A 72,089-nucleotide genomic window follows, 5' to 3' on the forward strand; every position below is an offset into this window, starting at 1 on the left:
TAACTCTAGGTTCTCATAATTACTTCCTTCCGGAGTGCCCCTTATACAGATGATCGCCTACTGCACCTGAGGATTTAGAAGATACTCTCCGGAGTTATCCCAAGAACTTGTGCTCATTGCGTTTGCAATTCCCTTCCACCGTCAACCCCTATAGATAACTACATGCACTTGCCATTCTTACCTTAGTCCCCAGTTGCTCTTGTTATTACGAGATACCTCAAAATACTCGTTGTTGTTCCGAAAATCCTTGTGCCTATTGCCTGACAGTTCCTTGTCACTTGAATACACCTACAAATTAATCCTCACACACACCAAGGATTTTTTTCTCCCCAATTGTTCATGTGTTTCACCAAAGTCTTCGAAATACTAATTCATCTTTCAAAATCCTCAACCGCCAATTGTTCTTGAAATTCTTGCTTGCTTGCATTATGGTTAATCCCATAAGTATACAAATACTAGTGGCATCCTTGGTCACTATCATTTTAGAGTCCATTTATTCAATACGTTGCAAATGTTCACAATCATTAGTCGAATCATAGGATTATCCTTCCGGCTCAGACGTCATTTTAAACTTGACCTAGATCTCGACCAACCAAATTGCCATTGATTGTACCCCTAAGGCAATTCAACTTATCCATCCCTAATTAGAGCATTGCTTCTGATCCCTTGTCTTGGAATTCATAATTCCTTTGCATTTGAGCTTTGAGTTAGCCAGTTGTTTCTACAATCTGACCTCCTTGTACTCTTTATTCCTCTAGTTGAGTGCCGACGCTCACATCAGATCCCTTGTGAACCACCAGACCCTTTGTCTAATTTTATCCGACCGTGTCCTTCATATTGAATAACCTTGTGAGCCTTTCCATGGGTATATAATGCCTTTGGTAAATTGTATCCTCTGCTTTGTGAACCATGCTCTACTTTCAAGCTTCTATTATTTACTCCAAAGTTTGTGGTATATGTTCCTAAGATGCTCTGATGGGTTGAACATACGGCTTCCCTAATTCGTGTGAACCCGAAAGATTTCACGGGTCATACTTATCTGGTATTGCACCAGGTAAAAATTTCAACAACTAATGTCATTTTCGAAATACGAGAGGTCAATGAAAGGTTATGCGTTGAACAAGTGGGAGTCAACCTTGAACCCTGTGTTCATGCCCATGGACCCAATGTATACCTTATCATGGAAGCTTCTCTTAAAATAAGTATCCCCTTGTTATAAGTTCATCTTGTATCTGTGGACGTGGTTCCGACCATGTTTCTCCTTGATTCCATTTCTCGTGCAAGTTTGAGGACTTGTCTTATGCAGAGCTTTACCCTAGTCCAACCTCTACTTTGATCTATCGTCGAGTATTACCCCCCTAGTATCTCGAGATTATCATGGAACCGCATAACTTCTTATGAGTTCTTCATCAAGTGCTACATTCCCATTGATTTCAATTTTTCATGGGCTCTGAGTTATTAAACACTCAAAGACATCGATAACTGACTCAAGTCAGCACTATGATTAATCAACTCTTGACGTGATAAACTCGATCACGTCATTCCTAGCCTGCTTGGCTATATCCTTGTCATGCCGATTTTAACTTTGCTACCTGGTCCTTCTTCCCAGAGCAAAAATTTCGACGGTGAGCTAATCTTACATCGATATTCCTCGTCATATCAATTGTCCTTGAACAACCAACTTGATTTCAAGTTTGTGTCGTACCTATGGTTTCAATAACTTTCGCTTCATCATTCCGTTGGCTTGATGTCATCGCCGATCGGTTACATTTTCTTGAAACCTCTCGACAAATGTGTCGTGATCATCATCAACATTCTGAGGTATTCCAGGATATCAATTGAATTCTTGATGAGAAATACCATCCTTGCCCCTCGATGACTTGTATTATCATCAACGGCATCATTGCCTTCCCTCTGACACAAACTTGAACTTGTTATGGAGCTCCTTGCTATCCAGCTTATGTTATGTTCCACCTTGGATTATTATCATCTTTTATATCAAGGATGTTGTGAGAAATGCTCCACCTCTTAAGAATTCTTGTTATAGTATTACTTCTTGTCATCTCCGTTCATTTATTGGTCCCGTGTGGTTTCTAATCGGAATACCGGCTACTGAACTTTGAGGTGTAAATTCAAAACTTCTAGTAACTCTATTGCTTGGAAGTGAATGGTTGATAGTTTCATTCTACTTCTTTTGTTCATTTAGTCACCATTCTAACATTGATAGTGCAACCCAGCCCATATTTCGGGTGCACCTTTCAATCAATGTTCGATTGTGTATGCTTTCCTCGAGCACCCCATTATATCTTTTGATCTAACAAATGTTATCTCCTTGTTCACATGATTGTGGAAACCCATCTTTTTGGAAATCTGGAGGAATGGTCGTTGAGCCATCATCCACCTCCTCGCCCTCTCCTTGATTTAATGGTGAACTCTTGTTTCGGAACTCGCTTCCATTCTTCATTTCCCGAGGATCTTACAATGTCATCTCGTCAATTTGTGTTGCACTTTTTATTCTCATTCATCTTGAGTCTGAGGTATCCTGACACCAATCAGATCTGAACCTCGGTCAGATATGATGGTTGGAACATACTTCCAGGAGTTATAACATCTTTATAAGACCCGGTAAGGTGATATCGTGCCTAGCACACCTGGCCGGCAGACCTATTGCTACCGTTTCTTTTTTAGCAAGGCTATCCTTTCTTCCATGAGGAAATTGTAAGACTTATTCTACAAGACAATCATGATGGATCCTTTGTGTTTCTAAAGTCTGATCTTCACCTGAAGACCATGCCAATGCTATCTCGAAGCATGTCTATGGTACTCTGATTTTCAACAAGAACATTTGAAGCCCAATGCTAAATGTTTCCTGCTCAATTATCCAAACACCGTTGTATGGGTAATGTCAGGAAATTTCTCTCCCCATACCTAAAGAGTTTTCTACATTATATCCTGTCATGGATATCATGCTCTGCTTGTCCTTGGGAAGGATATATCCCTGAAATATGTGTTTAAACACATTTTCCTTTCCATTGTTGTGTTTAAATCTGATGATCACCTTTTCCTTTCCATTGTTTTGTTTAACATTATTGGTGATCTATATGATCTAAGCAGTAATATTCTCCTGCTTATGTAAACACCATGGTGTACAACTCGGTCAGTAAGACCCTGTTACTATTGTTGATGATATTCTGGTAACCACCGATGGACGAGAACTTTGCCTATTGGTCCGTCTCATTTCGACAAGTAGGAAAATGGTTCTCTTCGTCCCTCGCCCTTGGTACCGATGTTGTTGCCGACATAAATGACAGGCTATCCTCTGGCATGCCTTGCTTACATGATCACGCAAGATGTCACCACCCTTCCTAATTTTAACCCACGTGGTGGGCCCATAACGCACAGTTCCACAAGATCGAAACCAGACTCTCCTGTACACCCCCTGTTCCCAAAGTTATTCCTCGCGCGTGACCTCGTATATAATTCACAAGCCACATTCCTAGTGATCTATTCAGGTAATACTTATTCATGTTACCCTGAAAACCCTTTCACCATCTGACTAGGCATTAAACGATTGCCTGGCTGCTTGAAACTTCTTATTGTACCTTCAAACTTTACTCTCGATGTGTTTTATTTGTTCAACTCAAGAGGTACTCATATACTCATTCATGGGTTAATCCCAGATTATTACCCTTATAGCATTCTGTCGTTGCCGATCTGCCAATTACCTATTCGTAAGTACGTAGGGGTTCCCGAAGAAAGGACGACAACTTCATCATGTTGACCTAAAGCAGAGAAATGAAGACATCAATGTATTGGATCGGCCTCTTCGAGTAGAGCAAGCCAGAATGCAAAGACCCGCTAGATTCGCTACCAAACCTTCCCCCTTTCACTACCTCTTAAATCTCGAGACAAGATTTCTTTTAGTGGAGGAGAATTGTGACGCCCGAACAATTAAGCTACAGTAATCTCTGCTAATGATGCCACATCACCTCTATTACTGTTGCTAACCCTCGCGTTAGATCAAAACATTTCAAAATCAAATTATAATTTTGGACAAACAATAAAAGTTTTTCAAATATCAGAACAAAAATGTTCGGAATGTGGCATAATTAAGTTTACTAAATTAGGTGCAACCTATATATTTTTCCAAAGCTGAAATGTTTAGGAAATGGGAAAAAACAGAAAAGAAAATATAGAAAAAGGAAAAGTATAAAAACAAAAAACAAAAATAAAAAATAAAAAGAAACCCCATCCCCCCACTGGGCCAGTCGGCCCAGCTGCTAGCCAGGCCGGCCCAAACCGGCCCAGGCGGTGCCCCCCCCCCCCCCCCCCAACCCCCCCGGCAACCGAACACTAGCCCACGTCACCCACTCCTCCCCCCACTCCCCCATAACCCCCCGGGCAACCGAACCCTAGCCCACGTCACCCACTCCTCCCCCCACACGATCCCCTCTCCTCCCTCTGTCTCCCCCCTCCGATTCAGATCGGGGGAAATGCCCCCGTTGCCGCCCCATCGCCCCTCCATCCCCCTCCGCGACGCCACCTCGCCGGCGCCGCACCTCCCGGCCTCCTTCCTCTCCCTCGTGCACCGCGTCGTCTTCCCCGAGCTCGGCGCGCGCTCCATCTATGGCCGCCCCGACCCCGTCGCCAGGAACACGTCGCCTCGCCGGAGGCCACCTCGCCGGACTGCCTCCTCGACGCCGTCGTCCCCGCCTACCTCCCCACGCCCCGCTGCCCAAACCCCCCACAAACCCCCCTGAGATCCCCCTCTCATCCTCTCCCCATCAGGCACACGCGGTCGCAGTCGTGGCCTCGCCCCGCCCAACGTGCCCCTGCGCACGCGCGCTCGAGACCCGCCTTGTCAGGACCCCGATTCCAAGTCACATCGATCTAGCTGGTAACACCTCATATCACTTTGCGGCCTCACGCACCGTATCCCCACGGGTGTCTCCTTACCAAGGCCTGGGACCGTTTGCGCCTTTTGGCTCACGTATATGATAGTGTCGCTAGCATCCATAGGACAAAGAACCCGGGCCGACATGGCTAGTCGTGAACCAAAAGCGACACATACCTATGGGGCCAGGCATACATGAATCACATCGAGCATGTCGGCAACAGCGTGTGAATCCTGGCTGTAACACTGGGCTAACAGGACTCCGGGGAACCTGGGCCGTAGCAGGCTAGGCAGGACTCCGGATGTCACCGCGTGACATTTCCCCGAAGGGACAGACATAGGAACGAAGTGAAACACATGCCGGCCAGTCAAGTGTCAGTAGTGCTGGGCTAGCAGGACTCCGGTGAACCGGGCTGTAGCGGACTACTATTGCACAAGGAGCACTAGACTACATTTCCCCATAAGAGAGGCTGCCAAGGATAAACAACTAGATTGTCGGATCCCACACATACCAAGCATTTCAATCGTACACACAATATGCTCGATATGTGTAAATACAACATGGCATCACAACAAAACTCTACAACTCAAGTACTTTATTTAAAGGCTCCGGAGAGCCATACATAACATGTTCATATAGGTAGGGGTCACAAGACCCGACACTCAAGTCATACAAGCATACAAGCACATGCAGAAGCAAATAGTCTGAGTACAGACACTAGAAAGAAAGAAGGCTTGTCGAAGCCTGTCTATCTACATAGGGCCCTCCATGGCCAGAATCACCACCTGGGTGGCAAGTTACTCATCGACGTCGAGGTCTACGTAAAACCCATCGGAGGGGGCGGTGTTGTCGTCTGAAAACAGTAATTAAAGCAACATGAGTACAAAGTTACTCAGCAAGTCTTACAACAGATCCTACTATACATGCTTATTCTCAAGAAGGTGGTGGAGTTATTGCAGCAAGCCAGCTTTGACTCTTGGCTAAGCTATCCTACGAGACACCACTTTAAAATAGTTTTCGCACACGAGTCCACTAATCACCAACACAATACTCCACCGGGGATCCTCCCTCGTCATCCTACGAGAGGGCCATCCTCGGTACTCACACTTATCTTGAGTCTTTTAGTAGTAACCATTAACTTGTCTATGAACAGTATGGGCAACCAAGTAGTCCTTTACCACGGATGCGGCTATTCGAACAGTTTTATACCTTGCAGGGGTGTACTTCGTCACACATGTTTCCACCACTTAGCGTCTGCACACGACATGTGCTCGGTAGACTTCAAGCGAAAGCCGACGTGGGTGTAGACCACGACCTGACTAACCACACAAGTCTCTAGTCCAGGTTTATCGCCTATTCGGATTCCATCCACAAGGAAATCCGGCCGGGGTGTCCTCAACGGCCCCAAACGATGTGTACAGGGTCCTCAGACGCCAAACGGGCGCCCCGCATACCCGGTCACGGTGTATCTACCGCATCATAGCCCATCCCTAGGGTCAGCGCTATGCACGGCCGCCAACACATAACCTATAAACACCAGAAACTAGTTGCAACTCCTAGACAGAGGACGAGAGGGGTTAGTAAGTCAAGCGTGGTCATATTTCGGGGCCCAATGTGTGGTAGTAGCTGAATCTTAAATCACGCATACAGATCTCAGTTCTTAGGGACGGCCTCAATGAAACAACCCACCATGTACTCCTATATGGCCTCTCATCGATACCTTTACCAAAACATGTTCAACACATCCCTCACATTACCGATGTAATCATTTCACTCTAGCCCGTCACCGAGATGAACCGGACCTGACACAACTCTAAGCATAGCAGGCATAGCAAGGTAGGAAACACATTCATGGCTCAATCAACTCCTACACATGCTAGTGGGTTTCATCTAGTTACTGTGGCAATGACAGGTCATGTAGAGGATAAGGGTTCAACTACCGCAGCACACAACAGTTTGAAACGTTGTTGTCTTAATGTAGTAAATGAGAGCAGAAGCGAGAACATGGGATTGTATCGATATGATCAATGGGGTTGCTTTCCTGATGGAGTAGTAGTAGGGTACTGCCCTTCAGCTGGATATTCGGAAATATCCTTGGAGGCAGAACCTACCACGAAAGACACCGCAAAACACAATCATCACATGGCAATATGCAACAATATGATGCATGCTATGACATGGCAATATGAGGTGTCCTGCCTAATGCAATGTGAAACAAGTTGGTTTGGGTCCATTTGAATCAAAGATTCAAATGGAAGCTTATGTTCTTAACCCTTATAAGTGTATTAGCTTGTTTCACCTAAACAGCAAGGTTAAAGTGTTTTGTCATGCATGAAACCATTACAGAAGGAAAGATTGAATTTTTCTGATCAAATTTCATATATAAATCTTTGCATTTGGAGTTACAGACTAAAAGTTATGAAATTTTGGAGTTTGTAATATTTTCTGGAATTTCCTGTATAAGAATAATTCCAGTAATTGAGTTATTGCGTCAGCATTGCGTCAGGGTGACGTCAGCAGGTCAAAGGCGCCATCCCAGGTCAAACCTGACCGGTGGGCCCCGTCTGTCAGTGTAACAACTAACTAATAGAGTTAGTTAGTGTTTCGTTAGCACTAAACTACGTTAGTTAGGGCCTGGGCCCACATGTCAGTGAGTCAACCCACTAATTAAAGTAATTAGCGTTAACTAATCTAATTCTAAGTTAAACAGGGGCATGGCCCACACCTCAGTGACCCTGGGGGGGGGGGGTAAAACTGGGTCAGCGGAGTTATACTCGCCGACGTTTAGCCATCGGCGAGGCCAGACGCGGCGGTGCGGTACGGGTTTTGCACTCCGACGACCAAATGGATGGCGGAGACCTCCTACGCGTAGCTGGGAGCAAGCCGCGTCGAGTGGTGGCAAAGGTTGGGCTCAGGGTCGCCGGAAATGACGTCGGCAACGAGCGTTTCGGCTGCCGGAGTTCGGGCGAGGTCGAACTAGTCGCTAGGAGGCACGGCGAGGAGCGTGCGGGGGTGCTACGGGCTCCTATGAGTGCGGTGAAGGTGATGGCGTGCTCGGTTGTGAGCCAACGTGGCTGTGGCCACGACGGCGACGTGCGGTGGCGGCGGTGGGTGCGACCGAGCTTGGTGCGGTCACTGCGGTGCTCGAGAAGGCAAACGGAGAGGATGGGGAGGTGGCTGAGCTCACGGGGGTCACGTCGAGGCAGACGGCGAGGTCGGGGACGAGCTAGTGCTGCGGTGAAGGCGAATGGGATCTCCGGTGGCCGGAGTTGGGGAAGATGGGGTCGGGGCGACTCCAGAGCGGGCGAGCGCTCGGGGCTCAGCCTGCTCGACGTAGTCGACGACGGCGGAGCTCGTGGACACGGTGGCGTGGCGCGAAGATGACGGAGGGCATGGCTACGTCGACGGTGCGGCGGCAGGGGCGTCGGCCATGGTGGAAGAGGGCGAGGGAGAGAGGCAGGGGGAGAATGACTGTGTCCAGGTGGTCGGGGCAACGACGTGGAGCTCGCCCAAGGTCCCACGGGCGCGAGCGGCAAGCAGGTGGCGCGGTGGTGAGATCTCGCGCACCAGTGTCGCCTCCCTGCCTGGCTGACGGGGATGAAGCAGCTGGCTGGCACGGGCCAGCACAATGCTGGGCCACCAGGTGGGCCGGCTGGTGGCTTGCCAGGTTAGTTTCCTTTCTCTCTTTTTTCCGTTTTCTATTTATTCTGCTTTGTGTTTTGAAATATTAAAAATACTATTTCATTTAGGAAAAACCTAAAAATATTCAGAGGCACATTTGAAAGTATTACTTTCAGGATTATTTGGGCATTTTAAAATATTTATAGCATTTAAATTGCGCAAATGCAATTAGTAAAGTGTGCACTATTTTGTCAAAGGTTTTAACCCAAAACAAAAAGGGTGGACTTTTTAGAAGGGCATTTCAGGTTCGTTGAAAAAGTTTTTAATAAACCCTAGTTGTTCCACAGGGGTGCTGGGGGTTCTTTCATCCCCATTTCAGTTTTCTGGGAAAATAAACATGATGCAACACTCTAATGCATGAACTAGCTAGGGTGCGACAACTCACGCCCACTCAAAAGAATCTCGTCCCGAGATTTAGGATCCGTTGGGAAGAAGGTGGGGTACTCGAGTCGAAGACGATCCTCCCTTTCCCAAGTGGCTTGTTTTTTAGAGTGGTGTGACCATTGAACCTTAAGAAACTTGATGTTATCGCGTCGAGTTGTACGCTCGGCTTCATCAAGGATACGAACGGGATATTCCCGATATGAGAGATTATCTTGTAGATCAAGCGTTTCGTGGTCCACTCCACGGATAGGATCCATGAAGAAACGCGTGAGTTGAGAAACGTGGAAGACATCGTGAACTCTGGAAAGATGTTGAGGTAGTTCCAATTGGTAGGAAACTTCTCCTCATTTGGAAAGAATGCGAAAGGGTCCATTGTAACGAGGAGCCAATTTGCCTTTGATACCAAAACGATGAGTTCCCTTTAACGGAGTAACCCGAAGGTAAGCCTTCTCGCCGACTTCATAAGTCATGAGCTTATGTTTACGGTCATATTGGCTCTTTTGACAAGATTGGGCTGTTTTCAATTTCTCACGAATAACGTGAACCTGCTCTTCTGCTTCCTGAATCATATCCGGGCCAAAGAGTTATCTTTCCCCGGTTTCTGACCAGTTAAGAGGCGTTCGACATTAACGTCCATAGAGAACTTCGAAAGGAGCTTTGCCCAAGCTAGCTTGATAACTATTGTTATAAGTGAACTCCGCGAATGGAAGGCATTTCTCCCAATCCATTCCGAATGAGATGACAGAAGCTTGGAGCATATCCTACAGGATTTGATTTACTCGCTCTACTTGACCACTTGATTGGGGGTGGAAGGCGGTGCTAAAAGAGAGACGAGTTCACATAGCATTTTGGAAACTTTCCCAAAATCGAGAGGTGAAGAGACTTCCACGGTCTGAGTTAATTTCCAATGGGACACCATGAAGAGACACTATTTGGGAGATGTATAGGTCAGCTAGCTGGCTAGCGGTGATACTCTCACGAACAGGTAGGAAATGGGCTACTTTGGAAAGACGATCGATCACGACGAAGATAGCATTATTCCCTCTCTTGGTCCTGGGAAACCCAGTAATGAAATCCATACTGATTTTATCCCATTTCCATTCGGGAATGGCCAAAGGTTGAAGGGTGCGAGCAGGCTGTTGATGCTCTGCTTTAACACGACGACAGACGTCACAACTAGCAATGTATTGAGCAATTTCTCTGTTCATCCTAGTCCACCAAAACCTCTGGCGTAGGTCTTGATACATTTAAGTACTACCGGGATGAATGGTGAGAGGGGATTCATGAGCCTCCTTAAGAATCAACTGACGTAGATGTTGTTTCTTGGGAACCACCAAGCGGTTCTCGAAGAAGACAACACCTCACTCATCCATGGAAAAACATTTAGCAACTCTGCTAATGATGTTTTCCTTAATCCAGGATATGCCCTTATCACGCTTCTGGGAAGCTATGATTTGATCTGTAAGGTTAGGCTTCGCCACCAAGGTGGATAGGAATCCTCGAGGAACTATGTGAAGGTTAAGCTTACGAAATTCCTCGTGGAGAAGTGGTTGACTTTGTTGTAACATCAGGTTGTTACAATAAGATTTACGACTTAGCGCATCAGCCATGACATTGGCTTTGCCCGGGGTGTAAGTTATTCCTAAGTCGTAATCCGAGATCAACTCGACCCAACGTCTTTGCCTGAGATTCAAATCCGGTTGGGTGAAGATATATATCAAACTTTGGTGATCGGTGAAGATCTCGCAATGATTACCGAGAAGGTAATGTCGCCATGTTTTAAGTGTGTGGACTACAACTGCAAGCTCTAGATCGTGTGTGGGATAGTTTTCCTCATGTGGGTGTAATTGCCGTGAAGCATAGGCAATTACCCGACGATCTTGCATGAGTATGCAACCTAGTCCTTGTCGCGAGGCGTCGCAATAAATAATAAAGTCCTTGGAGAAGTCTGGTCGTACCAGTACGGGAGCAGATGTCAGGCGTCTTTTCAGTTCCTAGAAGCTGAACTCGCACTATGGGGCCCACTCGAACTTTTTATCTTTCTTGTGGAGTTCAGTTAGAGGTTTAGCAACCTTGGAGAAATTCTTGACGAAGCGGCGACAATAGCTCGCTAAGCCAAGGAAGCTCCGAACTTGCTTGACCGTCTCAGGTGGAGTCCAATCAAGGACAGCTTGAACTCGCTCGGAATTGACAGCAATACCCTTACTAGAGATTACATGGCCTAGATAGGTCACTTCTGGCAACCAAAATTCACACTTGGAGAATTTGGCATAAAGGTGATGCTCTCAAAGTTTCGTCAATACCAGCCTTAGATGTTCGGCATGTTCCTCCTCACTTGGAGTAGATGAGTATATGATCGAGGTATACCATGATAAATTTATCCAAATACTCCATGAAGACCGAGTTCATTAACCGAAAGAAGGTGGCTGGGGCATTGCTTAAACCAAAAGACATAATGGTGTACTCGTATTGGCCATAACGAGTAACAAATGCCGTTTTGGGAATGTCCCCGTTTCTGATTTTGATTTGATGGTAGCTGATACGTCACCAATGTATCTATAATTTTTGATTGCTCCATGCTATATTATCTACTATTTTGGACTATATTGGGCTTTATTTTCCACTTTTATATTATTTTTGGACTAACCTATTAACCGGAGGCCCAGCCCAAAATTGCTGTTATTTTGCCTATTTCAGTGTTTCGGAGAAACAGAATATCAAACGGAGTCCAAACAGAATAAAATCTTCGGGAACGTGATTTTCTCACCGAACATGATCCAGGAGACTTGGACCCTACTCCAAGGAATCAAAGAGGAGGTCACGAGGGTGGGGGCGCGCCCCCTGCCTCGTGGGCCCCTCGGTGCTCCACCGACGTACTCCTTCCTCCTATATATACACACGTACCCCCAAACGATCAGAAAAAGAGTCAAAAACCTAATTCCACCGCCACAACTTTCTGTATACACGAGATCCCATCTTGGGGCCTATTCCGGAGCTCCGCCGGACGAGGGCCGTCATCACGGAGGGCTTCTACATCATCCTAGCCTCTCCGATGAAGTGTGAGTAGTTTACCTCAAACCTTCGGGTCCATAGTTAGTAGCTAGATGGCTTCTTCTCTCTTTTTGGATCTCAATACAAAGTTCTCCCCCTCTATTGTGGAGATCTATTCAATGTAATCTTCTTTTTGCGGTGTGTTTGTTGAGACTGATGAATTGTGGGTTTATGATAAAGTATATCTATGAATAATATTTGAATCTTCTTTGAATTCTTTTATATATGATTGGTTATCTTTGCAAGTCTCTTCGAATTATCTGTTTGGTTTGGCCAACTAGATTGGTAGTTCTTACCATGGGAGAAGTGCTTAGCTTTGGGTTCGATCTTGCGGTGTCCTTTCCCAGTGACAGAAGGGGCAGCAAGGCACGTATTGCATCGTTGCCATCAAGGATAACAAGATGGGGTTTATTTGATATTCCATGAATTTATCTCTCTACATCATGTCATCTTGCTTAAGGGGTTACTCTATTTTTATCTTAATACTCTGGATGCATGCTGGATAGTGGTCGATGAGTGGAGTAATAGTAGTAGATACAGAATCGTTTCGATCTACTTGTCACGGACGTGATGCCTATATACATGATCATTCCTAGATATTCTCATAACTATGCTCAACAGTAATTTGTTCACCCACCGTAGAATACTTATGCTCTTGAGAGAAGACAGTAGTAAAATCTATGGCCCCCGGGTCTATTCTCATCATATCAATCTCCATCACTTTAATCTTGCTTTGCTTTTTTACTTTGCCTTTACTTTTTACTTTGCATCTTTATACCAAAAATACCAAAAAATATTATATCTATCAGATCTCACTCTCGTAACTGACCGTGAAGGGATTGACAACCCCTAATCGTGTTGGTTGCGAGTAGCTATCGTTTTGTGCAGGTACGAGGGACTTGAGCATGGCCTCCTACTGGATTGATACCTTGGTTCTCAAAAACCGAGGGAAATACTTAGGCTACTCTGCTGCATCATCCCTTCCTCTTCGGGGAAAACCAACGCAAGCTCAAGACGTAGCAAGAAGGATTTCTGGCGCCGTTGCCGGGGAGTCTACGCATACCAAGTACCCATCACAATCCCTACCTCTCGCATTACATTATTTTCCATTTGCCTCTCGTTTTCCTCTCCCCCACTTCACCCTTGCCGTTTTATTCACCCTCTCTCTCTATTTGCCTCTTTTTCCCGCTTGCTTTTTATTTGCTCGTGTGTTAGATTGCTTGTTTGTCGCGATGGCTCAAGATACTACCAAATTGTTTGACTTCACCAATACCAATAATAATGATTTCCTTAGCACTCCGATTGCTCCTCTTACCGATGCTGAATCTTGTGAAATTAATACAGCTTTGTTGAATCTTGTTATGAAAGATCAATTCGCCGGCCTACCTAGTGAAGATGCCGCTACTCATCTGAATAGCTTCGTTGATTTATGTGATATGCAAAAGAAAAAAGATGTCAATAATGATGTCGTTAAATTGAAGCTATTTCCTTTTTCGCTTAGAGATCGTGCTAAAGCTTAGTTTTTGTCTTTTCCTAAAAATAGTATTGATTCATGGAACAAGTGCAAAGATGCTTTTATCTCTAAGTATTTTCCTCCCACTAAGTTCATCTCTCTTAGAAACGATATTATGAACTTTAAACAACTTGATCATGAACATGTTGCACAAGCTTGGGAGAGAATGAAATTAATGATACGTAATTGCCCTACTCATGGTTTGAATTTGTGGATGATTATACAAAAATTTTATGCCGGATTGAATTTTGCTTCTAGAAATCTTTTAGATTCGGCCGCGGGAGGCAGTTTTATGGAAATCACTTTAGAGATGCTACGAAACTCCTAGATAATATTATGGTTAATTATTCTCAGTGGCATACTGAAAGATCTTCTAATAAAAAAGTGCATGCGATAGAAGAAATCAATGTTTTGAGTGGAAAGATGGATGAACTTATGAAATTATTTGCTACTAAGAGTGTTTCTTCTGATCCTAATGATATGCCTTTGTCTACTTTGATTGAGAATAACAATGAATCTATGGATGTGAATTTTGTTGGTAGGAATAATTTTGGTAACAACGCTTATAGAGGGAATTTTAATCCTAGGCCATATCCTAGTAATCCTTCTAATAATTATGGGAATTCCTACAACAACTCTTATGGAAATTATAATAAGATGCCCTCTGAATTTGAGAATAGTGTTAAAGAGTTTATGAATTCACAAAAGAATTTTAATGCTTTGCTTGAAGAGAAATTTCTTAAAGTTGATGATTTGGCTAGAAACATTGATAGAATTTCTCTTGAGATTGATTCTTTAATGATTAGATCTATTCCTTCTAAGCATGATATCAATGAGTCTCTTAAAGCCATGAGAATTTCCATTGATGAGTGCAAGGAAATAACCGCTAGGATGCGTGCTTCCAAAGATGCCTTTATTAAAGCGTGTTCCTCCAATTCCTATGAAAATCAAGATGAAGATCTAAAAGTTATTGATGTGTCCCCTATTAAATCTTTGTTTTGCGATATGAATCTTGATGAAACTGAATATGATCTTCCTTTACCTAGAAGGCGTTCTAAAAATTCGAAGTATTTAGATTTTAATGATGAAATTGATGATAGTGGGATTGAAAGAAATAAAAATCTAGATGTTGCTAAACCCACTATATTGGATTTCAAGGAATTTAATTATGAAACTTGCTCTTTAATTGATCGTATTTCCTTGTTGCAATCCGTGCTAAATTATCCACATGCTTATAGTCAAAATAAAGCCTTCACCGAACATATTGTTGATGCCTTGATGCAATCTTATGAAGAAAAAGTTGAGTTGAAAGTTTCTATCCCTAGAAAACTCTATGATGAGTGCGAACCAACTATTAAAATTAAAATTAAAGATCCTGAGTTTTATGCTTTGTGTGATTTGGGTGCTAGTGTTTCCACTATTCCCAAAACTTTGTGTGATTTGCTAGATTTCCGCAATTTTGATGATTGCTCTCTAAACTTGCATCTTGTGGATTCCACTATTAAGAAATCTATGGGAAGGATTAATGATGTTATAATTGTTGCAAATAGGAATTATGTGCCCGTAGATTTCATTGTTCTTGATATAGATTGCAATCCTTCTTGCCCTATTATTCTTGGTAGACCTTTCCTTAGAACGGTTGGTGCGATTATTGATATGAAGGAAGGGAATATTAGATTTCAATTTCCATTAAAAAAGGGCATGGAACACTTTCCAAGAAAGAAAATACAATTACCATATGAAACTATCATGAGAGCCACTTATGGATTGCCTACCAAAGATTGCAATACCTAGATCTATCCTCGCTTTTATGCCTAGCTAGGGGCGTTAAACGATAGCGCTTGTTGGGAGGCAACCCAATTTTAATTTTATTACTTGATTTTTGCTCCTGATTAGTAATAAATAAATTATTTAGACTCTGTTTTGGTTGTGTTTTTTTGTGTTTAATTAGTGTTTGTTCCAAGTAGAACCGTTGGGAAGACTTGGGGAAAGTCTTGTTGAACTTGCTGTAAAAAACAGAAACTTTAGCGCTCACGAGAAATGCTGTCATTTTTATTTTAAGAGTGATATTTAGTTAATTCTTTTTGAAGATGATTAATAGATAAATTCCTCATTTCCAGAAATTTATTTTAGAATTGTTGGGGTTCCATATCTTGCGCTAGCTACAGATTACTACAGACTGTTCTGTTTTTGACCGATTCTGTTTTTCGTGTGTTGTTTGCTTATTTTGATGAATCTATGGCTAGTAAAATAGTTTATAATCCATAGAGAAGTTGGAATACATTAGGTTTAATACCAATATAAATAAAGAATGAGTTCATTACAGTAACTTGAAGTGGTCTTTTGTTTTCTTTCGCTAACGGAGTTCACGAGTTTTCTATTTTGAGTTTTGTGTTGTGAAGTTTTCAAGTTTTGGGTGAAATCATTTGATGGATTATGGAACAAGGAGTGGAAAGATCCTAAGCTTGGGGATTCCCATGGCACCACCAAGATAATCCAAGGACACCAATAAGTCAAAGCTTGGGGATGCCCCGGGAGGCATCACCTCTTTCGCCCACTTCCATCGGTAATTTACTTGGAGCTATATTTTTATTCACCAACATGATATGTGTTTTGCTTGGAGCGTCTTGTATTATTTGTGTCTTTGTGTCTTAGTATGCCACAATAATCGTTGCTATACACACCTTTTGAGAGATCCATACATGAATTAAAATTTGATAGAATACTCTATGTGCTTCACTTATATCTTTTGAGCTAAGTAGTTTTGCTCTATGTGCTTCACTTATATCTTTTGAGTGTTATAATTTTGCTCTATGTGCTTCACTTAGATCTTTTCGAGCATGGTGGTGGATTTGTTTTAAAGAAACTATTGATCTCTCATGCTTCACTTAAATTATTTTGAGAGTCTCTTAATAGCATGGTAATTTTCTTAATAATAATATGCTTGGTATTCAAGATTTGTGAAACTTTCTTTTGAGTGTGTTGAATACTAAGAAAATATTGAAGCTTGATAATTGTTCTGAGATATGGAGGTGATAATATTAAAAGTCATGCTAGTTGAGTAGTTGTGAATTTAAAGAATACTTGTGTTAAAGTTTGTGATTCCCGTAGCATGCACGTATGGTGAACCGTTATGTGATGAAGTCGGAGCATGATTTATTTATTTATTGTCTTCCTTATGAGTGGTGGTCGGGGACGAGCGATGGTCTTTTCCTACCAATCTATCCCCCTAGGAGCATGCGCGTAATACTTTTCTTTGATAACTTCTAGATTTTTGCAATAAGTATATGGGTTCTTTATGACTAATGTAGAGTCCATGGATTATACGCACTCTCACCCTTCCACCTTTGCTAGCCTCTCTAATACCGCGCACCTTTCGCCGGTATCATACACCTACCATATACCTTCCTCAAAACAGCCACCATACCTACCTATTATGGCATTTCCATAGCCATTCCGAGATATATTGCCATGCAACTTTCCACCGTTCCGCTCATGACACATTCCATCATTGTAACATTGCATATCCCGGTACACCGACCGATGCATTCACATAGAGTCATATTTTGTTCTAAGTATCGAGTTGTAATTGTTGAGTTGTAAGAAAAATAAAAGTGTGATGATCATCATTATTAGAGCATTGTCCCAGTGAGGAAAGGATGATGGAAACTATGATTCCCCCATAAGTCGGGATGAGACTCCGGACGAAAAATAAAATAAATAAAAAAAGAGGCCAAAGAAGCCCAAATAAAAAGAAGCCATAAAAAGGGAGAAAAGGCCCAAATAAATATATATATATATATATAATGAGAGAAAAGAGAGAGAAGGGACAATGTTACTATCCTTTTACCACACTCGTGCTTCAAAGTAGCACCATGATCTTCATAGTAGAGAGTCTCTCATGTTATCACTTTCATATACTAGTGGGAATTTTACATTATAGAACTTGGCTTTGTATATTCCAATGATGGGCTTCCTCAAATTGCCCTAGGTCTTCATGAGCAAGCAAGTTGGATGCACACCCACTTAGTTTATTTTTGAGCTTTCATATACTTATAGCTCTATTGCATCCGTTGCATGGCAATCCCTACTCACTCACATTGATATCTATTGATGGGCATCTCCATAGCCCGTTGATACGCCTAGTTGATGTGATACTATCTTCTCCTTTTTGTCTTCTCCACAACCACCATTCTATTCCACCTATAGTGCTATATCCATGGCTCACGCTCATGTATTGCGTGAAGATTGAAAAAGTTAGAGTATGAAACAATTGCTTGGCTTGTCATCGGGGTTGTGCATGATTTAAATATTTTGTGTGGTGAAGATAGAGCATAGCCAGAATATATGATTTTGTAGGGATAACTTTCTTTGGCCATGTTATTTTGAGAAGACATAATTGCTTTGTTAGTATGCTTGAAGTATTATTATTTTTATGTCAATATAAACTTTTGTATTGAATCCTTCTAATCTAAATATTCATACCACAATTAAGAAGATTTGCATTGAAATTATGCCAAGTAGCACTCCGCATCAAAAATTCTCTTTTTATCATTTACCTACTCAAGGACGAGCAGGAATTAAGCCTGGGGATGCCTGATACGTCTCCAATATATCTATAATTTTTGATTGCTCCATGCTATATTGTCTACTATTTTGGACTATATTGGGCTTTATTTTCCACTTTTATATTATTTTTGGGACTAACCTATTAACCAGAGGCCCAACCCAGAATTGTTTTTTTTTGCCTATTTCAGTGTTTCGGAGAAACAGAATAAATAAAATCTTCGGGAACGTGATTTTCTCACCGAACGTGATCCCGGAGACTTGGACCCTACTCCAAGGAGTCAAAGAGGAGGTCACGAGGGTGGGGGCACGCCCCCTGCCTTGTGGGCCCCTCGGTGCTCCACCGACGTACTCCTTCCTCCTATATATACACACGCACCCCCAAACGATTAGAAAAAGAGCCAAAAACCGAATTCCACCGCCGCAACTTTATGTATCCACGAGATCCCATCTTAGGGCCTGTTCCGGAGCTCTTCCGGACGAGGTCCGTCATCACGGAGGGCTTGTACATCATCCTAGCCCCTCCGATGAAGTGTGAGTAGTTTACCTCAGACCTTCGGGTCCATAGTTAGTAGCTAGAAGGCTTCTTCTCTCTTTTTGGATCTCAATACAAAGTTCTCCCCCTCTCTTGTGGAGATCTATTCGATGTAATCTTCTTTTTGCGGTGTGTTTGTTGAGACCGATGAATTGTGGGTTTATGATCAAGTCTATCTATGAATAATATTTGAATCTTCTCTGAATTCTTTTATGTATGATTGGTTATCTTTGCAAGCCTCTTCGAATTATCCGTTTGGTTTGGCCAACTATATTGGTAGTTCTTGCCATGGGAGAAGTGCTTAGCTTTGGGTTCGATCTTGCGGTGTCCTTTCCCAGTGACAGAAGGGGCAGCAAGGCACATATTGCATCGTTGCCATCGAGGATAACAAGATGGGGTTTATTTCATATTGCATGAATTTATCTCTCTACATCATGTCATCTTGCTTAAGGCGTTACTCTGTTTTTAACTTAATACTCGAGATGCATGCTGGATAGCGGTCGATGAGTGGAGTAATAGTAGTAGATGCAGAATCTTTTCGATCTACTTGTCACGGACGTGATGCCTATATACATGATCATGCCTAGATATTCTCATAACTATGCTCAATTCTGTCAATTGATCAACAGTAATTTGTTCACCCACCATAGAATACTTATGCTCTTGAGAGAAGCCACTAGTGAAACCTATGGCCCCCGGGTCTATTCTCATCATATCAATCTCCATCACTTTAATCTTGCTTTGCTTTTTTTACTTTGCCTTTACTTTTTACATTGCATCTTTATACCAAAAATACCAAAAATATTATATCTATCAGATCTCACTCGCGTAAGTGACCGTGAAGGGATTGACAACCCCTAATCGCGTTGGTTGTGAGTAGCTATCGTTTTGTGCAGGAACGAGGGACTTGAGCGTGGCCTCCTACTGGATTGATACCTTGGTTCTCAAAAACTGAGGGAAATACTTACGCTACTCTGGTGCATCATCCCTTCCTCTTCGGGGAAAACCAACGCAAGCTCAAGACGTAGTAGTAGCGCAACCTCAAATCCATCTTGGAAAAGACTGAGGATCCAGCGAGCTGATCATACAGATCGTTGATCCTGGGAAGCGGATACTTGTTCTTGATAGTGACCAAGTTGACCGGTCGGTAATCTACAACCATCCGATCCATTCCATCCTTCTTCTTAATGAAGAGGACGGGGCAAGCCCAAGGAGAGGAACTAGGACGGATGAAACCCTTTTCAAGGATTCATCGAGTTGCTTCTTAAGCTCGGCTAGTTCTAAGGGTGCTATCTTTAGGGTCTTCTAGAAATTGGGACGGTTCCTGGAACAAGGTCTATCACAAACTCGACATCCCTGTCAGGTGGAACACCTGGCAGTTCTTCTGGAAAGACATCCAGGAAGTCTCGGACTACCGGAATATCTTCAAGGTCTGGAAGGGGGTTGGCATTTAGGGAGTAAAGCTGGCGTTTGGCCACTCGAGTTAAGAAGTTGACTGTCTTGCCCGATGGGTGAGTAAGTTGAACAGTTCTAGTAGAGCAATCAATCTTAGCATAATGGGCTGACATCCAGTCCATACCCAAGATGATGTTTATGTACGAGGACTTGAGAGCTATTAAGGATGCAAGGAAGACAAGTCTATCGAGAAGAATTTCATTCCCATGGCTTACTCTGCAGGTTTGCCATCTAAAGCGAGGGGTTTGAATTTCCATGGTAGTGGGCATGTCACAGAATGTCGTGTTATGCAATCGAGCATAGCTCTCAGATATGAATGAATGAGATGCTCCAGTATCGAAAAGAACAGATGCCTAATGGCAATTAACAAGGAGCGTACCAAGGACGATGTTAGGATCATCATGAGCCTCCTCAGCTGAGACATAGTTGACATGGCCACGTGTAGTGGCGGCTGGCTTGGCGTAGAATGTCTTTCCCGCTGGCTTACCACGGCCAACGGACTTTCCAGACTGGTTGGGGTTGTTGTTCTGGGGACACTCTCGACTGTAGTGACCCAGCTCTCCACACTTGAAACATGTCACAACATTGGGGTGTGGAGCAGCATTAGTAGCAGGGTCACTGTCGGTGTCAAAACCGGCGGATCTCGGGTTGGCGGTCCCGAACTGTGCGTCTAAGGCGGATGGTAACAGGAGGCCGGGACATGATGTTTTACCCAGGTTCGGTCCCTCTTGATGGAGGTAAAACTCTACGTCCTGCTTGATTTATTCTTGATGATATGAGTATTACAAGAGTTGATCTACCACGAGATCGGAGAGGCTAAACCCGAGAAGCTAGCCTATGGTATGATTGTTGTTGTCCTACGGACTAAACCCTCCGGTTTATATAGACACCGGAGAGGGTTAGGGTTACACAAGGTCGGTTACAAAGGAGGAAATATCCATATCCGTATTGCCTAGCTTGCCTTCCACGCCAAGTAGAGTCCCATACAGACACGAGACGAAGTCTTCAATTTAGTATCTTCATAGTCCAATAGTCCGGCAAAAGGATATAGTCCGGCTGTCCGGAGACCCCCTAATCCAGGACTCCCTCAGTAGCCCCTGAACCAGGCTTCAATGACGATGAGTCCGGCGCGCAGTATTGTCTTCGGCATTGCAAGGCGGGTTCCTCCTCCGAATACATCACGGAAGAACTTGAATACAAGGATAGTGTCCGACCCTGCAAAATAAGTTCCACATACCACCGTAGAGAGAATAATATTTCCAAAAATCTAATCTGCTGACACGTTTTCACAACATGACATTAGGCCATGGCCCGATAATTATTCGAACCGTTTCCTTTAACTAGGCCCGCACATAACGCGAGGCAGTTTCTTGACACGTCTTGTCAAAGCAGAGATGGTGTTCCCCTTATTACGGGATTCTCATCAATGCGGGCGTGGGTAACCCAACCGCGCCATCGATTACGGCGCTTGGGGGATAAGCGAGTTTTACCAGGCTAGTGGGGGCGCATAGTTTCGGCCGCCCTTATAAAGGGACAAGGTTTAACCTTTTTTGTACCCACGCCTTCTTCCTCCTTGCTCATCCACTCTTGCGCACTCGAGCTCCAACGCCCAAGCCCACATCCTTCCCCTCAACCTTCTTCAATCATGTCCGGAGTGGGAGGCAAATGGATGGGTTCCTCCGTTACGGAGGGACACATCAAGAAGCTACGCGGAGCCGGATACTTGGCTGCGAATATAGTGCATCGGATGCCTGCTGCGGGGCAGATCGTTCCTACCCCTGAACCTCATGAGAGGGTAGTTTTCCTCCACCACTTCCTCCGCGGACTGGGCTTCCCCTCCATCCATTCGTCCGTGGTCTCATGTTCTACTACGGTCTGGACTTTCATGATCTGGCCCCGAACTTCGTCCTCAACATTTCGGCGTTCATCGTTGTGTGTGAGGCTTTCCTCCGCATCCGGCCCCACTTCGGCCTGTGGTTAAAGACCTTCAATATCAAGCCGAAGGTAGTGGGCGGCCAACAAGCAGAATGCGGCGGAGCCATGGTGGGCAAGATGCCCAATGTTATATGGCTTGAAGGCTCCTTCGTAGAGACCATAAAGGGGTGGCAATCGGTGTGGTTCTACATCACCGAGCCGCGCGACACCAAATGGGTGGCTGCCCCCAAGTTTCGATCCGAATTCCCCACACGGCTCACTTCCTAGAAAGAGAAGGGCTTGTTGTGGGGTTCATTGGTGGAGCTGGACGGACTCCAGAAATGTATCTTGAACATGGCAAGTAAGAAGCTCAAGCTTGTCAACATAGTCCAGGTTATGCTCCTCCGCTGGATCCTCCCGTGCCAATAACGGGACTTCAACTTGTGGGAGTTCGACCCAGCCCAGCAACAGACTCTGAGCGAGCTCTTCGACACGACGCACAAGGACGTCTGGAAGGTGCTATTCAAGGGCGCAGAGGTCCCTCCCTCTCTCACCGAGGATCGCGGGTTAAGAGCGAAGCACCGAGCGCATTCGGTGAGTTCCATACATCTGGTAGGATATCTATTTCCCCTAGCTTAACCATGTGCAGGGTCTGATCTCCATGCCTTTGACAAGACTGGGCGGAGACGTCGGGGCAGATTACTTGTCCGGCCCCTCTGCCCGAAGACACTTCGGACGCTCTCCTGACGGAGATGCTGACTCCGGCTCCTTACAAGGTGCCGGAGAAGACTAAGAAGGCCAAGGGTACCCGAAAGAGCTCCCGGCGCCAGGTGTTATCGAACTCATCGTCCGATAACTCCGCGACCCACTCCTCCCTCGAAGACGAGGAGGAAGATGAAGATGTTCCCCCTCCAGTCGGGGGAGACAAGAAAAGGAAGGCCGCCCCTACTGGGGGGGCGAAGGGTCCAAGAGGGGAAGGACTCTCCTTCCGGACTACTCCACCACCGCCGCCGAAGGCGAAGACGAGTGGCTGCTTAGGGCCAAGCCCCTGGCGAAGTTGTAAGTATTCGGATACCAGAGTAACTCATAGCATTCCTTTGTCGCACTGCTTCTCCAAACGCCGAATTATGATTGTGCAGACCGCCCCGAACCCGTATCGATGTATCCTCGTCGGACGGCTCCCTGGGCTCGTCGGATATGGATAGCGATCCACTTCCGACCGCCACCTCCCCTTGCCCTATGGACAACGCTGAGGTGTTGTCTCAAGAGGCACTGGGTCGAGGGGAGACAGTCCCGGAGGCGCCTCAAAGCGACCTTCCGGACTCCGGGAGCAGGGGGAGCAAAGCCCCCGAGGGCTCCGAGTTCGGCCCTCAGCCGAACACCGCGCCGGAACCTCCAGTGGTTCCGGACTCGGGCAGGCGGCCTCCTTCCAAGAGGGGAAAGACGCCTATGCCGGTGTCCTCTGCCCATCCAGAGGCACCGGACAATCTACTGGGAGCGCTTCGCAGTGCTTCCATTGACGAAGAGCACCGCACTATTATGAGTGCGGTGGTCCAGAAGGTTCAGTCCGCCAAGAGCGGACTGACTAAAGCCTGTGCTAGCCTTCTAACAGGCTTTGAGGTAAGTTTTTGAAATATAGGAGAAATACTACCGCATAGACAGTAGCCCCTGATGCTCTGTTCGGTGTTCACAAAGAAAGGCCGGACAGAGGATCAAACAATATCGCAGGAGTCTAATATAAGTATGTCTATATGCGTATGCAAGCTTCGCTGCAGGCCTCTGCCGCACTAACTGCGGAGGTCGCCGCACTGAAGTAGGATCGTAAAGGGTCCAAGGAAGAGCTCGGCCTTGCCAAGAGGCAGCTCGAGGAGAACAAAGGTAAGTAGTACCTAGTATATGGATCTATATAAAAGGAAAGCGATTGCAAAATGACAGGATTATCGTAAATTTGCCAGGGGCCACGACCGAGGTGGCTACCCTGAAGCAAGCGCTATCCGAGGCCGAAAACAAAGCGGCCAAGGAGCGCACCGAGCGGGAGAGGCATGAGGCACGGGTGGGCGAGGTGCAGGAAGAGCTCCATGCTCTCGTGACGAAGCACAAGGCGCTGGAGCTTGACTTGAAGACGCGAGAGTCCGAGCTTGCCACGGCCCTTGAGAGTGCAAAGAGTGCCAAGGCCGAAGCCCAAAAGCCCTCCAGGAGATTGATGCGATGAAGAAGATAGCGGCGGGTAAGGCATTCTATATGCAAAGTAAGCATGTGAAAGTAAATTACTTGTTACTTACCCGAATCCGGAGCTCTCCAGGAGCATTCGCAGATTTGCCCCACAGCGTGTCGGATGCCGCAAAATTTTACTAGGCCGAGGAGGGAAGCTCGACGGAGAAGTTGTTCTGGGCCTAGTATACTGGGACCGAACACCCAGTACCTATGAGAGACCAGCTAAAGCAGCTGGTCGAGCTACACAAGGCAGCCGAACAGGCCATGAAGGGCTTGATAGTCCAGATGTGGCCTGGCGACGCCCTTCCCAACAGCTACTTCGGCTTGGTGAGGCGGCTTGTGGATGCCTGCCCATGGCTGGAAGTTATCAAGCGGTCCATTTGCATCGAAGGTGCACGCCGGGCTTTCGCCCGTGTGAAGGTACAATGGGCCAAGCTGGACGATGTGAAGCTAATCAAGGAAGGGCCGCCGGAGGGCAAGGAGCATCGCCACCCCGAGATGTACTATGAGGGTGTCCTGAAGGGTGCCTGTCTCGTAGCGGACGAGTGTACGAAAGATATAATATTTGAGTGAACTCGCTCGTGTAATCCTGTAATCATGAAAACTTGTTCATATGCGCTATGCAACGCTTGTTTGAATTTAAAATATTACCTTCTATTCGGTTATTTATCAAATCTGAGAGATGGCTAGCCGTCGGCTTCTGCCCCCATGACACGAGTGCTGGGGTGTTCAGGATAAACCTGAGCACTCTTGTTCCCATTTTTGGGTCCTTCGAGGGAGGTGCTCAGCACAACGAACAAGGCAATCAGACTATAATGCATTATCACTCTCACTTAGCCACAGAATTCTATAATTTTAAATTTCAGCGAAGCCCCTAGTATTCGGAAGGCCGAATCTGGGGCGCGATACACGCCTTAAGCTGGACATGGCCGACTCCTCGATCTAAGCGGCATAAGTCTTTAAGGACTAGAAAACCTCTCGAACAGCGACCAGTCTCTCGCCTTATCATGACAGTTAGTTTTAGCTTTCTCTACTGAGGTGCTTAGCCCAGCAGAACCGAGGCACAATCACAGTAGTTCTCCCAGTGCTACCTTAGCCGATATAGCGGAACGTAAGGTACCAAAACATGGCAGCCGGGCAAACCCAACTATTGACCCAAGACATGATTCGGAGTTGATGCATATAATGCTATAAGTTAGGGGTGCCGCACTGCCGAAAGTGTTCGGACTTCTCATGCCGTATTGTAGGGTATGCTTGAGCCCCTAGCGTATTGGTGATCTATTGAAACTATAGTGGGGTTTTAACGCCCAAAGCTACGGATGTCGTGTTCTCCATAGGGACTTGGCGACGGCGACTATGCTCGGCTAAATCTAGGTCACACGATGTTGAGTGATGAAAATAGAAAATAATACCAACACCAACAAGGATCATCAACAAAGGGAATGACACAGAGGCAAAGGGAGATGAAGATTATCTTCACTTTCTCTTTTTGGTATTTTCATATCATTTTAGAAACTAAATACTGACACAGGACATCAACATCTACAGAAAGAAAGTAACAAGAGATGATCACAAATATATCTAGCAGACATATATAAGAAAAGGAAGATGCATTTATATCACAGTCCTTTATAACACAAGTACTGCAGCTAAAACATATACTACAAAACTGAACAAGTTTCTTTGAAATAAGAGCAGTACACGAGTGACAACACATAAATGAACGAGATTATACAAACCACAAGACTAGTACCCACAGATCAACACAACAGTAATTAACAACTAAAAGTTACTAGTAGAAATTAACTAGTATAGGGAGAACAAACACACAGGGGTGAATACATTCATATGTGAGCAGAATATTAATACACCGAAGCAATTTCTAATAGATCAATTATCTCCCAAATTAACAATATATTTTACCAGTACCAAACTGAACAAATAACAAGTTGCTAGCTCTTATAAAATCTGAATATATCAAGTACTAAACATCTCAAATTACATAAACTTCAGAGAGAACAGCAGCAGTAGGGAGATGAGTGTGAAGGAGTAGAAGCAGATCACGGGGAAAAGGAACAGCAGCAGTTGATGCGGGTGAAGAGAAGCAACAGCAACGGAGGATAGAGCAGCAGCAAGGTAGGGGAAGAAGCAGAGGAAGCAGCAGGGACGCAAGAAAAGGAGCAGCAGCAAAGACGTGGGAGAAGAAGCAGTAGAAGCAGCAGGTTCAGAGAAGGAGCAGCAGCAAGGTTTGGGCAAGAAGAGAAGCAGCGGCAAGGGCGTGGAGAAGAGAGACAGCAGGAGGCGCTTGGAGAGTGGAGAAGGATGGCAGCAGGGGCACTCGCGCGGAGGAAGCAGGTTCAGAGAAGGAGCAGCAGCAAGGTTTGGGCAAGAAGAGAAGCAGCGGCAAGGGCGTGGAGAAGAGAGACAGCAGGAGGCGCTTGGAGAGTGGAGAAGGATGGCAGCAGGGGCACTCGCGCGGAGGAAGGTTGAGTGGTGGCGCGATGAAGGGAGATGCAGCGGATGGTGGTGCTGATGCGGCGCTGGTGGATGCGTTGTTGGATGGGTGTGGAGTGGTGGATGGAGATGCAGTGGCGCGCCGCCACGCGGGGCCGGGCCGCGCGGCGGGGGCACAAGATGATCCCTCCACTTCTTAAGCTAGCCCCCCTAAGCTTTAATCTTCTTCAAGCTTGAGTCCCTCTTTCTTCTCTTCTTGCCCGTGATATTGTTCCTCAATTCTTTCTAGACAGAAACTTGTAGATTATAGTGCCTTGTCGCACTTTTCTGCAAAAGAAACACAATGACTAATAAATGATTCATTATATGATTTTCATGCAAATATTCAACTAAACTTAGCAAGAATAGATGGGCATAACTGACAGAAACTTGTAGATTATAGTGCCTTGTCGCACTTTTCTGCAAAAGAAACACAATGACTAATAAATGATTCATTATATGATTTTCATGCAAATATTCAACTAAACTTAGCAAGAATAGATGGGCATAACTCAACGAATGGTATAATTCAATGCCAAAATTATGTATATGAAATGTGCTTATCAAGTTCCCCCACACTTAAATCTTTGCTTGTCCTCAAGCAAAGGAATATGACAAGAACTAGATAGTGAATTGTGAACTCACTGCAGAATGTCAAGTGAAGTAGATCTCTAAACAGTGCATGCTTCAGACTTAGTTAGTGAAAATTAATGGTAAGAGTGCTAGAAAGCAGTAGGACACTAGTAAACTCGACCATTTTTAAACTTTTGCAATGATAAACGAAGATTAGCAAGTTCAAATGCTGACTGTGCCAAAAGGTTCCTAAAGAGAGCATGATCCCAAGAACAAAAGGAACTTGAATTAAATCACTTATTTGCATAAATATAACATTGTGGTTGAACCACATATTAAATGTGAAGGAAGTAATCATAACATTTTACCAGTCTCACCAAAGGAGCATACCACCGATCCCGAGAACATGGTATACACCTGGCTCAACCAATTATTAGTTTTTTTAGTTTGTCTCCCCAAAGGAACATACCACCGATCCCGAGAGCATGGTATACACCTGGTTCGACAATCACAATTTTTTTAATATAATTAACTCCTATCCGATCCAACCAGATTTCACAAGCCACCGATCCAGGGAACATGACATGCTACTGTTAGGTAAGATCAAATAATTATTTATTCATTATTACTTATTTAACAAACGAATACAAAAAGGAAACAAGAATCATCACTCATCCAAGTCTGGTTCACATACTACCGATCCAGGGAACATAGCATGCTAGTCCATAGTGGTGAGTGATTGCTCTGAATGGGAACACATTGGGTAGAAACTCATCATCTGACACTTAATGATCTAGGTATATCGTGGTAAAAGCAGAAAATGATTAAGTTTTCTAGTGAACTAGGGATTTGAGCACTCGAAACTAATAGCTTTCAGTAATTTCAGCAAAGCAAGCAATATGTAGATCACTAGTTTACAAGGCATTCAGAAATCAAGTTACACTAATTCACATCAAGCACAATATGTCAACTAAAATTCAGCGGGACATCATTTAAGAAATGGCTAAAGCAACTCAAATATCAAATGATTTCGGCATCATCAACGGATGATATATTCAGATTGGGGTCATGAAACAGCTCATCGGGCTTTGATGGTGTAGCACTCGCTTGATCACTCTCTAAGCTGCGGTTCTTCTCCATTGCTTCCTCATGCATGCTCCAGCTTCACTCTTCTTCGCGTGTGCCCATTGCTTCTCCTCATCACCATGCCGTGAATCCACCAGGATCCCAGGGAATGTCATCTCGAACTCGGTCAACTCGCAGTAAATGGTGCATAAGCATCAACCTAAAAGAACACTCAACAACCAAGCCAATACAAGTGACAGAGAGAATGCCCTCTAAGTCATTGATAGAGTACCCTATCATATAAGTATATCTATTGGGCAAATCAGGAACATGTATCAACAACAAGTCACAGGGTGCATAGGCAATATCAACGATATGACATAACTTATTGAGAAAGCTGACATAATACCTGAAATGGCCGTGGAGAAGTTTTATGACTACCTCAACTAAAGATACCATGGAAGGCATGGTAGTAGAAACTTCCACCGGGCTTGTATCGACAGGTGAAATAGTAGGGCTTTGCTCCTTGACATCTGAAGTGACCTCATCATAATCAACAGTGAAGATTTCCATCTCAGGCTCAAGCATTGAAGAATCGATGTGGCTAACATCATCAAAGGTGAACTTTTCCATATCTGGCTCTAGAAGCACATGATCAATATCAACCAAAGGTATCTCCTCAATATCAAAAGTAACTAACTGTAGCTCTGGTTCATCCACACAAGAATCATCACAATGCAAAACAGAATCTAGAATGCTAGTATCCATATGATCTGCAGTGTGTGTGTCAACTAGGATGGTGTCATCATCATCAAAGATAATCCATGAAAGCTCAATCTTGTCACACGGAGAAACTGGTTCCGGCTTTTGTGTAAGAGATTCTTGCTGAGATGAAGTGATTTGTTGCAAGCAAGCAACTGGGCCAGAGGTGGGCTTCTCGTTGTACCACTGAAGTTGGTGGAAGGCTATGTTCTCAATCAGCAGAAAAGCATCATCAAGTGTCTTGTTTGTAATAGCTCCACCCGCTGCCATATGAACGTAAGATCGAGTGTCCGAAGTCAATCCTCTATAGAATAGCTGCATCTCTAACCATCTCTCGAGCCCGTGGTTAGGACATCTCCTGAAGAAGGCTTCGTACCTCTCCCAAGCATCATACAAGCTCTCGCCTTCACGCTGAACAAAGCTGAAGATCTCATCTCGAATTGCGGACTGCTTGTGTAGTGGGAAATATTTATCCAGGAAAGCTCGTGATATCTCATTCCAACTGAATGATCTTGATGGCAAGGATCGATACCAAGCACGAGCATCATCTCGGAGAGAGAATGTGAACAGCATGCACTTGATAACATCTTGAGGAACTCCATGATACTTTACTGTATCTGAATACTCCATCACTCGGAGCAAGTGCTCATAAGGGTCTTCAGTAGGCAGTCCTCCAAACTGTTGTTGTTGAACCAAAGCAATAAGACTAAGTTTCAGCTCGAAGTTCTTTGCCTCAATAGTTGGCCAAACCGGTCCTGTGATATAGCACTGACTTTTGGGCATCCAAAGGTCACGAAGCAATGCCATCTTAACCGAGTGTAACTATAGAACAACCTGCAATTAGTTCAGATTTCCTACGCACACTCATAAACAGTAAACACTAGTCAGAAAGTTAGTATCCTAATAAGCCGAAGCAACAAAAAGTAAGAAGGTAAAAGAAGCACCGAAAAAGAAATACAGAGTGAATTAAACGATGAAATAAACTAAACCTAGTCTATAGCCTAACACAATCGCAAGACGCTAGTCCCCGGCAACGGCGCCAAAATGATCTATTGAAAGTATAGTGGGGTTTTAACGCCCAAAGCTACGGATGTCGTGTTCTCCACAGGGACTGGGCAACGGCGACTATGCTCGGCTAAATCTAGGTCACCCGATGTTCAGTGATGAAAATAGAAAATAATACCAACACCAACAAGGATCATCAACAAAGGGAATGACACAGAGGCAAAGGGAGATGAAGATTATCTTCACTTTCTCTTTTTGGTATTTTCATATCATTTTAGAGACTAAATACTGACACAGGACACCAGCATCTACAGAAAGAAAGTAACAAGTGATGATCACAAATATATCTAGCAGACATATATAAGAAAAGGAAGATGCATTTATATCACAGTCCTTTATAACACAAGTACTGGAGCTAAAACATATACTACAAAACTGAACAAGTTTCTTTGAAATAAGAGCAGTACACGAGTGACAACACATAAATGAACGAGATTATAAAAACCACAAGACTAGTACCCACAGATCAACACAATAGTAATTAACAACTAAAAGTTACTAGTAGAAATTAACTAGTACAGGGAGAACAAACACACAGGGGTGAATACATTCATATGCTAGCAGAATATTAATACACCGAAGCAATTTCTAATAGATCAATTATCTCCCAAATTAACAATATATTTTACCAGTACCAAACTGAACAAATAACAAGTTGCTAGCTCTTATAAAATCTGAATATATCAAGTACTACACATCTCAAATTACATAAACTTCAGAGAGAACAACAGCAGTAGGGAGATGAGTGTGAAGGAGTAGAAGCAGATCACGGGGAAAAGGAGCAACAGTAGTTGATGCGAGTGAAGAGAAGCAGCAGCAATGGAGGATAGACCAGCAGCAAGTTAGGGGAAGAAGCAGAGCTAGGGAAGCAGAGGAAGCAGCAGGGACGCAAGAAAAGGAGCAGCAGCAAAGACGTGGGAGAAGAAGCAGTAGAAGCAGCAGGTTCAGAGAAGGAGCAGCAGCAAGGTTTGGGCAAGAAGAGAAGCAGCGGCAAGGGCGTGGAGAAGAGAGACAGCAGGAGGCGCTTGGAGAGTGGAGAAGGATGGCAGCAGGGGCACTCGCGCGGAGGAAGGTTGAGTGGTGGCGCGATGAAGGGAGATGCAGCGGATGGTGGTGCTGATGCGGCGCTGGTGGATGCGTTGTTGGATGGGTGTGGAGTGGTGGATGGAGATGCAGTGGCGCGCCGCCACGCCGGCCTGACCACGGCGGTGGCCGGAGGTGGAGAAGGATGCAGGGGAAGGAGAGGGAGATGTTAGGCCTCATTTTGGGGATTGAGAGCGCTAGGGATTTGACCCCCTCGATCAGATCTTCCATTTGCACGTTGGCCCTCCTTCTTCCTTCTTTTGGCACAAGATGATCCCTCCACTTCTTAAGCTAGCCCCCCTAAGCTTTAATCTTCTTCAAGCTTGAGTCCCTCTTTCTTCTCTTCTTACCCGTGATATTGTTCCTCAATTCTTTCTAGACAGAAACTTGTAGATTATAGTGCCTTGTCGCACTTTTCTGCAAAAGAAACACAATGACTAATAAATGATTCATTATATGATTTTCATGCAAATATTCAACTAAACTTAGCAAGAATAGATGGGCGTAACTCAACGAATGGTATAATTCAATGCCAAAATTATGTATATGAAATGTGCTTATCAATTGGCCGTACCAGAGTGTACGGGTGCTGGATGTCACGAATGAACATATATATATATATATAAAGAAGAATGCAATAAAAGCCTTAATGCAATGCATTGTTTATTAAAAAACGTGCGTTAGAGCAGAATGATACAGGTAGTGCGATAAGCAAAAAGTAGGACTATGTCCCCTCCAAGGGCAAGCTGAGGAATAATATTAAAGCAAGTATTTCACTCGTTATCGTAATCCACCTGGGAGTTCCATGGTGTGATGTAGCTTTCTGCCTCCTTGGTTGCTACATCATGTGTTCGGCAATCATGCTGCCGGATAGGGTTTCCAGAGATTAATGTCCTGAAAGAGAGAAAAATAACAAAGGGGGAAGCCCCTAGTGCGGTTTAAGCCACGTCTTGGGGCATGCCGTAGTCGTGCCCCCTCCCTACCTGTGCCCATGGTATTTTTAATGCGTAATTATGTACGCGTGGCACGAGTTTCGCCGTTTGTCTTGGGCCGGTGTGGGTGCCGCATTGCTATGGGAGCTCGGAACGTGCCAGGCGGTCCTGTTGCCGATTACTCCGGGCACGCTTGAAGGTGTTCGGGTCCTTAAACGCCGAACTAGTGGATTGCCTTCAGAGGCTGCTTTGCGCTTCCGCTGCGAGGGCCGCAGTGTGCTCCTCCGTTTGAAGAGAGCGATCTATGTTTCCATTAACTGTAATGACCCCCTGAGGTCCTGGCATCTTGAGCTTGAGGTATGCATAATGCGGTACCGCATTGAATCTCACAAATGCGGTTCGCCCGAGCAGTGCATGACAACCACTGCGGAACGGGACTATATCGAAGATTAACTCTTCGCTTCGGAAGTTATCCGGGGATCCGAAGACCACTTCCAGTGTGACTGAGCCTGTGCAATGGGCCTCTACACCTGATATGACGCCTTTAAAGGTCGTTTTTGCGGGTTTGATCCTTGAGGGGTCTATACCCATTTTGCGCACTGTGTCCTGGTAAAGCAGGTTCAGGCTGCTGCCGCCATCCATAAGGGCTCGACTGAGGTGAAATCCGTCAATAATTGGGTCTAAGACCAGTGCGGCGAATCCGCCATGACGGATACTAGTGGGGTGGTCCCTGCGATCGAAGGTGATCGGACAGGAGGACCATGGGTTGAACTTTGGGGTGACTGGCTCCAACGCATATATGTCCTTGAGCGCATGCTTCCGCTCCCTCTTGTGGATGTGGGTTGCGTATATCATGTTCACCGTCCCCACTTGTGGGGGGAACCTCTTTTGTCCTCCGGTATTCGGCTGCCGGGGCTCCTCCTCGTCATCGCTATGTGGCCCCTTATCTTTGTTTTCGGCAATTAACTTGCCGGCCTGCTTGAACACCCAACAGTCCCTATTGGTGTGGTTGGCGGGCTTGTCGGGGGTGCCATGTATTTGACACGAGCGATCGAGTATACGGTCCAAATTGGACGGGCCCGGAGTGCTTCTTTTGAATGGCTTTTTCCCCTGACCGGGTTTAGAGCCTTTGAATCTGGCATTGACTGTCGTATCCTCGGTATTGTCGCTGTTAATGCGGCGCTTATGTTTGTTGCGACGTGACCTGCTACTGTCGTCCTTGGTATCCAAAGTACCATGGTTCTTTGATATGTTGTTATTGCGAGCCAGCTAGCTGTCTTCTCCCGCAAAAAAGTGGGTCATGAGTGTCGTGAGGGCTGTCATAGATTTTGGCTTTTCCTGACCAAGGTGTTGGGCTAGCCACTCGTCGCGGATGTTGTCCTTGAAAGCTGCTAGAGCCTTTGCATCCAGACAATCGACGATTTGATTTTTCTTTGTTCGGAACCGTGTCCAGAATTGCCTGGCCGATTCCTCTGGCTGCTGAATTATGTGGCTCAAGCCATCGGCATCTGGTGGTCGCACACAAGTGCCCTGAAAGTTGTCGAGGAATGCGGCTTCCAGATCCTCCCAACAGCCAATGGACTCTGCTGGCAAGCTATTGAGCCAATGCCGAGCTGGTCCTTTGAGTTTGAGTGGGAGGTATTTAATGGCGTGTAGATCATCACCGCGTGCCATGTGGATATGCAGGAGGAAATCCTCGATCCATACTGCAGGATCTGTTGTGTCATCGTATGATTCTATATTTACGGGTTTGAAACCCTCTGGGATTTGATGATCCATTACTTCGTCTGTGAAGCATAAGGGGTGTGCGGCGCCTCTGTATTGGGCTATATCTCGACGCAGCTCCAATGAGTCTTGCCCGCTGTGCTCGGCCTGGCCGGATTTACTTTTGCTGTATCCGGCATGACGGTTATCGTCTCGTGTCGTGGGGCGCCCATGCGATCTGTAGATCGATCTTGCATGTTTTGCTTTGTCCTCCAATACGTCTCGCAGGTCTGGCATATTTCCCCATGCCTTTTTATTTGAATGGCGTCAGGGGGTAGGCTAAGCTTTTGGCTGGAACAATGTTGGGGATATCGCTTATCGGGAACTTATCGGTCGACCTATGATAAGGGGTAAATCGGTCAGTTTATCGGCATATCGGCCGATTTATCGCCATATCGGCTGATTTATCGGCCGATTTATCTAATCGGTCAGACAACGGTAAGCGATAAATCGGCCGATTTATCGGAATATCGGAAGATATCTTGAACAATGGGCTGGAATGCCTCTCTATCGCGGCCACGAGGTGGCCGATCAGCCGTGTCATACGCTTCTTCCTCCGGTCGGAGTAGCAACCTGCATTTTGGGTAACTCTTGGAGGGGCGTTCGGGTTTATATTCCTCGGCCGCGAGGACTTCAGTCCATCTGTCAGCTAGCAGATCTTGATCAGCTTGAAGCTGCTGCTACTTTTTCTGAAGGCTATTTTCCGTGGCTATAAGCCGGCGCTTGAAGTGCTCTTGTTCGACGGGATCCTCTGGCACGACGAATTCGTCATTGTCGAGGATTGCCTCGTCTTCGGAGGGGGGCATGTAATTATCATCCTCCGCCTCTCCATCTGCCGCTCTCTCTGGAGGGCTGGCCTCTCCATCCTCCTGTCCTAGATCGTGTTGGAGGGGATTGTTGCCATCTTCGGCACTATCCGGAGTGTTATTATCTCCTGTGCTGGTATCACCACTTTTTCTTTGGCGGGACTTAGAGCGGCGCCGCTGACGTCGGCTCTTGGGTTGCTTCTTGGAGGGGTCATCCTCCGATGTCTCGTTGCCATTGCCTTCTTTGGGTGTGTCCACCATGTATATATCGTATGATGAGGTGGCTGTCCAGTGCCCTATGGGTAGTGGTTCCTCTCCGTCTCCCGCATCATCGTCCATACCGTCGATGTCTTCGGAGTCAAAGTCGAGCATGTCGGTTAAGTCGTCGACAGTGGCTACTAAGTGGGTGGTGGGTGGGCAGCGAATTTCTTCGTCATCCGCATCCCAATCCCGTTGGACATAGTTCGGCCAGGATCCTCCTGACAAGGAGAGAGACCTTAATGAGTTCAGGATGTCACCAAAGGGTGAGTGCTGAGAAATATCTCTGGAGGTAAACTCCATGATCGGCGCCCAATCGGGTTTGCTAGGAACGGGCGTAGGCGGTTCGGAGTCCATGGCCGGAGAAGGATCCGGCAGTCTGACAACACGGCTCTTGTGCAGGGTAAGGTCGATGTTCGGCTCGATCACCGCTGAGGGTAAGGCCTCCGTGGCGGGGTCCATCCACCCGTCCATGGACGCGCAACTAGCTCCGAATTGAGGGTCAGAGCGGCTGCCGATACGATCTCCCGAACACTGTCTGATGGTAGAGCTAAATCATACTCATCGTGACCGTGTGACGCACAAGGCAGAGGCTCGAATCCGTCGAAGATCAAGTCTCCGCGGATATCGGCCGTTTAGTTTAAGCTTCCAAACCTGACCTGGTGGCCAGGGGCGTAACTTTCGATCTGCTCCAGATGGCCAAGCGAGTCGGCCCGCAGTGCGAAGCCGCCGAACACAAAGATCTGTCCGGGAGAAAAGTCTCACCCTGGACTGCATCGCTATCGATGATCGTAGGAGCCATCAAGCCTAACGGTGACGACACAGAGGAACTCTCCATGAAAGCACCAATGTCGGTGTCAAAACCGGCGGATCTCGGGTAGGGGGTCCCGAACTGTGCGTCTAAGGCAGATGGTAACAGGAGGCCGGGGACACGATGTTTTACCCAGGTTCGGGCCCTCTTGATGGAGGTAAAACCCTACGTCCTGCTTGATTTATTCTTGATGCTATGAGTATTACAAGAGTTGATCTACCACGAGATCAGAGAGGCTAAACCCTAGAAGCAAGCCGATGGTATGATTGTTGTTGTCCTACGGACTAAACCCTCCGGTTTATATATACACCAGAGAGGGTGAGGGTTACACAAGGCCGGTTACAAAGGAGGAAATATCCATATCAGTATTGCCTAGCTTGCCTTCCATGCCAAGTAGAGTCCCATCTGGGCACGAGACAAAGTCTTCAATTTAGTATCTTCATAGTCCAATAGTCTGGCAAAAGGATATAGTCCGGCTGTCCGGAGACCCCCTAATCCAGGACTCCCTCAGCCACCATAGGGCTTAGGCGGTGCAAACTGCTGGTTGGGGCGAGGCGCCTCAAAGGATGGCCTCGGAATGAACCTGGGTGGCAGCGCTGTACTTGGAATCCATACCCGGTGCTTCTGAGATCCAGAGCCGGATGAAGAACCAAAATCACGAGAGTGCTTGCTTGAAGCGTCATAGTCAGTCTGGCCTGTCTCAGCACTGATGGCTTTATTGACCAGCTTCTGGAAGGAGGTGCACTCATGCAGACGAAGATCGCGGCAAAGCTCGGAGCTAAGTCCCTTGCGGAACCTTGCCTGCTTCTTAGCGTCGGTGGATACCTCTTCAGGAGCATAACGTGCCAGATTTCCAAACTCACGGCTATAAGAATCCACAGTCACTCTGCCTTGGGTGAAATTGCAGAACTCTTCCCTCTTACGATCCATGAGACCTTCCGAGATGTGATGCTCACGAAAAGCCTCACTAAATTCAGCCCAAGTAGTGATTTGGCCGACCGGGCGCATATCCTCAAAGTTTTCCCACCAAAGGCTAGCAGGGCCTTCGAGGTGATAGGCAGCATAGGTAACCTTATCAGCTTCGGCTACGTTAGCAGAACGTAGCTTGTGGGTGATGCTGCGAAGCCAGTCATCCGCATCGAGGGGCTCGATGGAATGATTAAACTTTGGTGGGTACAAATTGATAAAGTCATTGATTGACACCAAGTCGTTTCGCTGATGATGTGCAGTGTTCTGCTCAATCCGCTCCAGCAAGCGGTTAGTCTCACGCTTGTTTCTTTCTGCCTCCAGCATAACTTTGGCCAGAGAAGGCGGGTGAGGCAGTTTTTCACCCCTAGCTGCACTGGCTTCCCACTGCTCCGGGGCAGCAGGGTGGCTGCGGGTGTTGACCATCCTAGGAAAAACAAGACAATGGTTTAGACAAGGATGGCACAACCTTGGCAAGGAAGTGCAGAATGTAATGGATAACATGGAATGCTGAGATGTTCATTGCACGACATGGTAATATAGAAAATGCCACATATATATATACCATTGGTCATACACACCGTACATAGTTTAGTACAAGCCCAGTCTAGAGTACAACTACGGTGAAAGACATTACATCTCATTGGAGGCATTCCAAGCTCCTATACATTATTTTTCTACACCTCCGGAGCGTGATACACACTAAGTCGTATCCCACGGTCACGCTGGACTGTGGAGAATACAACTATTACAGTACTAGTGAAACTACTACTAGCTCAGACGGCTCCGTAGTAATCCTCATAAAAGTCACCACCAAAACCTGGAAGCGGAACATGATCATCTGGGAACAGACGGTCCTGTGGAGCTTGCGGACCATAGGGACTCGGATGTGGCCTTGGTCCCACAGACGGTGGCAGACGGGGACCACGAGGAGGGGTGATGCCTCCTACATCACGCCACTCCATACAATCTGGCAATCCAGATCGCATAGGGTATAGGTCCCTCTGGTCTATGTATCCTGACTGCACAGCAGGTGCAAACCAAGTCAAAGTGGCCCAATGATCAGCACGAGAGTTGAAAAGCTCCATACGCAAGGCTCGATTTTCGCGGTCCTTATCTTCGAGCATCTCGGCAGTGGTGCGGAGTAGTGACTCCTCATGTGTAGAGTCATCGTATAAAGCCTGATAGTACCCCTGTGCTCCAGGGAGTGAGGCTGGCATGTAGCGGAAATCGGTGTTCTGAAGCAAGGCAGTCCTGGCTCGAATGATAGTCATCATTGAGTAAGCTGCATCCTGCACAGACATCTCAATAGTAACCCCAAGCCCATAAGAGCAGTGGACGGGTTCAGTGGCTCCAGGATAAGAGGGATATATCCTGACGGTACAAAGGTACTGGCTCTGGTTGAAGTCTCGGAACTGCTCCTCGACGGTATATTCCGGATACCATCGATAGCCTGTCTCGACCATCACTTGAACCAACATGGCCATGTGACCGGGTACATCGAGGCACCGGGTCAGACGAACCACTTGGTTCTGGGAACGGTTGGCCATCTGAAAGCACAGAATAATGCAAAGGCATTAGAATTTCCTAGGAGAAATCGGACAGCATAACGGTTGTAAATGCTCAGAAAAAGATTTGAGACATTCACAACAGTTTGCAAAACCACTCAACAACATCATATCAAGGTTCTGGTTCAACTGACAACATACTAAAAATAGTAGAAACTATACTGAGGCTTGTAACAGCAATCCTATAAGCTACTACGGATTAGTAACACGTGAACCTGATAGAGAGAAGAGAGCCTAGTCCTTATCCCACGTAGAATGAGAAGAGAATGACTCAGATCAGAGGGCATAAGGTAAAGGAGTAAAAGAGCCTTACGTTCCCTTCCACAATCAATTCCCCTACATATAACTAAAGCATTTCTAGACTCGACATCGACCAGTTTGGCTCAAAGAACCTACAGGCAGTCCGGCTCTGATGCCAACACTGTCAGGACCCCGATTCCAAGTCACATCAATCTAGCCGGTAACACCTCATATCACTTTGCGGCCTCACGCACGGTATCCCCACGGGTGTCGCCTTACCAAGGCCCGGGACCGTTTGCGCCTTTTGGCTCACGTATATGATTGTGTTGCTAGCATCCAAGACAAAGAACCCGGGACAACATGGCTAGTCGTGAACCCAAAGCGGCACAGACCTATGGGGACAGGCATACATGAATCACATCGAGCATGTCGGTCAACAGCGTGTGAATCCGGGCTGTAGCACTGGGCTAACAGGACTCTGGGGAACCCGGGCTATAGCAGGCTAGGCAGGACTCCGGATGTCACCGCGTGACATTTCCTTGAAGGGACAGACATAGGAACAAAGTGAAACACATGCCGGCCAGTCAAGAGCAGTAGTGCTGGGCTAGCAGGACTCCGGTGAACCGGGCTGTAGCGGACTACTATGGCTCAAGGAGCACTAGACTACATTTCCCCATAAGAGAGGCTGCCAAGGATAAACAACTAGATTGTCGGATCCCACACATACCAAGCATTTAAATCATACACACAATATGCTCGATATGTGTAAATACAACATGGCATCACAACAAAACTCTACAACTCAAGTGCTTTATTTAAAGGCTCCGGAGAGCCATACATAACATGTTCATACAGGTAGGGGTCACAAGACCCGACACTCAAGTCATACAAGCATACAAGCACATGCGGAAGCAAATAGTCTGAGTACAAACACTAGAAAGAAAGAAGGCTTGTCGAAGCATGTCTATCTACATAGGGCCCTCCATGGCCAGAATCACCACCTGGGTGGCAAGTTACTCATCGACGTCGAGGTCTACGTAAAACCCATCGGAGGGGGCGGTGTTGTCGTCTGAAAACAGTAATTAAAGCAACATGAGTACAAAGGTACTCAGCAAGTCTTACAACATATCGTACTATACATGCTTATTCTCAAGAAGGTGGTGGAGTTATTGCAGCAAGCCAGCTTTGACTCTTGGCTAGGCTATCCTATGAGACACCACTTTAAAATAGTTTTCGCACACGAGTCCACTAATCACCAACACAATACTCCATCGGGGATCCTCCCTCATCATCCTACGAGAGGGCCATCCTCGGTACTCACACTTATCTTGAGTCTTTTAGTAGTAACCATTAACTTGTCTATGAACTGCATATGCAACCAAGTAGTCCTTTACCGCAAACGTGGCTATTCGAATAGTTTTATACCCTGCAGGGGTGTACTTCATCACACATGTTTCCACCACTTAGCGTCTGCACACGACATGTGCTCGGCAGACTTCAAGCGAAAGCCGACGTGGGTGTAGACCACGACCTGACTAACCACACAAGTCTCTAGTCCAGGTTTATTGCCTATTCGGGTTCCATCCGCAAGGAAATCTGGCCGGGGTGTCCTCAACGGCCCCAAACGATGTGTACAGGGTCCCGAGACGCAAAACGGGCGCCCGGCATACCCGTCCACGGTGTATCTACCGCATCATAGCCCACCCCTAGGGTCAGCGCTACGCACGGCCGCCAACACATAACCTATAAACACCAGAAACTAGTTGCAACTCCTAGACAGAGGACGAGAGCGGTTAGTAAGTTGAGTGGGGTCATATTTCAGGGCCCAATGTGTGGTAGTAGCTGAATCTTAAATCGCGCATACAGATCTCAGTTCTTAGGGACGGCCTCAATGAAACAACCCACCATGTACTCCTACATGGCCTCTCATCGATACCTTTACCAAAACATGTTCAACACATCCCTCACATTACCGATGTAATCATTTCACTCTAGCCCATCACCTAGATGAACCAGACCTGACACAACTCTAAGCATAGCAGGCATAGCAAGGTAGGAAACACATACATGGCTCAATCAACTCCTACACATGCTAGTGGGTTTCATCTAGTTACTGTGGCAATGATAGGTCATGCAGAGGATAAGGGTTCAACTACCGCAGCACACAGCAGTTTGAAACATTGTTGTCTTAATGCAGTAAATGAGAGCAGAAGCGAGAACATGGGATTGTATCGATATGATCAATGGGGCTGCTTGCCTGATGGAGTAGTAGTAGGGTACTGCCCTTCAGCTGGATACTCGGAAATATCCTTGGAGGCAGAACCTACCACGAAAGACACCGCAGAACACAATCATCACATGGCAATATGCAACAATATGATGCATGCTATGACATGGCAATATGAGGTGTCCTGCCTAATGCAATGTGAAACAAGTTGGTTTGGGTCCATTTGAATCAAAGATTCAAATGGAAGCTTATGTTCTTAACCCTTCTAAGTGTATTAGCTTGTTTCACCTAAACAGCAAGGTTAAAGTGTTTTTTCATGCATGAAACCATTACAGATGGAAAGATTAAATTTTTCTGATCAAATTTCATATATAAATCTTTCCATTTGGAGTTACAGATTAAAAGTTATGAATTTTTTAAGTTTGTAATATTTTTTGGAATTTCCTGTATAAGAATAATTCCAGTAATTGAGTTATTGCGTCAGCATTGCGTCAGGGTGATGTCAGCAGGTCAAAGGCGACAGCCCAGGTCAAACCTGACCGGTGGGCCCCGTCTGTTAGTGTAACAACTAACTAACAGAGTTAGTTAGTGTTTCGTTAGCACTAAACTAGGTTAGTTAGGGCCTGGGCCCACATGTCAGTAATTCAACCTACTAATTAAAGTAATTAGCGTTAAATAATCTAATTCTAAGTTAAACAGGGGCATGGCCACACGTCAGTGACCCTGGGGGGGTCAAACTGGGTCAGCGGAGTCAAACTCGCCGGCGTTTAGCCGCCGGCGAGGCAGACACGGCGGGGCGGTGCGGGTTTTGCACTCCGACGACCAAAGGGATGGCGGAGACCTCCTACACTTAGCTGGGAGCAAGCCGCGTCGAGTGGTGGCAAAGGTTGGGCTCAGGGTCGCCGGAAATGACGCCGGCGACGAGCGTTGCGGCTGCCGGAGTTTGGGCGAGGTCGAACTAGTCGCTAGGAGGCATGGCGAGGAGCGTGCGGGGGTGCTACGGGCTCCTGCGAGTGCGGTGAAGGTGATGGCGTGCTCGGTTGGGAGCCAACATGGATGTGGCCACGACGGTGATGTGCGGTGGCGGCGGTGGGTGCAGCCGAGCTTGGTGCGGTCGTTGCGGTGCTCGAGAAGGCAAACAGAGAGGATGGGGAGGTGGCTGAGCTCACGGGGGTCACGTCGAGGCAGACGGCGAGGTCGGGGACGAGCTGGTGCTGCGGTGAAGGCGAAGGGGATCTCCGGTGGCCGGAGTTGGGGAAGACGGGGTCGGGGCGACTCCAGAGCGGGCGAGCGCGGGGGGCTCGGCCTGCTCGACGTAGTCGACGATGGCGGAGCTCGTGGACACGGTCGCACGGCGCGAGGATGACGGAGGGCACGGCTATGTCGACGGTGCGGCGGCAGGGGCGTCAGCCATGGTGGAAGAGGGCGAGCGGGAGAGGCAGGGGAGAATGAGTGTGTCCAGGCGGTCGGGGCGACGACGTGGGGCTCGCCTGAGGTCCCACGGGCACGAGCGGCAAGCAGGTGGCGCGGTGGCGAGCTCTCGCGCGTCGGCATCACCTCCCTACCTGCCTAGCGGGGACGAAGCAGCTGGCTGGCACGGGCCAGCATAGTGCTGGGCCGCCAGGTGGGCCGGCTGGTGGCTTGCCAGGTTAGTTTCCTTTCTCTATTTTTTTTCTGTTTTCTATTTATTCTGTTTTGTGTTTTGAAATAGTAAAAATACTATTTCATTTAGGAAAACCCTGAAAATATTCAGAGGCAAATCTGAAAATATTCTCAACGGCCTAAAATTACTTTCAGGATTATTTGGGCATTTTAAAATATTTATAGGATTTAAATTGCCAAATGTAATTAGTAATGAGTTAATCCAATGACCTTATCATGTCCTAGAAAAGTGTGCACCATTTTTGTCAAAGGTTTTAACCCAAAACAAAAATGGTGGACTTTTTAGAAGGGCATTTCAGGTTCATTGAAAAAGTTTTTACTAAACCCTAGTTGTTCCAGGGGGTGATGGGAGTTCTGTCATCCCCATTTCAGTTTTCTGGGAAAATAAACATGATGCAACACTCTAATTCATGAACTAGCTAGGGTGTGACATGCCTCGTTCTGCCGCTGCGCTGCTCACCCGTGCCCTGCCGAGCACCCACGCGGGGCCGCGCCCGCTGCTGCTCGCTGCTCCGGCCGGCCTGTGCTGGCCTAGCCCCGCCGCTCCGTGCTTTGCTACTTGGCCGCCAACGCCGTTCGCACCACCCTTTCCCGCTCTACGCCACCGCGACCACCCCTGCCCGCTCGCGTCGTGGCCATCGCCCCCTCGCCCGCGACCGGCGCCCGCGCCCCGGGAGTCCCATGATATGTCTCCAACGTATCTATAATTTTTGATTGTTCCATGCTATTATATTATCAACCTTGGATGTTTTATATGCATGTATACGCTATTTTATATGATCTTTGGGACTAACCTATTAACCCAGAGCCCAGTGCCAGTTTCTGTTTTTTCTTGTTTTAGAGTATCGCAGAAAAGGAAAATCAAACGGTGTCCAATTGACCTGAAACTTCACAGAACTTATTTTTGGAGGGAAAGCAACCCAGGAGACTTGGAGTCCACGTAAGGGAAGCAACAAGGAAGCCACAAGGCAGGGGGCGCGCCCACCCCCAGGGCACACCCTCCAACCTCATGGGCCCCTCGTGGCCCCCTTGACGTGCTTCTTCCGCCTATATATCTCCATATAACCTAAAATGATCGGGGAGTACAATAGATCGGGAGTTCCGCCGCCAGAAGCCTCCGTAGCGACCGAAAGCCAATCTAGACCCGTTCTGGCACCCTGCCGGAGGGGGAATCCTTCTCCGGTGGCCATCTTCATCATCCCGGTGCTCTCCATGATGAGGAGGGAGTAGTTCTCCCTCGGGGCTGAGGATATGTACCAGTAGCTATGTGTTTGATCTCTCTCTCTCTCTCTCTCGTGTTCTTGAGGTGGTACGATCTTGATGTATCGCGAGCTTTGCTATTATATTTGGATCCTATGATGTTTCTTCCCTCCTCTACTCTCTTGTAATGGATTGAGTTTCCCCTTTGAAGTTATCTAATCGGATTGAGTCTTTAAAGATTTGAGAACACTTGATGTATGTCTTGCCGTGCATATCTATGGTGACAATTGAAAGCACTAGTGTTCTCTGGGTGGATTCGGTAATTAATGTCAACATATCTCTTGTTGGACTAACACTTTTACCTAGTATGTTTCATATAAGTTCAACAATGGAGTGGCATGGACTAGAGGATGTGGAACCCCTTCAAGATGCTAAGGACAAAGGATTGGCTCAAGCTTCAAGATCAAGACTCTACATTTTCTATTTTAGTGATCCAAGATCACATTGAGTCTATAGGAAAAGCAAATACTATCAAGAGGGGATGAGGTGTTTCTTAATGGCTTGCTTGCTCAAAGTGCTTAGTGATAATCTCCAAAACTCTCAAATACCTTCCCACATCCACATATGACCTAAACCAAAAGTCAAACTCGGCCCCACCGATTCTTCCTATCTGGCACCACTGAGTTTCAAATGGCATAGCCACTGCCACAAACCCTAGCAAATCGGTTTCACCGATAGGGATCTCGGTCTCACCGAGATGGGATTGTAATCTCTCTGTGTATGTCCATTACCAAAATTGGTCTCACCGAGTTTGAGCAATCGGTACTACCGAGATTACAATGCAAACCCTCTGGTTAGCTTATTACCAAAATCGGTCCCACCGAGTTTGTGTAATCGGTCTCACCGAGTTTGCCTGACCAACTCTCTGGTTAGCTTATTACCAAAATCGGTCCCATCAAGTTTGTGTAATCGGTCACACCGAGGTTACGTTATGCCCTAACCCTAACCATATCGGTCCTACCGAGTTGCATCTCAGTCCCACCGAAAATCCTAATGGTCACTAAGTTTGCTAAATCGGTCCGACCGAGTTTATCCATTCGGTCCCACCGAGTTTGGCAAATTGTGTGTAACGGTTAGATTTTGTGTGGAGGCTATATATACCCCTCCACCCACTCTTCATTCGTGGAGAGAGCCATCAGAACATACCTACACTTCCAATACACATTTTCTGAGAGAGAACCACCTACACTTGTGTTGAGGTCAAGATATTCCATTCCAACCATATGAATCTTGATCTCTAGCCTTTCCCAAGTTGCTTTCCGCTCAAATCTTCTTTCCACCAAATCCAAATCCTGTGAGAGAGAGTTGAGTGTTGGGGAGACTATCATTTGAAGCACAAGAGCAAGGGGTTCATCATCAACACACCATTTGTTACCTCTTGGAGAGTGGTGTCTCCTAGATTGGCCAGGTGTCAGTTGGGAGCCTCCACCAAGATTGTGGAGTTGAACCAAGGAGTTTGTAAGGGTAAGGAGATCGCCTACTTCGTGAAGATCTACCGCTAGTGAGGCAAGTCCTTCGTGGGCGACGACCGTGATGGAATAGACAAGGTTGCTTCTTCGTGGACCGTTTGTGGGTGGAGCCCTCCGTGGACTCGCGCAACCGTTACCCTCCGTGGGTTGAAGTCTCCATCAATGTAGATGTACGATAGCACCACCTATCGGAACCACGACAAAAACATTTGTGTCTCCAATTGCGTTTGAATACTCCAAACCCTTCTCTTTACATTCTTGCAAGTTGCATGCTTTACTTTCTGCTGCTCATATACTCATTGCATGCTTGCTTGATATGTATTGTGTTTGTTAAACTTGTGCTTAAACTCCACTTAAACTTAAGAATATTAAAAATTGCAACTTTTGGCACTTAGTGTCTAATCACCCCCCTCTAGACACCTCTTCTCGATCCTTTCAATTGGTATCAAAGCTTTGGTCTCCATTGCCTTGGTTTAAACACCATTGGAGGAAGATGGATGTGTCTACTTTGGGGAGTCTTAGACATAGAGTGCCTATTCTTGATGGAGAGTATTTTCATGAGTGGAAAAATGAAATGCTTGAGATTTTCAATGAATATCATTTGAACAAGTACATTACTAGCCCTTGTGCACCTCATGTTGATCCTTTGCACCCTACCCTAGATGAAGATATTTACATGATTCGCAATCTTAGAACTGTTGAGCTCATCATTAGAGGCTTGCCTAGAAACTTGATTAGATGTTTGCCTACTCTCAAGTGTGCCTACACCATATCGAGATTTCTTCAGGAACGATTTCCATATTATTCCTTGAAAAATTTAGACAAAATTCTCCATAAGTCTATTGCCTTGAGTAAGATGAACTCTAGTGATCCTAGCTTTGGTGATTGTCTATTTGAGCTTACCAGTCTCATGCGTGCTAAAGGAAATGTTGGAATCATTAGCGATATCATATCTGAAGCTATTAGAATTCATAAAGGTAACCATTGTGATGATCATTTATCTAATGAATTACCCTCTCTAGAAATTGAGCAATCACAAGATGATGATAGTGACTATGATCTTGATGATGCAATGAGGCATTTTGGTCTTATGGCAAATCTTCGCGGCTACATGGCTGGAGGAAAGGAATGGGTCCTTGATAGTGGATGTACTGATCATATGACCAGAGATAAAGATATGTTCCGTAAGCTTGCTGAAAACGACAACCCTTGAAAATATGTCACTTTTGGTGATAATTCAAAGGGTAAGGTGGTTGGCCTTGGTAAGGTGGCCATCTCACATGATAGCTCCATACAAAATGTCATGCTCGTTGAATCCCTTGGATACAATTTACTTTCAGTTTCTAGACTTGCGGATTTCGGTTTCAATGTCTTATTCACTGAAGTAGATTGCCAAGTGTTTCGTAGAGACAATCATAAAATGGTCTTTACCGGTATACGTAGAGGAGATCTTTACATTGTTGATTTCACTAAAAAGGCTCAACCTAGAACTTGCTCAATTACCAAATCTTCTAAAGGCTGGTTGTGGCATAGAAGACTAGGTCATGTTGGTATGCGAAATCTTGATAAGCTTATTAAAGGTGATCATATCCTTGGATTAAAAGATGTCATATTTGACAAGGATAGACTTTGTAGTGCTTGTCAAGCAGGGAAACAAGTTGGAGGAAGTCACCGTGTGAAGAACATCATGACCACAAGAAAACCACTCGAGCTACTTCACATGGATCTCTTTGGTCCAAATGCCTACAAGAGTCTCGGTGGTAACTCATTTGGTCTAGTCATAGTTGACGGTTTTTCAAGATTTACGTGGGTGTTCTTTCTTGATGACAAATTGCAGGTCCAAAAGATCTTCAAAAACTTCGCTAGGAAGGCCCAAAATCAGTTTGACGTGAAGATCAAGAAGGTTCGGAGCGACAATGGAACGGAGTTCAAGAATGCAAATGTGGACACCTTTATTGACGAAGAAGGGATTTCACACGAGTTCTCGGCTACGTACACACCTCAACAAAATGGAGTTGTTGAAAGGAAGAACCGGACTCTTATCGAGATGGCAAGAATGATGCTTGATGAGTACAAAACACCAAAGCACTTTTGGGCGGAAGCGGTTGAGACAGCTTGTCATGCAAAAAATCGCTTGTATCTGCACAAGCTACTCGGCAAGACGGCATACGAGCTCCTCACCGGTAACAAACCCCAAGTTGGATACTTTCGAGTATTCGGCTCAAAGTGCTACATTCTTGATAAGCATCGTCGTTCTAAATTTGATCCTAAATCTCATGAAGGTTTCCTACTTGGTTATGGCTCAAACTCTCACACTTACCGTGTCTACAACAATTTCACCCGAAAGGTTGAAGAGACGGTAGATGTGAAGTTTGATGAATCTAACGGCTCGCAAGTAGAGCAATTGCCAATTGATGTAGGAGACAAAGACCCTTCGGAAGCAATTCAAGACTTGTCCATTGGCAAGATTCGTCCAACGGAAGTGAAGGAGAGTACCTTGTCTGTCCAAGTGGAAGCTTCTACCTCACGACAAGGTGAACCAAGAGTTGATACAGAAGCATCCACAAGTGGGACACGCCAAGATGAAGAAAACGAGGAAGCGCACCAAGATGAACATCAAGAACCTCCTTCTCCACCACGACAAGAGAACGACAATGTCAACAATGAAGAAGGCCAAGAAGAAGCACAAGATGAAGAGGATGTTCCACCCCGACCCAAGCAAAAGCTTTCACGAGTTCGAGCAAGAATTGCTAAGGATCATCCCATCGAGCAAATCTACAATGATATCCAAACCGGGAGAATCACTCGCTCTAAAACTCGTTTAGCTAACTTTTGTGAACATTACTCATTCATCTCTAGAATTGAACCTATGAAGGTTGAAGAAGCATTGGAGGATCCGGACTGGATAAACGCTATGCATGAAGAGCTACACAACTTTGAGAGAAATCAAGTGTGGACATTGGTTGAGAAGCCCGACAACAACCACAACATCATTGGTACCAAATGGGTGTTTCGCAACAAGCAAGATGAAGATGGACAAGTGGTTCGCAACAAAGCACGTCTAGTCGCCCAAGGCTACAGACAAGTTGAAGGTATGGACTATGGTGAGACATATGCTCCCATTGCTAGACTTGAGTCCATTCGCATCTTACTTGCTTATGATAATCACCATGATATCACCTTATACCAAATGGACATTAAAAGTGCTTTTCTAAATGGCAAAATTGAGGAGGAAGTTTATGTTAAGCAACCTCCCAGCTTCGTCAATCCTAAGAAACCTAATCATGTTTACAAACTTCACAAAGCCCTTTATGGTCTTAAACAGGCTCCTAGAGCATGGTATAAATGCTTGACCAAGTTCCTTATTGAAAAAGGCTTTGAAATTGGTAAAATTGATTCTACTCTTTTTACTAAAAAGGGTTAATGGAGAACTATTTGTGTGCCAAATTTATGTTCATGATATCATATTTGGTTCAACTAACCCTCATTTTAATGAGAAGTTTGGAAAGCTGATGTCGGAGAAGTTTGAGATGTCTATGATGAGTGAACTCAAATTCTTTCTCGGTTTGCAAATCAAGCAAACTAAGGAAGGTACCTTTGTCTCTTAAACGAAGTACACCAAGGACTTATTCAAGAAGTTCAATATGCAAGAATGCAAAGGTATGACTACACCCATGCCTATTAGTGGACATCTTGATTTGACCAAAGATGGTGAACCGGTTGATCAAAAGGTTTATCGCTTTATGATTGGTTCATTGTTATATCTATGTGCCTCTCGTCCCGATATTATGATAAGTGTGTGCATGTGTGCACGATATCAAGCTGCTCCTAAAGAGTGTCATCTTAAGGCTGTGAAAAGGATAGTGAGATACCTAATCCATACACCAAATTTTGGCATTTGGTATCCTAAGAGGTCCTCTTTTGATCTTGTTGGCTACTCCGATTCGGACTATGCCGGAGACAAGGTTGATAGAAAATCCACTTCGAGTACTTGTCAATTCCTTGGTAGATCTCTTGTGTCTTGGTCTTCCAAGAAACAAAACTCCGTATCCTTATCCACGGCCGAAGCGGAATACATTGCCGCTGGTTCATGTTGTGCTCAATTACTTTGGATGACCCAAACTCTTAAAGATTATGGGATATATGTGAAACATGTTCCACTGCTATGTGACAATGAAAGTGCTATTAAGATTGCTCACAATCCCGTGCAACATTCTCGAACTAAGCATATTGAAGTTCGTCATCATTTCATTCGAGATCATGTTGCAAAAGGGGACATTAACCTTAAGCATGTTCGCACCGATAAGCAATTGGCGGATATATTCACTAAACCACTTGATGAGAAAGTGTTTTGCAGGTTGAGAGGTGAATTGAACATCATTGATACTTCAAACTTGGAGTAGGAACTCCATTTGATACATGCGGGGCATGAGCCTATGACTAATCCTCGATATTTCTCTTATGATGCTATTCATATGTCTTGGATATATTTGTACCTTGCATGTTATCTAACCCGTGTAGGTACTTGGTTGAATCTAAATCTATGATATTGCAACTCACTCACATCTTGAGCAATATCTACATCACCAAGTCTCTACACAATGGTGGTTGAAGACAAGGAAGCACGAAACCATTCAAACATATCCTTTGGCAAATTCTATGTTGAGTCTCATGATTGTCATTTTGGATACACAAGTGCTCTTCCTTGCAAAGCTAACCCATGTAGGTAGATGAACTCAAACTCCAAGTGGTTCTCCCAACCCTTGATGAACTACATCAACCTTGAGCAACCCACACAAGTTCAACTACATGAGCAAGATCAACACCACCACCCAAGGTATGTTATTCCATCTTAGAGAAGCTTTACTCCAAGTCATGAGTCAAAGAAACTCAACAAGATGTGAATACATCAAAAGGCTTAAACGAAAAATGGTAACCCCATTTTGAGCTTAAACGATGAGTATGACCTATGATCAAGTGCTCTCACTTGACTCCTAAGTCAATATACTCTAACATAGGTGACTTTGTCGCCGACCATCTCTAGATGAAGTTCTCGTGTGTGTCTCCGTGCTTTTGTCTCTTGCATATTTGTTTCCCCTTTCAAAAAAACTTCATCTAGAAATTTTAGTTTCTTTTCTTTCCTTTTTGTTCTTCATTTTCTACATCCAATTCATTGCAAATCTTTCAGTAAATTCCTTGCATATCCTTGTGAGATCTTACTTGTCTAGTGAGCTGAGGTGACAAGTGGTTTCACTCTAATGAACTCGGTCACGCCGAGTTGTTCTCTTCAGCCCAACCGAAATCTTTCGGTGCAACCGAAGCACACAACTCAGAGTCACTGATTCCACCACAGGGAAACCAACTTGTCACTTATTCCTGATTTATGTTGGCTCCAGCTCCACTCAATGATTCTTGTCCTCTACCAGCATCATATTAGACATGCTGCTTTGCTCTGTGACTCGAGGACCAACCCATTTGTATCACATGTCCAGAAGAGCCCTTCTTGGAAATTGATGTCAAAGGGGGAGAGAGAGATCACATCAAAGCTTAATCCTTCCTATAGGGGGAGAAAGAGAGAATACTCAGGGGGAGAGAGTTTCTCAACTAGGAGAAAGTAATATCATCAAAGATCCGAGATGCTTGGTGTTCAAGAGGAGAGATGTCACATGTCTTTAAGAGGGGAAAGACATGTTTGGTTGCTTGCTTTAGCTCAAGCTCTGTTGTTTCCTTTTTTGTTGCTCTGATTTTTTGTTCCCTATCTTCTCCCAATATCCCATGCAGATTCAGGGGGAGCAAGACATCTAAGGGAAGGAAATCTCTTATTTTATTGCATATCTTTACCTTTGGGGACGTGTCTATATCCAATGTGGTACTTAGTACTCACTCTACATATCATCCCAGTCTTGGTTCTCTTGTGGTTTCTCTTGCTTGCTCTGGTCAGTAGGTGTATCTGTGTTATTTAACCTTGTTTGCGCAGGTTCATCCCATCCTAAGCCAACTCAAGACCACAAGGTAAGTATATGCATCACAGTCATGTGAATGAGAAGTTCTTGTTGATGTACATACTGTTTGCAAGAAGGACTCATGAGCATGAAGGTACATTTCTCACATTCACATCATTTGCTCTGATGCATATAGCCAAGATACATGTAACACATTGCTTACTCTGTCATGTTTACGCATTCACATGCTCCTATATTCAATATTCACATGATTGCATACATGTAGGGGGAGCCTATGCATGTTACATGTCTTTCCAAAGCTTTACTTGATATTCTCTATATATTTATCTAAAGCTTTGATGTATGTTGCCATCAATTACCAAAAAGGGGGAGATTGAAAGCACAAGTGCTCTCTGGTTGGTTTTGGTAATTAATGTCAACATATCTCTTGTTGGACTAACACTTTTACCTAGTATGTTTCAGATAAGTTCAACAATGGAGTGGCATGGACTAGAGGATGTGGAACCCCTTCAAGATGCTAAGGACAAAGGATTGGCTCAAGCTTCAAGATCAAGACTCTACATTTTCTATTTTAGTGATCCAAGATCACATTGAGTCTATAGGAAAAGCCAATACTATCAAGAGGGGATGAGGTGTTGCTTAATGGCTTGCTTTCTCAAAGTGCTTAGTGATATGCTCTAAAACCCTCAACTACCTTCCCACATCCACATATGACCTAAACCAAAAGTCAAACTTGGCCCCACCGATTCTTTCTATCCGGCGCCACCGAGTTTCAAATGTCATAGCCACTGCCACAAACCCTAGCAAATCGGTTTCACCAATAGGGATCTCAGTCTTATCAAGATGGGATTGTAATCTCTCTGTGTATGTCCATTACCAAAATCGGTCTCACCGAGTTTGAGCAATCGGTACTACCGAGATTACAATGCAAACCCTCTGGTTAGCTTATTACCAAAATCGGTCCCACCGAGTTTGTGTAATCGGTCTCACCGAGTTTGCCTGACCAACTCTCTGGTTAGCTTATTATCAAAATCGGTCCCACCGAGTTTGTGTAATCGGTCACACCGAGATTACGTTATGCCCTAACCCTAACCATATCGGTCCTACCGAGTTGCATCTCAGTCCCACCGAAAATCCTAACGGTCACTAAGTTTGCTGAATCGGTCCGACCGAGTTTAACCATTCGGTCCCACCGAGTTTGGCAAATTGTGTGTAACGGTTAGATTTTGTGTGGAGGCTATATATACCCCTCCACCCACTCTTCATTCATGGAGAGAGCCATCAGAACATACCTACACTTCCAATACACATTTTCTGAGAGAGAACCACCTACACTTGTGTTGAGGTCAAGATATTCCATTCCAACCATATGAATCTTGATCTCTAGCCTTTCCCAAGTTGCTTTCCACTCAAATCTTCTTTCCACCAAATCCAAATCCTGTGAGAGAGAGTTGAGTGTTGGGGAGACTATCATTTGAAGCACAAGAGCAAGGGGTTCATCATCAACACACCATTTGTTACCTCTTGGAGAGTGGTGTCTCCTAGATTGGCCAGGTGTCAGTTGGGAGCCTCCACCAAGATTGTGGAGTTGAACCAAGGAGTTTGTAAGGGTAAGGAGATCGCCTACTTCGTGAAGATCTACCGCTAGTGAGGCAAGTCCTTCGTGGGCGACGACCGTGATGGAATAGACAAGGTTGCTTCTTCGTGGACCCTTGTGGGTGGAGCCCTCCGTGGACTCGCGCAACCGTTACCCTCCGTGGGTTGAAGTCTCCATCAATGTAGATGTACGATAGCACCACCTATCGGAACCACGACAAAAACATTTGTGTCTCCAATTGCGTTTGAATACTCCAAACCCTTCTCTTTACATTCTTGCAAGTTGCATGCTTTACTTTCTGCTGCTCATATACTCATTGCATGCTTGCTTGATATGTATTGTGTTTGTTAAACTTGTGCTTAAACTCCACTTAAACTTAAGAATATTAAAAACTGCAACTTTTGGCACTTAGTGTCTAATCACCCCCCTCTAGACACCTCTTCTCGATCCTTTCAACAATGGGATATCACGTGATTCACTTGATGTATGTTTTGGTGATCAACTTGCGGGTTCCGCCCATGAACCTATGCATAGGGGTTGGCACACGTTTTCGTCGTGATTCTCCGGCAGAAACTTTGGGGCACTCTTTGAGGTTCTATGTGTTGGTTGAATAGATGAATCTGAGATTGTGTGATGCATATCGTATGATCATACCCACAGATACTTGAGGTGGCATTGGAGTATCTAGGTGACATTAGGGTTTTGGTTGATTTGTGTCTTAAGGTGTTATTCTAGTACGAACTCTAGGGCTGTTTGTGACACTTATAGGAATAGCTCAACGGATTGATTGGAAAGAATAACTTTGAGGTGGTTTCGTACCCTACCATAATCTCTTCGTTCGTTCTCCGCTATTAGTGACATTGGAGTGACTCTTTGTTGCATGTTGAGCGATAGTTATGTGATCCAATTATGTTATTATTGTTGAGGGAACTTGCACTAGTGAAAGTATGAACCCTAGGCCTTGTTTCAACGCATTGCAATACCGTTTACACTCACTTCTATCATTCGTTACCTTGCTGTTTTTATATTTTCAGATTACAAAAACTATTATCTACTATCCATATACCACTTGTATCACCATCTCTTCGCCGAACTAGTGCACCTATACAATTTACCATTGTATTGGGTGTGTTGGGGACACAAGAGACCCTTTGTTATTTGGTTGCAGGGTTGCTTGAGAGAGACCATCTTCATCCTACGCCTCCTACGGATTGATAAACCTTAGGTCATCCACTTGAGGAAAGTTTGCTACTGTCCTACAAACCTCTGCACTTGGAGGCCCAACAACGTCTACAAGAAGAAGGTTGTGTAGTAGACATCAAGCTCTTTTCTGGCACCGTTGCCGGGGAGGTTAGTGCTTGAACGTATATCTTTAGATCTTGCAGTCGAGTCTTTTAGTTTCTTGTTTTATCACTAGTTTAGTTTATAAAATATAATTACAAAAAATGGAATTAAGGGTACCTCATATGCTTCATCTTTTTAATATCTATCATGAAAATAAGGATTCCGATAATTGTGCAAGTGCTAGAAGAAGAATGCATTAGAATGTTTGGCACTAAATATATGAATGATGAGCATGATTGCAATGTTGTTAGTATGAATTCCTTGAATATCTATGATGCTAATTATATGCAAAGCCACAAGCTTGGGGAAGCTACATTTGATGAAGATGATATTTTTTGTCCCCTAAGTTTTGATGAGAAAATTTATTATGATGAAAGCATGCCTATTATCTATGATGATTATTGTGATGACACGTATTCTTTAAAGAATAATGATAACAATGAAACTTGTCATCTTGATTTCAATTTTCAATCCCATGATAGTTATTTTATTGAGTTTGCTCCCACTATTATTCATGAGAAGAATTTTGCTTGTGTGGAGAGTAATAAAAATTCTATGCTTGTAGATCATGAAAAGAATGCTTTATGTGATGGTTATATTGTCGAATTCATTCATGAGCTACTGAAAATTATTATGAGGGAGGAATATATGCTTGTAGGAATTGCAATAATATCATGTTTCCTCTCTATGTGCTTAAAGTTTTGAAGTTATGCTTGTTTTGCCTTCCTATGCTAGTTGATTATTGTTCCCACAAGTTATTTGCTCACAAAATCCCTATGCATAGGAAGTGGGTTAGACTTAAATGTGTTAGTCATAATCTTCATGATGCTTTCTTTATGTTACAATTCTTATCTTTTATGTGAGCATCATTGAAATCATCATGCCTAGCTAGGGGCGTTAAACGATAGCGCTTGTCGGGAGGCAACCCAATTTTATTTTTGTTCCTTACTTTTTGTTCCTATTTAGTAATAAATAATTCATCTAGCCTCTTCTTAGATGTGGTTTTATTCTTTTAATTAGTGTTTTTGCCAAGTAGAACCTTTGGGAAGACTTGGGGAAAGTCTTTGCGATCATGCTGTAAAAAACAGAAACTTTAGCGCTCACGAGAATTGCTGCCAGTTTTTATTGGAGAGTGATATTGAGTTAATTCTTTTTGCAGATGATTAATAGATAAATTCCTCACGTCCATAAATTTATTTTAGAATTGTTTGGGTTCCAGAAGTATACGTTTGATCCAGATCACTACAGACTGTTCTGTTTTTGACAGATTCTGTTTTCGATGTGTTGTTTGCTTATTTTGATGAATCTATGAGTAGTATCGGAGGGTATGAACCATAGATAAGTTGGAATACAGTAGGTTTCACACAATATAAATTTATAATGAGTTCATTACAGTACCTTATGATGGTGATTTTCTTTCTTATACTAACGGACCTTACGAGTTTCCTGTTAAGTTTTGTGTTGTGAAGTTTTCAAGTTTTGGGTAAAGATTCGATGGACTATGGAATAATGAGTGGCAAGAGCCTAAGATTGGGCATTCCCAAAGCACCACAATGTAATATTCAAGGATAAACAAGGGCCTAAGCTTGGGGATGCCCCGGATGGCATCCCCTGTTTCGTCTTCATTCATCGGTAACTTTACTTGGAGCTATATTTTTATTCGCCACATGATATGTGTTTTGCTTGGAGCGTCATTTTATTTTCTTTTGTTTTGCTTGCTGTTTGAATAAAATACCAAGATCTGAAATTCTTAAATGTTAGAGAGTCTTCACATAGCTACATAATTATTTAACTACTCATTGAGCTTCACTTATATTTTTCAGAGTAGTTTGTCGTTTGCTCTAGTGCTTCACTTATATCTTCTTAGAGCATAGTGGTAGTTTTGTTTTATAGAAATAATTGATCTCTCATGATTCACTTATATTATTTTGAGAGTCTTTAGAACATCATGGTAGTTTGCTTTGGTTATGAAACTGGTCCTAATATGATGGGCATCCAAGAGGGATATAATAAAAACTTTCATATAGAGTGCATTGAATACTATGAGAAGTTTGATACTTGATGATTGTTTTGAGATATGGAGGTAATAATATCAAAGTCGTGCTAGTTGAGTAGTTGTGAATTTGAGGAATACTTGTGTTGAAGTTTGCAAGTCCCATAGCATGCACGTATGGTAAACATTGTGTAACAAATTTGAAACATGAGGTGTTATTTGATTGTCTTCCTTATGAGTGGCGGTCGGGGACGAGGATGGTCTTTTCCTACCAATCTATCCCCCTAGGAGCATGCGCGTAGTGACGAGGTTTTGATGGCTTGTAGATTTTTGCAATAAGTATGTGAGTTCTTTATGACTAATGTTGAGTCCATGGATTATACGCACTCTCACCCTTCCATCATTGCTAGCCTCTTCGGTACCGTGCATTGCCCTTTCTCACATTGAGAGTTGGTGCAAACATCGCCGGTGCATCCAAACCCCGTGATATGATACGCTCTTTCACACATAAACCTCCTTATATGTTCCTCAAAACAGCCACCATACCTACCTATTATGGCATTTCCATAGCCATTCCGAGATATATTGCCATGCAACTTTCCACCATTCTATTTATCATGACACATTCATCATTGTCATATTGCTTAGCATGATCATGTTGTTGACATAGTATTTGTGGCAAAGCCACCATTCATAATTCTTTCATACATGTCACTCTTGGTTCATTGCATATCCCGGTACACCGCCAGAGGCATTCATATAGAGTCATCTTTTGTTCTAGCATCGAGTTGTAATCATTGAGTTGTAAATAAATAGAAGTGTGATGATCATCATTTTCTAGAGCATTGTCCCAAGTGAGAAAAAAAGGCCATAAAAAAGAGAAGGCCCAAAAAAAGAGAAAGGCCATAAAAAAGAGAAGGCCCAAAAAAATGAGAGAAAAAGAGAGAAGGGACAATGCTACTATCCTTTGCCACACTTGTGCTTCAAAGTAGCACCATAATCCTCATGATAGAGAGTCTCTTGTTTTGTCACTTTTCATATACTAGTGGGAATTTTTCATTATAGAACTTGGCTTTTATATTCCAACAATGGGCCTCCTCAAGTGCCCTAGGTCTTCGTGAGCAAACAAGTTGGATGCACACCACTTAGTTTCTTTTGTTGAGCTTTCATACATTTATAGCTCTAGTGCATCCGTTGCATGGCAATCCCTACTCCTTGCATTGACATAAATTGATGGGCATCTCCCTAGCCCATTGATTAGCCGCGTCGATGTGAGACTTTCTCCTTTTTGTCTTCTCCACATAACCCCAATCATCGCATTCTATTCCACACATAGTGCTATGTCCATGGCTCGCGCTCATATATTGCGTGAAAGTTTATAGGTTTGAGATTACTAAAGTATGAAACAATTGCTTGGCTTGTCATCGGGGTTGTGCATGATGAGAGCATTCTTGTGTGACAGAAATGGAGCATGACTAAACTATATGATTTGGTAGGGATGAACTTTCTTTGGCCATGTTATTTTGAGAAGACATGATTGCTTGGTTAGTATGCTTGAAGTATTATTATTTTTATGTCAATATGAACTTTTATCTTGAATCTTATGGATCTGAATATTTTTGCTACAATAAAGAGAAATACATGATGAATATGTTAGGTAGCATTCCACATCAAAAATTCTGTTTTTATCATTTACCTACTCGAGGACGAGCAGTAATTAAGCTCGGGATGCTGATACGTCTCCAACGTATCTATAATTTTTGATTGTTCCATGCTATTATATCATCAACCATGGATGTTTTATTTGCATTTATATGCTATTTTATATGATTTTTGGGACTAACCTATTAAACTAGAGCCCAGTGCCAGTTTCTGTTTTTTCCTTGTTTTAGAGTATCGCAGAAAAGTAAAATCAAACGGAGTCCAATTGGCCTGAAACTTCACGGAACTTATTTTTGGAAGGAAAGCAACCCGGGAGACTTGGAGTCCACGTAAGGGAAGCAACGAGGAGGCCATGAGGTAGGGGGCGCGCCCACCCCGATGGGCGTGCCCTCCACCCTCGTGGGCCCCTCGTGGCTCCCCTGACGTCCTTCTTCCGCCTATATATCTCCATATACCCTAAAATGATCGGAGAGCAGAATAGATTGAGAGTTCCGCCGCCAGAAGCCTCCGTAGCCACCGAAAGCCAATCTAGACCTGTTCTGGCACCCTGCCGGAGGGGGAATCCTTCTCCGGTGGCCATCTTCATCATCCCGGTGCTCTCCATGACGAGGCTGAGGGTATGTACCAGTAGTTCTCCCTCGGGGCTGAGGGTATGTACCAATAGCTATGTGTTTGATCTCTCTCTCTCTCGTGTTCTTGAGGTGGTACGATCTTGATGTATCGCGAGCTTTGCTATTATATTTGGATCCTATGATGTTTCTTCCCCCCTCTACTCTCTTGTAATGGATTGAGTTTCCGTTTGAAGTTATCTTATCGGATTGAGTCTTTAAAGATTTGAGAACACTTGATGTATGTCATGCCATGCATATCTGTGGTGACAATGGGATATCACATGATTCACTTGATGTATGTTTTGGTGATCAACTTGCCGATTCCGCCCATGAACCTATGCACAGGGGTTGGCATATGTTTTCGTCGTGATTCTCTGGTAGAAACTTTGGGGCACTCTTTGAGGTTCTATGTGTTGGTTGAATAGATGAATCTAAGATTGTGTGATGCATATCGTATGATCATACCCACGGATACTTGAGGTGACATTGGTGTATCTAGGTGACATTAGGGTTTTGGTTGATTTATGTCTTAATATGTTATTCTAGTACGAACTCTAGGGCTGTTTGTGACACTTATAGGAATAGCCCAACGGATTGATTGGAAAGAATAACTTTGAGGTGGTTTCGTACCCTACCATAATCTCTTCGTTCGTTCTCCGCTATTAGTGACTTTGGAGTGACTCTTTGTTGCATGTTGAGGGATAGTTATGTGATCCAATTATGTTATTATTGTTGAGGGAACTTGCAGCGAAAGTATGAACCCTAGGCCTTGTTTCAACGCATTGCAATACCGTTTACACTCACTTCTATCATTCGTTACCTTGCTGTTTTTATATTTTCAGATTACAAAAACTATTATCTACTATCCATATACCACTTGTATCACCATCTCCTCGCCGAACTAGTGCACCTATACAATTTACCATTGTATTGGGTGTGTTGGGGACACAAGAGACTCTTTGTTATTTGGTTGCAGGGTTGCTTGAGAGAAACCATCTTCATCCTACGCCTCCTACGGATTGATAAACCTTAGGTCATCCACTTGAGGTAAATTTGCTATTGTCCTACAAACCTCCGCACTTGGAGGCCCAACAACGTCTACAAGAAGAAGGTTGTGTAGTAGACATCATCTCGCAGCACCATGGCCCGACCTCGCCTCCACGCCCCTCGCTGCCTCGCCGGCACCCCCTGGCATCGTAGCTCTGGCCAGCCCCGCTCGAGTGCCCACGGCTCCGGTCCCCTCCATCCCGCCGCCCTGTTCCGGCCGGTGCTCGTGCGGCCCCTGGCTGCTGGCGCCCGTCACGGCGCCCACAACCGCGCCCAGCGCCCACCTCCCCTTTGCCCGTTAAGGCCCTGGGCCACTCCCTGGGCCACTGGACGACGGGGCCCATGGCCCCAGAACGTTTGTTAAAAAAAGAATAAAAGAATAAAATAATTAATTAATTAATCCTGATTAGATTAGCCTGATTAATTAATTAACCTGACTAATCTGTAATTTAAACTAATTAATTTGGTTAATTAGTTAATAGTCTATGACAAGTGGGACCCACACGTCAGTTTGACCAGTCAACACCTCTGTTGACTGCTGATGTCATGCTGACGTCAGCATGCACTGTTCTGGATAATGTTGAATTAAAATAATTAAATAAATTCTAAAAATGATTTAAATCTTTTAAATTCAATATGATTTAAATCTTTTAAAATAATTAAATGCACTGTTCTAAAAATGATCTAAAAATGATTTAAATCGGATGGAAAAACTTTGTACATGAAAGTTGCTCAGAACAACGAGACGAATCCAGATACGCTGCCCGTTCATCCACCATGCACCCCTAGCATAGAGAACACGGAACTTTTCCCCTCCGGTTCATTTGTCTGAAAATGCGAAACATCTACCGACGCTACTTGTCATGTCATGTTTTCCCGGATGTTTCCCCCCTTCACCAGTATCACCTCATACTGCGTTAGGGCACACCTACCAACGCTACTTGTCATGTCATGCATCGATATGCATCTGTTTGCATTGTATTCATTGTTTCTTCCCCCTCTTCTCTCCGATAGATTACGAGACTGACGCCGCTATTGGTGCCCGGACCGACTACGGTGTTGACGACCCTTCCTTCTTGCCATAGCAACCAGGCAACCCCCCCCTTGATCACCAGATATCGCCTATTCTTATCTCTACTGCTTGCATCAGAGTAGTGTAGCAGGTTACTAATTTCCATTAATCCTATCCTGATGCATAGCCTGTCATTGTTGCTACAGTTATTGATACCTTACCTGCAATCCTAAATGCCTAGTATAGGATGCTAGTTTATCATCAGTGGCCTTGCATTCTTGTCTGTCTGCCATGCTATACTATCAGGCCGTGATCACTCGGGAGGTGATCACGGGCATATACTTATATACATATTATATGATACTTGTGGTGACTAAAGTCGGGTCGGCTCGTAGAGTACCCGCGAGTGATTCACGGATTGGGTCCGGAAGGACGTTTGTCCCGACGGCCCTCTGAGTGGATCTTTGTGGCAGAGCGACAGGGTAGGTTGAGACCACCTAGGAGAGAGGTGGGCCTGGCCCTGGTCGGCATCCGTGGTTATTTCAAAATAACACGCTTAACGAGATCTGGGTATTTGATCTGAGTCTGTCCACTGGCCTATACGCACTAACCAACTAAGCGGGAACAGTTATGGGCACTTGACATCGTGGTATCAGCCGAAGCCTTCGTGACATCAGCGACTGAGCGGTGCGCGCCGGGTTGGACTGGAATGCCTGCTCTTGTATAAGGGAGGCTAGGTCTGCTCGCTGGTCGCGTACGCAACATGCAGGTGTGCAATGGGTGATGGGCCCAGACCCCTGCACCATAGGATTTAGACCGACGTGTTGACCTCTCTGTTGTGCCTAGGTGGGGCTGCAACGTGTTGATCTTCCGAGGCCGGGCATGACCTAGGAAAGTGTGTCCGGCCAAAGGGGATCGAGCGTGTTGGGAAATGTGGTGCACCCCTGCAGGGAAGTTGATCTATTCGAATAGCCGTGTCCCTCGGTAAAAGGACGACCCAGAGTTGTACCTTGACCTTATGACAACTAGAACTGGATACTTAATAAAACACACCCTTCCAAGTGCCAGATACAACCGGTGATCACTCTCTCACAGGGCCATGAGGGGAGGATCACCGGGTAGGATTATGCTATGCGATGATACCTGGTGAACTTACCATCTACTCTCTTCTACATGCTGCAAGATGGAGGTTGCTAGAAGCATAGTCTTCGATAGGACTAGCAATCCCCCTCTTATACCGGCATTCTATAGTTCAGTCCACATATATTACCCCTTTCATTTGATACATTGCATATGTAGTGTAGCTCCTTGCTTGCGAGTACTTTGGATGAGTACTCACGGTTGCTTTGCTCCCCCTTTTCCCCCTTTCTATGCCCGATTGTTGTGACCAGACGATGGAGTCCATGAGCCAGACGCCATTGTCGACAATGACTCCTACTACACTGGAGGTGCCTACTACCACGTGCAGGCCGCTGACGACGAACAGGAGTAGTTTAGGAGGATCCCAGGCAGGAGGCCCACGCCTCTTTCGATATGTATCCTTGTTTGTGCTAGCATTCTTAAGGCAAACTTGTTTAACTTATGTCTATACTCAGATATTGTTGCTTTTGCCGACTCGTCTATGATCGAGCTCTTGTATTCGAGCCCTCGAGGCCCCTGGCTTGTAATATGATGCTTGTATGACTTATTTTTTTGTAGAGTTGTGTTGTGATATCTTCCCGTGAGTCCCTAATCTTGGTCGTACACGTTTGCGTGTATGATTAGTGTATGGTCAAATCGAGGGCGTCACATTGGCGGCGGCTCCGTATCGTAAAACGCGATTAATCCTTCTCTCTGAATGTTTTTCTCCCCAAACACGAATATATGGAGTTGGAGTTGAGGCCGGTGGAGCGTCAGGGGGCCCATGAGGCAGGGGGCGCGCCCAGGGGGTAGGCGCGCCCCGCACCCTCGTGGACAGGGTGTGGGCCCCCTGACATGGATTCTTCTTCCAGTACTTTTTATATATTCCAAAAATAATCTCCGTTGATTTTCAGGTCATTCCGAGAACTTCCATTTCTGCACAAAAATAACACCATGGCAATTCTGCTGAAAACAGCGTCAGTCCGGGTTAGTTCCATTCAAATCATGCAAGTTAGAGTCCAAAACATGGGCAAAAGTGTTTGGAAAAGTAGATACGACAGAGATGTATCATACTGGTGCATCGCATTCATACATATCAAGGGGATTTGTGGATAAGTATAAGTTTCCCACCAGAGTTCTTAAGACACCTATGTTTGTAAGCTCACCTAGAGCGGAGTATATGGCAAGCACTGGATGTTTTCAGATGCCATTGACCATAGGTAGGCATGTTTTCCCCTCAGACTTAATAAGTTTGGAATCACAAGGATTGGATGTGATACTCGGTATGGATTGGCTATCGATGTATGGAGGAAACATAGCCAGTAAGTCAATTCTGCTCACCACACCGGAGGGAAAAAGGATTAAGTATGTATCCAGGAATACACCAAAGAGGACTCACATAAATTCCCTCACGGGAGTTGTTCAGGAGGAAGTGCCTGTAGTGAAGGATTACCCGGGTGTATTTCCAGAGGAATTACCAGGCATGCCGCCAGATCGAGACATTGAGTTTTTGATAGAGCTGTTGCCAGGCACCGGACCAATAGCGAAGAGACCATACCAGATGCCCGCTAATGATCTAGAGGATATTAAGAAACAGATTAAGGAGTTATTGGAGAAAGGCTACATTCGCCAAAGTTCGTCACCATGGGGAGCCCCAGTGCTCTTGGTCGAGAAGAAGGATAAATCTTTGAGAATGGTTGTTGATTATCGTGCATTGAATTAAGTGACGATGAAGAACAAGTATCCACTACCGATGATCAATGACTTGTTTGACCAGCTGCAAGGAGCTAAAGTATTTTCCAAGATCGATCTTCGATCAGGATACCACCAACTGAAGATCCGAGAATAGGATATACCTAAGACAACTTTCACCACAAGGTATGGGCTATATGAGTACATGGTTATGTCATTTGGATTGACTAACGCCCTTGCCTATTTCATGAGTATGATGAATAAGGTGTTCATGGAGTTCTTGGATAAATTTTTCATGGTGTTCATTGATGACATTTTGGTATACTCAAAGAATGAAGAGGAACACAAGGAGCATTTGCGCTTAGTTCTTGAGAAGCTCAGGGAACATCAGTTGTACGCCAAGTTCAGCAAATGTGAGTTTTGGTTGAAATAAGTTGGATTCCTTGGACATGTTATATCAGGAGAAGGTATAGCCATAGACCCTACTAAGGTTCAGTCAGTCACTGAGTGGTTGGCACCCACCTCAGTTGGAGAAATCCGCAGTTTTCTTCGACTCACGGGATATTATCGGAGATTCATTGAGAATTTCTCTAAGATTGCGAAGCCTATGACAGAGTTATTGAAGAAGGAAACCAAGTTCAAATGGACCGATGAATGTGAGGTAAGTTTCCAGGAGTTGAAGAAACATTTGGTTACATCCCCAGTGCTGATTCTATCGAATATATGCAAGGATTTCCAAGTGTATTGCGACACATCTCGCTTAGGACTTGGAGGCGTACTTATGCAAGACGGAAGAGTTGTTTCATATGCCTCACGTCAGCTTCGACCGCATGAGTTGAATTATGCCATGCATGATTTGGAGTTAGCAGCAGTAGTGCATGCGCTCAAGACCTGGAGACATTTCCTTATTGGGAATCATTGTGACGTGTACACGGATCATAAGAGTTTGAAGTACATTTTCACACAAAAGGAGTTGAATCTCAGGCAAAGGAGATGGTTGGAGCTTATCAAGGATTATGATATGAAGTTGCACTATCATCGAGGCAAGGCCAATGTCGTAGAAGACGCCTTCAGTCGGAAGAGTTACGCCAATACCCTCGTAAGTGGAGGATTGCCAAAGGAGTTAGCTGAAGATCTCAGGGAGCTACGCTTGGAGATAGTCCCTAGAGGTTTTGTTGCCGCATTAGAAATTCAGCTGGCATTATTGGGAAAAATTCGAGAAGCTCAGAAGGATGATAAGGAAATTGTTGAGATAAAGGATAAGATGAGCAAAGGAAAATCCAAGGGTTTTCATGAGGATGAGCATGACACCTTGTGGTTTGAGGACCGTGTTTATGTACCCAATAATGCAGAGATCAGGAAGTTGATACTTCAGGATGCTCATGACTCACCATACTCGATACACCCGGAAACACCAAGATGTATTTGGATTTGAAGGAGCGTTTCTGGTGGACTGGTATGAAGAAGGATGTTGCCGAGTATGTAGCCGTATGTGATGTATGTCAGAGAGTGAAGGCGGAACATCAGAAGCCAGCAGGATTACTACAACCTATGCCATTTCCCGAATGGAAGTGGGACAAGCTTGGCATTGATTTCATCACCGGATTGCCCAGAACCCGGTCGGGATAAGATTCTATTTGGGTAGTAGTGGATCGTTTGACCAAAGTGGCTCACTTTATCCCAATGAAAACCACCTATACGAGTGCGAAGTTGGCCAAGATATATATGACCCGGATCGTATGTCTGCATGGAGTTCCGAGGACAATCGTATCAGATAGGGGAACACAGTTTACTTCAATGTTTTGGCACCAGCTGCATCAGACTTTGGGCACCAGGCTAGAGTTCAGTACAACTTTTCATCCACAGATAGATGGACAAACCGAGAGAGTCAATCAGATTCTGGAGGACATGTTGAGGGCTTGTGCGCTAGAGTATGGATCTAGTTGGGATGATAATTTACCCTACGCAGAGTTCTCATACAACAACAATTACCAAGCCAGTCTGAAGATGGCACCTTTCGAATCTTTGTATGGAAGAAGGTGTAGAACACCGCTGATGTGGGATGAAGTTGGAGACCGTCAGTTGTTTGGACCAGATTTGATCAAAGAGTCCGAAGAGAAGGTTAAGTTGATTCGAGATAGACTGAAGGTTGCTCAGTCCAGGAAGAAGAGTTATGCAGACTCAAAATGCAAGGAGGTAGTCTATGAAATCGGAGACAGCGCATATCTTCGTGTGTCACCTCTTCGAGGAATTAAATGTTTTGGAGTTAAGGGAAAGCTAGCCCCAAGATTCGTAGGACCATACTGAGTTTTGGAACATATGGGAGAAGTGTTGGGGAACGTTGCAGAAAACAAAAATTTTCCTACGGTTTCACCAAGATCCATCTATGAGTTCATCTAGCAACGAGTGATTGGATTGCATCTACATACCTTTGTAGATCACGCGCGGAAGCGTTCAAAGAACGGGGATGAGGAAGTCGTACTCGACGTGATCCAAATCACCGGAGATCCTAGCGCCGAATGGACGGCACCTCCGCGTTCAACACATGTACGGTCAGCGTAACGTCTCCTTATTCTTGATCCAGCAAGGGGGAAGGAGAGGTTGAGGGAGATGGCTCCAGCAGCAGCACAACGGCGTGGTGGTGATGGAGCTGCAGTACTCCGGAGGGCTTCGCTAAGCACTATGGAGGAGGAGGATGTGTTGGAGAGGGAGAGGGAGGCACCAGAGGCGTGTCTTGAGAGGCCTTCCTTTCCCCACTATATATAGGGAGTCCAAGGGGGGGCGCCGGCTCTAGGAGATCCAATCTCCTAGGGGGGTGCGGCCAAGGGAGGAATCCCTCCTCCCCAAGGCACCTAGGAGGTGCCTTCCCCCTTTGGGACTCTTCCCTTCCTTGAACCCTAGGCGCATGGGCCTCTTGGGGCTGGTGCCCTTGGCCCATATAGGCCAAGGCGCACCCCCTACAGCCCATGTGGCCCCCGGGGCAGGTGGCCCCACCCGGCGGACCCCCGGGACCCTTCCGGTGGTCCCGGTACAATACCAGTGACCCCGAAACTTGTCCCGATGCCCGAAATAGCACTTCCTATATATAATTCTTTACCTCCGGACCATTCCGGAACTCCTTGTGACGTCTGGGATCTCATCCGGGACTCCGAACAACATTCGGGTTACTGCATATACATATCCCTACAACCTTAGCGTCACCGAACCTTAAGTGTGTAGACCCTACGGGTTCGGGAGACATGTAGACATGACCGAGATGACTCTCCGGCCAATAACCAACAGCGGGATCTGGATACCCATGTTGGCTCCCACATGCTCCTCGATGATCTCATCGGATGAACCACGATGTCGAGGATTCAAGCAACCCCGCATACAATTCCCTTCGTCAATCGGTATGTTACTTGCCCGAGATCCGATCATCGGTATCCCAATACCTCGTTCAATCTCGTTACCGGCAAGTCACTTTACTCGTACCGTAATGCATGATCCCGTGACCAGACACTTGGTCACTTTGAGCTCATTATGATGATGCATTACCGAGTGGACCCAGTGATACCTCTCCATCATACGGAGTGACAAATCCCAGTCTTGATCCGTGTCAACCCAACAGACACTTTCGGAGATACCCGTAGTATACCTTTATAGTCACCCAGTTACGTTGTGACGTTTGGCACACCCAAAGCACTCCTACGGTATCCGGGAGTTACACGATCTCATGGTCTAAGGAAAAGATACTTGACATTGGAAAACTCTAGCAAACGAACTATACGATCTTATGCTATGTTTAGGATTGGGTCTTGTCCATCACATCATTCTCCTAATGATGTGATCTCGTTATAAATGACATCCAATGTCCATAGTCAGGAAACCATGACTATCTGTTGATCAACGAGCTAGTCAACTAGAGGCTTACCAGGGACATGTTGGTGTCTATTATTCACACATGTATTACGATTTCCGGATAACACAATTATAGCATGAATAAAGACAATTATCATGAACAAGGAAATATAATAATAATGCTTTTATTATTGCCTCTAGGGCATATTTCCAACAAGAAGTTGCCTACAAGGTGGAGTTACCCGAAGGACTGTCAGGAGATCATGATGTGTTTCACGTTTCCCAGTTGAAGAAGTGCCATGCAGAAATGGCCGATATCCCTCTGAGAGATACAGTGCCCCTGGAAGCAATTCAGTTGGATAGTGATCTGACCTATGAGGTGAAACCAGTCAAGATTCTCGAGTTTGCCAGCTGAGTCACGCGTAGTAAGGTTATCAAGTTTTGCAAAGTTCAGTGGAGAGACCATACTGAGGATGAATCCACCTGGGAACGAGAGGATGATCTACAGAACGACCACCCACACCTATTTTCTAGCCAACCCGAATCTCGAGGGCGAGATTCACCTTAAGGGGGGTAGGTTTGTAACATCCCAAATTTTCCAATTTGGAATGTTATACATAGGTCATCATATGCATATCATATTTTATTTGCATTTTGGCTTTGTGATCCCAAAATCCTAAGCAACTCAAGGACCCACGGAGAGAGTTGGGGATTTTATTGTTTCATATTTGAATTTTCTCAAATATTGAAAAGTGGATCACGTTGGTTTTAATTATTTTTCTTTTCAAATAATATTTCCAATATTAAAAATATATGAGAGAAGATAATATGACTTCTCCAAAATAAATGATATATTGAAGGAAATTATTAAAATCAAATAAATTATTTTATTTGGATTTTATTGCTATTTTATTTGAATTAGAAAAAATATGCATTTTTCAAAATTGCATTTTTAGGCCAAGAAAATGTTCCCTATGTTCTAAATATTTTATTTTGACGATGAAAATTTGTTTTGGCATTTTTAGATTTTTATTTTATTTTATTTAGGATTTTTCTCGGTGGAATCGTTTTTTAAGAAGAAGTTCCGGACCGCCGCCTTCCTGCTCGCCCGCGTGCCTGAGCCGGACTCCGTCCGGAGTCCGGGTTGCCCCCGCCACCGCGTCCTTCCCCTTCCCCAAGACAGCCCCGCCCCTCCGCCTCTTATATAGCGCCGCCGCCGCTGCCCCTTGCCACCACCTCGCCCCACCCCGCAGTAGCAGCAGCGCAGCAGCTGTCGCCGCCGTCCCGCGCTGCCTCGCCTCGCCCCGCCACCCCGCCGAGCTCCGCCGCCCGCTGGAAAGCCACCGCCCGCCCACCGGATCTTGCCGAAAACCGCTGGCCATTGACCGGTCGGTTTTTCTTCGGTTAACCCTGATTTTTTTAGTTTTGCTGTTATTTTCTTAGATCGGTTTTTGTCGGTTTATTTATTTAGCGGGCGTTCGTCCGTTCGTTTGTTTTAACGAACGTTGTTCGCCGGTTAGATTCAGACAGTGAACGTTCGTTCGTTAGTCTTTCCTTTTTATTTTATTTTCAGCCAGGGACCTATCTGCGATTATTTTTATCGCAGATTAGCCCCTGATCTACAAACCCTCGTCATTTCTTAACCGTTTGTCCAAATCCAGTGAAACCAACGCCAAAATCTTCGTTTAGAAACCCTCTTGCTGCTTAATCAACTTGAAAAAGGTTTTGACAAATTTAAAATTTGGTTTCAAGCAGATTTCTCTACGAAGTTCTTTTGACCGTAGTTTCAGTTATGAATCTCCGTTTTGATCAATTCTTTTTGCAAATCGAACCTCTTCAGTTGAACTTTAAGTTTTGATCTTCTTATTTGAAGTTTTCCCCTTGCATCTTTGCTTGAGTGCTTATGTATGCTATTGTTTGTTTGCGCTTGAATTCCTGGAGTGCGCAGGGTGCTACTACGAGTCACTAGGTTTTGCGGATCATCAGCAAGGCAAGTAACACATTGACCATACCCCTTTATTACCTAGTTTTTATGCATTAGCTCAACCCTCAAACATTGCATGAGTGGGATCTCTTAACATGTGGGTTTTGGGAAGTAGATGATGAGGTAGAACCTATTACCCTTTTTATTATCAAACCCCTAGGAGTTACTTCTACGTTATGCTATTTATTGCCATGCTATGCTCGTAGACGTGGATTGGGTTTGAGTGTATCCATGACAGATGTGAGATTATTAATTAATAGTTTACTTAAGGTGGCTACTTAAATACACATTTGGGCGGATTGGTTGCGGGCACCTGGGGATATACCAGTGCTGTCCTTTTTGGTTCGACACCTAGGCTCAAAGGAATCATAAGATTATTCATGCTAGAAACTTCCGTGTGCAGCCACAAGCCATTATGGGCTCTGGAATAGTTGGGTAAGTTGTGGGGATCCTTTCCATGATGGGCTAGCAAATGTAGGGTATTGTTGGTGTACCAGCCTATCTATCGGTTAAGGGGACCTCTTCGGAAAGACGGTGTCTCGGTCATTCGTTTCTCGAACACCATGCAGTGCAAGAAATACAACGGAGGAGATCGAGTCTTGCGGGGAAAAGTACGCAAACCTCTGCAGAGTGTACAATAGCCGTGTCCCCGGTTATGGACATCTTGAGTATCTGGTTCCTGGATTATCATGTTGATCTCATCACTCTAAATTAATTTGTTGGGATATTAATTACTTTTAATTCGGATTGAGATGGGGATTTACCATTCTCAATGTTTTCAACTACCATGATTGTTAAATAAAATATATTCCTTTGTTGTAGGGAAAAATTGGCTTTTCGCAAAAAATTATAACCATAGAGCCTCCACCAGCCATATATGCATGTAGTGATAGCCTTTACTTGTTTCATTGCTCTATTGTGTTATCTTGCCAGCATATTCCATGTGCTGACCCGTTTCGGGCTGCAACATATCATGTTGCAGACTTTTCAGACGAAGAGTAAGGTGCGCTAGGTCGTTGTCGTGCACTCAGCTATGCCGTTGGAGTTAATGGACTCATTTTATCTTCCAAGCCTTCCGTTGTTATCTTATCTAGATGGCCTGAAGCCATATTTATTATAATAAGTTCTCTTTGAGACATTCGATGTAATAAGTGTGTGATTGCCACTCTGTTATAAATCCTTCAAGTATTGTGTGTGTCAGCATTACCGATCCAGGGATGACACGTATGCACAGAGATTTGATCGTCTGAGGTCGGATCGCTACAGCTATAGTCTAGTCTTTTTTCACACTATTACATCGACACATATCATCTCCCTCTCTCTTTCCCACACACACACCTATATCTCAGGGCTTCTAGCACGCACCGTCTCTAGCTCCCTAGGTCGATGCCACCCACATACACTTGTACTCTGAGTTTAGCCCTCCGTCCCGAATTACATGTCGTAGGTATGGATGTATCTATATGTATTTTAGTTCTAGATACATCCATTTCTGCGACGAGTAATTTGCGATGGGTAATTTGGGAGTACGTTATACAGGAAGAGAAGAGGTGCACGCACGCACTCGTCCTCTCTCACACACGCATTTGTAGCTACGAATTGTAGTGTTCTCAACCATCCGATTGGCTCTATCATAGGTTTCACGTTGCTCCTTGGCCTTGAGATTGAGAAGTTTAAAATGCGGAGGCTAAGATGGAGGCGCGAGGTTTTGGTTAATGTGCGGGCCGCACACGGCACCAACACGACTTGAGCTTCCTCTATCTGGTGCGCAGTCGGGTGGGTTGTGGAAGTATAGACACAATCATGCCCTCCTTGGTATCTACGCCTCGACTTATTATGCGCAGAGAAATTAGGATCGGAGGGAGTACTACTAGTAGTACTACTTTGATGTGTCGCGTCAACTTGCACACGTATGCAACACTTCCAGAACAAATAAGCATATAAGTTGTTAGAGCATCTCCAATAGCATGTGTATATTTGGATGTCTATATATTCATATAGACAATGGTCTAAAAAGATTCCCTCATATACACGTCTAGTTTTGCATCAGAACGTCTATATACAGGGACCATGACAGGTGGGCCGTCGCTGGGGAGAGCAAAAAATCATGGCTGCAACTCAGTTTAGACGATGCCTTCACATTGTCCAGGGTTGGACATTGTTGAGGTCGATTTAGAGGATGTATATATTTGGACGACCATATAGACAAGCTGTTGGACGCCTGTTTTGGGCTCACGTCATGGAAAACGAGTATAGACATCCATATAGACAAGCTATTGGGGATGCTCTTATACTTATTACCCAAAGGATCTTTATATCCAACATACACAAAATATCCATTCGACTGTTGGAAATTACTTTAATTGCTGATCTGATGTCGAAGTAATTGTTGCATCGCCACCAAAACCCACCATATCTTAAGCTAATGTAGACCGATCTAACCCCTATATTAGCATATTACTAAGATAAGTAGAAGGCACTATAGAAGCATTTAGGACGTGAGGTTGTCAATCTGAATGTGGAGGGACACCAGCTTAGCCTCGGCCAGCAGCTTGGGCGGAACTATGAAGAAGGTCAGCTCCTGCACGGCGACGTCGCCGGGATCCTTGCTGCTTGTCACCTCCATTTCCACCTTGACGGCGTCGGTCCTGCCTTTGGGCTCCCCCGGTGGGCCATTCGCCCACAGCTTGGCCACGTAGTGCGGCAGTGGGGACGCCCCCTGAGGGAGTCCTGGATTAGGGGGTGTCCGGATGGCCGGACTATACCTTCAGCCGGACTCTTGGACTATGAAGATACAAGATTGAAGACTTCGTCCCGTGTCCGAAAGGGACTTCCCTTGGCGTGGAAGGCAAGCTTGGCGATACGGATATGTAGATCTCCTACCATTGTAACCGACTTTGTGTAACCCTAACCCTCTCCGGTGTCTATATAAACCAGAGGGTTTTAGTCCGTAGGACAAGATACACAACAACAATCATACCATAGGCTAGCTTCTAGGGTTTAGCCTCTCCAA

General features: G+C 45.0%; 1 protein-coding gene and 1 non-coding gene across 3 annotated transcripts; one reads left to right on the forward strand and one right to left on the reverse strand.

The window, feature by feature from the left end:
* Positions 1 to 26,834: 26,834 nt before the first annotated feature.
* On the reverse strand, positions 26,835 to 29,423 carry LOC125514136. 2 transcript variants are annotated; one of them, XM_048679404.1, is made up of 2 exons: positions 28,357 to 29,423; positions 26,835 to 26,989 (listed from the first exon to the last, which is right to left on the reverse strand). In XM_048679404.1, the coding sequence occupies exon 1, from the start codon at positions 29,420 to 29,422 to the stop codon at positions 28,475 to 28,477; it is 948 nt and encodes a 315-aa protein (XP_048535361.1). In that variant the 5' UTR covers position 29,423; the 3' UTR covers positions 26,835 to 26,989; positions 28,357 to 28,474. The 2 variants fall into 2 exon arrangements, with proteins under 2 accessions (XP_048535361.1, XP_048535362.1); XM_048679405.1 differs by lacking the exon at positions 26,835 to 26,989 and adding an exon at positions 27,098 to 27,121.
* A 15-nt stretch (positions 29,424 to 29,438) lies between these two features.
* Positions 29,439 to 29,542, forward strand: LOC125517707. The gene has a single exon (XR_007287750.1). It is a non-coding gene; the product is annotated as a small nucleolar RNA R71 (small nucleolar RNA).
* Positions 29,543 to 72,089: the final 42,547 nt, after the last annotated feature.

The sequence above is a fragment of the Triticum urartu genome, chromosome 6 (assembly GCF_003073215.2).
Source record: "Triticum urartu cultivar G1812 chromosome 6, Tu2.1, whole genome shotgun sequence".
In the NCBI taxonomy this organism is placed as follows: Eukaryota; Viridiplantae; Streptophyta; class Magnoliopsida; order Poales; family Poaceae; genus Triticum; species Triticum urartu.

What these genes read in the sequence shown, in the direction of transcription:
- LOC125514136 (XM_048679404.1), bottom strand. Translation starts at nt 29,422, where the DNA reads ATGCAGCTATTCTATAGAGGATTGACTTCGGACACTCGATCTTACGTT.